Source organism: Astatotilapia calliptera, chromosome 3 (genome assembly GCF_964374335.1).
Source record: "Astatotilapia calliptera chromosome 3, fAstCal68.1, whole genome shotgun sequence".
Lineage (NCBI taxonomy): Eukaryota > Metazoa > Chordata > Actinopteri > Cichliformes > Cichlidae > Astatotilapia > Astatotilapia calliptera.
The window spans coordinates 3,587,328-3,659,416 of NC_137424.1; the positions used below are offsets into that span (position 1 = coordinate 3,587,328).

General features: G+C 42.4%; 3 protein-coding genes and 3 long non-coding RNA genes across 6 annotated transcripts in view; 2 read left to right on the forward strand and 4 right to left on the reverse strand.

The window, feature by feature from the left end:
- The first annotated feature begins 13,279 nt into the window (after positions 1-13,279).
- LOC145423819 (uncharacterized) lies at positions 13,280-15,569 on the forward strand. Its single transcript, XM_080296703.1, has 2 exons — positions 13,280-13,934; positions 14,043-15,569. Exons 1-2 carry the CDS (start codon positions 13,439-13,441, stop codon positions 15,008-15,010), a joined length of 1,464 nt encoding a protein of 487 aa, XP_080152829.1. The 5' UTR covers positions 13,280-13,438; the 3' UTR covers positions 15,011-15,569.
- An 11,659-nt stretch (positions 15,570-27,228) lies between these two features.
- LOC145424067 (uncharacterized) lies at positions 27,229-29,021 on the reverse strand. The gene is made up of 2 exons (XR_013905013.1): positions 28,739-29,021; positions 27,229-28,596 (listed from the first exon to the last, which is right to left on the reverse strand). It is a non-coding gene; the product is annotated as an uncharacterized LOC145424067 (long non-coding RNA).
- A 14,944-nt stretch (positions 29,022-43,965) lies between these two features.
- On the reverse strand, positions 43,966-53,477 carry LOC145423794 (uncharacterized). The gene is made up of 3 exons (XM_080296629.1): positions 50,275-53,477; positions 46,521-47,369; positions 43,966-45,162 (listed from the first exon to the last, which is right to left on the reverse strand). The coding sequence occupies exons 1-3, from the start codon at positions 50,290-50,292 to the stop codon at positions 44,575-44,577; spliced, it is 1,455 nt and encodes a 484-aa protein (XP_080152755.1). The 5' UTR covers positions 50,293-53,477; the 3' UTR covers positions 43,966-44,574.
- Positions 53,478-64,161: 10,684 nt separating this feature from the next.
- LOC113019784 (uncharacterized) lies at positions 64,162-65,096 on the reverse strand. The gene is made up of 3 exons (XR_013905007.1): positions 64,890-65,096; positions 64,703-64,811; positions 64,162-64,488 (listed from the first exon to the last, which is right to left on the reverse strand). It is a non-coding gene; the product is annotated as an uncharacterized LOC113019784 (long non-coding RNA).
- Positions 65,097-66,106: 1,010 nt separating this feature from the next.
- Positions 66,107-68,371, reverse strand: LOC145424070 (uncharacterized). Its single transcript, XR_013905024.1, has 4 exons — positions 68,171-68,371; positions 67,938-68,044; positions 67,682-67,850; positions 66,107-66,297 (listed from the first exon to the last, which is right to left on the reverse strand). It is a non-coding gene; the product is annotated as an uncharacterized LOC145424070 (long non-coding RNA).
- Positions 68,372-68,679: 308 nt separating this feature from the next.
- LOC113010160 (uncharacterized) overlaps positions 68,680-72,089 on the forward strand; it is a 17,632-nt gene continuing 14,222 nt past the window's right edge. The window contains exons 1-2 of the mRNA XM_080296525.1: positions 68,680-69,707; positions 70,392-71,736. The gene's annotated coding sequence lies outside the window, so the exon portion shown is untranslated. The remainder of the gene's footprint in view (positions 69,708-70,391; positions 71,737-72,089) is intronic.

Here is a 72,089-nt window from a genome sequence, read left to right on the forward strand (position 1 = left end):
TTGTGCAACTTTTTTGTATTTACAGTTTTGAGTGATAAGCCTCTTAAATTTCTCTAACTAGAAATATATGTTAAAAAAACAAAAACGATTTTAAATTTTTTTGTAGTTTATTGCACTTTTTTGCAATTTATGTAATTACTATGCACTTAATGCAGATATATTATTAAAATTTGGGCTATAATGGTTGTATTGATGTATAGTATTGAGGGAAACATCCTATTTTACTGTCACTATATATCAGTCACTGTTATTATTTCATTATTACTTCATTAGTCCGCATCAGCTTATCATCAATATTATCATGTATCACTTATCATTTAGTAAATCTGCTACAATGGCATTCTAGATACAATACTCTATCAGTTAGTAAAGCACCAGTTTAGCTGGGGGTCCAGTCAGGCCGCAGTAAAAGTCATATGAGGACACTCAACTTTGGTTGGCCTGAACTCACAATATCACAAAACTACACACTCCCCACACCCATTCCATTGGAATGTTGTTAGAGCTGAGGCCGACTAAAGACAACCCCATATTTGGTTCTGGACAACGATTGAATACACTTACACAGAGTACACACATTTAAGTCCACACTACACGCACCTACATAGTCATGTAGGACACGCACACACTCATGGAGAACTGTGAGGTCGGCTCAGGACATGCTCTCTGTTTGACATACACACACAATAGACACGAATAGAGATACACACCACACACACACGGTTTTCTCCGAGTGCTGGACTGAGTGGAAACATCTGGAGGCCATATAAGGGGAAACTTCCTGAGTTCTGGGAACTGACTGATACTTATCATGTGACTTGACGCCATCATTGCAATAAAACCCTTGTGAAGAAACTGTTCGGAGGGAGATCGGCTCTTAAAGGCTTGTGATGCTCATCTTCCCCATATGTACATATGTATAATAAAAATCACTATTCTGACATCTACTGAGACCATGCAGTCGTTTGTCTTCTCCTCAGAAACTCGAATCATGACATTTTTGGTGCTCGAAACCCCGTTTGAGGAGGGATATTTTAAGGAGCTTGGCTGACGGTCTAGTGGTGTCAGACGGACGGCCGGGAGCTCCACTGAGTGATGGGCCCCGAAATATGAGAGGTAAGCACCGCCTGTTGATGGATCTCCAAAGGTGCTGAATTGGAAATTAAGTGCTAAATTAAAGGTTCACTCAGTGGAGCTTCGGTTCTGTCCGTGGTGATTTTGGGGTAATTAATGTTTGGGGAATATTTTACTGATAAAAGTTATAGCTGTTTATTGTGGGAAGCGAATTTTGAGTTAAGAGGTTATATGAGGTTAAAATAATACGGTTTAAGGTGTGTGGAAACCGATGTGGGTGGCTGGATGCCAGCAGTCACCTGGTTAGTGTAGGGTTTTTGGTTTAATCGATTAGCAGAGACGCGGTCTCGGGCGTCAGGTAATTAAACGGGGGGGCTGAGAGCTCACCGTGAGGCTTTTAAAACAAGTAATAACTTGTAAGTAAATTTATTTAGGACGGGGGACGCGTCCCCTAGGAATGCAGTTTTCATGTTCAGCAGGTGGCACTGACCCCTAATCGCGGACGCGTGGTTAGGTTTTAGCCCGGAGTTGGCCTTCCGCCAAGGACTTGGGACCCTCGGTTAAAAGGCTAGACAATCAATGGGTGATTGTCTTATACTGCATTTTTTGATCGACAGGGTCGCGGACCCGGCCGTGACCTTTTAACGTGGCTGCCTTGTGAGTTTTAAGTATAGCTGAAGGCGTGGGTTTGGTACCAGCGCCGGACGTGGAGCTCCCTGCCAGCTGCGGGAAGCGGTTATAAATTAATTAGGACTTAGGAATTCGAGCGCTCTCGGGGTGGCGTCCCCGAGGCGTATAATTGATCAGCAAGGCGAGGCCTGGGCTATAGATGCTTTTAAATTAGTCAAAAACTTAGGTGTAACCTCTTCTGGCATACGACGTCTATGCGTGTAAATAGGACATAAATAACGTGTGTGTGTAGATAAAGTGTAAATTACTTGTATAAAACTGTCTGTTGAGTTGTCTTGTGGTTGCAGTGTTTTGACTGTTCTCAAAAAAGGAAAAGGGTCTCTCTCTCTGTCTCTGTGAGAGAAAAAAGGTGGGGGCCGAGTGAGCCCACGGGGCCGAGCGGGTCCGCGGGAGCGAGCGTGTATGCTGTATGGGGAGAATGAGGAAGAAGGGAGTGAGAAGGAGCGAGTGAAAAGAGTAACCGAGTGTTTGGTGATTTTTTATTATTTCAGAGGCTGTGTGTAAGAGTTTTGACTATATTGATTAAATTCTGTGGTTTTGGAGCTGGTGACTTTAGCTGTGAGAGTGTGTGTGATAGGAAGTTTGCATGCCCATATAAGGGTTAAGCTCTAGCCCGATAGGAAAAAAGGGAAAGTGTGTCTCTCTCTCTCTGTTTCAAGCAGCTGCAAGAAGAGAAATGGAAATCATATTAACGCTATGCTTTAGTGTGCCAATACAGGTTACAGATGAATAAAGGTGGACTTCTCTCAACCTGGAATTTTGAGTACGGCGCCAAAACCAGTAGAGTAGCATTATTGGAAAGAAACAAGCCAAAGTTTGGTTTAAAGTTTTACAGCTTGACCTGGCACTTGTCCCCATCCTGAGAAGAAGCTCAAAGGACAATTGATCTTCTGGTGAAGACCAATAGAACATCGTGACCACTTGAGAAGAATTTACAAGCAGCCAAAAGACAGTGCAACCGAACTGTTGACCCTGAAACCAAAAACTGACATGCACTCTGAGTTACAGGCTGGACAGTCGAACGGTGGGAAGCACTGGACACTGATTGTCAGATTTGCCATGCTTGGAGTAATCTTGAAGAGACGATTGAAAGCATCAACAGAGAAGAAGAAACCACGTGATGGAAAATGCACGGTGGACTGCAGGCTGGTAAGAACAGTGTGACATGACACTGAATGTGATATTTTGCCAGGCTGGGACTTAATCCAGAAGGAAGATACTGAAGAGACACAGAGAGGAAACGAACTGTGTTTGTTGGTGAATTCAGGACCACAAAAGGACACTGAGAGAAGAGGACGGAACCAGTGAGAGGTGAAGCTTGACTGTAAGAATACAGGGTATAATTAGATTGAAACGAAAGCCTGAACTCATGATGGTGTTTAGAGATGTCCACCAGAAAACTAAAAGAGGTAAACAAAAGAAGATAAAATAAAGAAAGAAAATAACTGACAATTACATGAGTGAATGGAAAACACACATACACAAAGTGTTACATGGGAAATTATGTTCTTATAGAGAATCAGAAGTGAGATAGTTTTGAATTAAGAAATCAGTGACACGATGCATGAATTAATTCTGACTGTAACATATAGAGGCAATGAAGAAAGCAGCTTACACGCACTGAACATTAACAAAAATACATAGGAACAGCAATGAAGACCTGCTTACACTTATACACATGACATAAGCTGGTATTGCTGACCAGAGAAGGGAACCTGGTAGTTTAAGTGCTCATGACAGTAATAAAATGTCTCAGGTGTGTTTCTACAGGAGGAAAACAGAACTGGATCAATTCTCCACGTGCAGCGGTCGGAAGGAAAAACCTATAGGTTAATTTGACTGGATCTGATAAGGCAAGTTTCTGGTTGAATTGTTCACAGCGCCATGTCTCCACAAACCTGACAAAGTGGGGCCCTAACTTCTGGCAGAGGACCAGGAATGCTGTTAATAAGGTGGGCGTTTAAAAATTTGGGTTAGCAAATTGGGGAAAGGAAACTGACGGCTTAAGTGGAGAATTATGAAGGAGTCTGACACGCTGCAAAAGCAACATATGCAAATTCACATACACAAGCAGAAAACGCAGTAACCCTACAAAGACAAGACAAGCCCACGATGATTAATGCATAGACATTGATTAAACCTGGCTTAGAACACAAAGAAAATAAAAACAGCTTGCTGTTTGTATGAGTGATAGAATGGTGTGAATGGTTAATAAAGAACATTTGAGTATGTTGAATCTAGGCATGTTAAAGTGCATAAAGTGCAAATTGTGTGGTTTTATCTAGATTTTCGGTGTATTGAGGAGGTGGAATTATGTGGTGATGGGTTGATTCTGTCAGTTAGGTTTGGGTGGTTGTTGTTTTTGTTTTTAAATAGAGGGAGTTTTAGGAAACATGGTCATGTTTGAGAGGGGCCCATTATTTTTGTAACAGTGCACTCAAAGAAAACCTGTCAGGTGATTTTGTTTTGTGTTTTCATGAGCTAAGAATCAGCTCTCTTTTTCTCATTTTTGTTCTAAGCAGGCCTGCAACAGTGAATAACAGCACAAATTATTCAGCTACCGGAGAAAGCTACCGGTGGGGATCTGATTAGGTCGTAAGTCCCTGTCTAAAGGATTGTCGCGATTCAATCCAGTCAAAAACATAAGGAACTATTTTCCTATGGAAAATAAAAATGAAGGAGCTCAGTTTGAATAAATCTGGACAAACAATTTGCTTTTACTAGAGAAAGTTTCTGTTTTATTGAGTGGGGTTATATTATGGGATTAGAGTATATTGTTGGGAGAATCCCAAATGCTAAAGGGGGTAGGTGTCAAAATAGAGGAAATCTGCCAAATGTTAAAGGGGAAAATTAGTGGGGGTTGAAGAAGGAGAATAGGTTTGATTTCTTTTTGATTTCTAGAAGTAGTGGCTATAATGTAGGCGTACACCTACAGTTATTACATAGATTTATTTTTGGGATAAAAGGGGAGAGCTTAAAAAGGAGATGATTTCTTTTTATATACGTACATATTGCATTCTGTGCTTTTAAAGGAGTTGTGGCTCAATTCGTCTCTTGAGGGTCACGAGCCTTTGGCTAGCGCTATGATTGGCCAATCTACTGTGAGGAGGATAGGAGTCATTGTAGGATTGCACGCGCTTACAGACACGGAGTCCATGAGAGCATTGATTCCAGGCAAAAGGCCTCAAATTCGTTTAGCTTTTAACTGAACTTAAAGACGGACCAAAGAGGAAGGAAAGCATAGATTTTGGTTAAGTCTGATAAACTAGAATTAGAATGTATTGTTACATTAAAAGGAGCCAAATGAAATAAAAAGAGTTATATCAAAACAGGTTATAACACAGGAAATGTGAGGTAAAAGTGAAGTTAGTGTTAACACGCAGGAGTTGTTTCTGGGTAGCATTTAGCTATGATGAAATTTATGCAGGAGCAATTGCTTATATGCTTCGACTCAATTGATTAAAGTGGAAATGGGGTTTTGTTTCCTTTGCAGTAGATCTCCACAAGGGAGGGTCAGAGCGAGGACACAACCTATGGCGCTAAATAATAAAACATCATCACCATTGCATTAATAATATAATTTACAGCACAAATATAATTTAATTTGGAGGTTTAAACAGGGTGTGTCTTTCAGAAAGACTAAGGTGCATTCTTTCACTAAGCTCTTAGTAGGGGTTCTTGATGAAAACATTTATTCAGCCTCTGGTCGGGTAAAAGGTCAGAAGGGCAACGGGTGAATTGATTGGGAGACCATTTGAGGACGACACATGCGATGGAGTAATGTAGGATTAGCTCATTAGGATCAAACACAATTTTAAGTAGGTAATACTGTTACCATCATCATGTCTGGTTTATTGAGTGGGTTGAGAACTGATACATAGATGACTGAATTAGTATTGTTTTGGGGAACGTGTTAGCAGGAGCAAATAGGATCCTGCAGCCAGAGTCGAAATGACTGAAATTCAATGAGGGAAGCTAGGAGAGTGTTAGAGATTTTCTAGATTATACAATATAACCAAATCTCTATAATACAATATAATCAAGTAAGCCTTATATTCTAACCAAGTATGCCTTATATTGTATGTGTGTTCATATATTTTCACACGGGCAAAGCTTATTGTTAAAGAGAACATAATGCATTCCTTACTTAAGTGTTTGAGATGTTTGACAAGTCATGATATACTTTGTATTCCTCACCTCAGTATGTGATGTCAGATAAGCATGATATACTTCTGCATTGTTATTTTCAGTGTATGTGTGCAAGGTTAGATAAGCTGAGATAATGCCTGACCCCTGCTCTGACAGTTAAAAGAGGAAGTACTATGTAAACCCATTTTTGCCTTATAAATAAAGCAAGCAGCCTGTGCTCGGTGTGTCTGTCTTCTCAGAGGCATTCACCCGTGTGCACGTTCCTTAAACTCTCTGAGTTGGTCTGCCAGTGTCTCATTTCTCTCTTACTTGTGTTTGAACAAATGTCAACCCCTGACATTTAATTGGTCCTTCGTAGCCGGATAACTGACTGTTATTTTTAACGTCCAGTTTTCCACAGACGGTCTTCATTGGATCCTGACGTCGTGACGCCTGCGCTGGAAGAAATCTGTACAGTAAAGTGAAAACCCGGGAACGTGAATTCGATCTCCGGTCAGCGTTCGGCCTTCACGGCTCCAGGACCCGATGAGCACCGGATCCAAAAACGCAGCGCCACAGTAAGGTGAATATGAAACACTGCATTCCATCAAGCGCTAAAATACGTTGATATTGAGATTTTCCTTTAAAATAGTGTGTAAACCTGGTGAGCGCCGACAGATCTCAGTCCAAGAGGGACTTTTAGGAGACAACAGGCAAGAGCAAAATTCTAGAAATCGCTATTAAAAGTTCCGGTTGCTCTGGGTAAGCAGCTGTAACGGAACAAGTTCCGGTCGCTCCAGGAGTGGCTGCAACGGAACAGGTTGAAGGTGTTACATAAAAAATTACGGAAAATCTCAATAAAAATCATAAAAACGCGCTTTGTTTGTGTTGAAATAGAGGAGTGAGTTGTTTTTACGACCCAATACGCGGTCGAACCGCTTCTCAAACTGTTTTCCTGTGTACACTCACGTATTGGTTAAAGTGGAAAAAAGGGTTGTGCTTCATCACGTAAAATCAATAACCGCTCTCTCAAATAGTGGGAGAGTAGAAGGCTGTTATTGAAAACCCATTCTCACTTTTTCATGCAGAAGAAGGTGTCACAGTTCTGACGTAATTAGTTCAAAATGGGTAACTCTAAAACTAAAGTAAAATTAACAGCAGATGAAGAAAAGCTTGAAAAAAACTGTCCAAATGCAGGAAGAGTCAGTGCAAATAGGTGGAGAAATCCACATAAAATTTATTGTCCAGCCTGGCAAGGCAAATGCAACCAAGAGTCAATAACTGCTTTAAAAGCTGTTTTGCAAAAAGAACTATTTGAGGAAAGAAGTCAAAAGAAAAAAGCAAAACGTGTAGCAGAATGGCAACTTTTCAAAGCATGGGAGGCAGAAAATGATAAACGCAGTGCTAAACGTGCCCAAAAACAAGAAAATAAAGATAAGCAGAAAGCTGCAGGAGAGGAAAAACCCCCCCTCCTTATGCACCTCAGCACACACACACTACAGCTGCAGCAGCAGCTGCACAAAACCCTACGTCAGCACTTCCTGTAATCTCTCCCCACAATCCTTTTGTTCCAGGTCCCTATGCAGAGGCAAAACATCACCTTAATCTTATGACTAAACATAATCACTACAAAAAAACAGAAACTGTAGGTCAGTTTCCAATGGTCGCCTTATCAAATCCTAGGTATGGGCAACCCACTGGGCCCGCAGATGCCCAAGGAAACATACCAATAGATGGAGAGCCTTTGATATATGCATTTCGACCCTGGTCCCATAAGGACAGAGAGAATGTGCTAAAAGATGTGCCACCCCTTAATGAAGGCTTCCGGCCGTGGCGAGACGCAGTAGAGTTGATTCGCCAGGGGTGGGGTTTGAATGGTCATGAAATGCTCCAGGTTCTTCAAGATTTATTAGGTTTACGTTTTCCTAGAGCCAGAGGTCAATTCACAGGAAATGACCAGAACGGCGACGTGTTAGGACCAGACACTCTTCAGTTAGGACAGCAACTAAATGACTTGTATGGCAGAATAGAAGTTAATTTAGCCCCAAGGCCAGATTATGGAAAAATAGGAGAGTGCAAACAAAAGGAAGGAGAGACAGCATCAGACTATTTGGATCGCCTACGCCCAGTTTTCAGACAAAACTCAGGGCTGAATCATGATCCCGATCCACAGTCTGCTTTTCAACAACAATTAAAAAATGCTTTTCTAAATGGCCTACTGCCCAAAATAAAAGCACATGTAGACAAACATTGGGTAACTCAAAATACGGGAACTCTGCCCGATGCTCTGCAGCACGCGGAACATGCAGTAAAAATACAAAGAAAGAAAGAAAAAACAGAAGGAGTTTTCGTGATTGACCCAGAGACAGGCTTTATAGCTTTCTCAGGACAGCAAAAACACACAACAGGCTTTAAGCCACGTAAGGGAAAGCAAAAAGCAGGACAAAGAAGAGATAAAAGAGACATGAGATGTTACAACTGTGGTAAAAACGGGCATTTTGCTCGAGACTGTAGAAGTGTAAGCCAAGAACAGGAAAGTGATGATGACAGGCGCAGACGCCGTGATGAATGACTAGCACGAGAGAAAGCAAGTGAAACGAGTGAAGGGGAAGTTTACAATATTGAACAACTACTGCTAGGATCAGAAGCAAAGCCAACAGTTATAGTACACGTAAATGGTGTCCCAGTAAAATTCCTTTGTGACACAGGAGCGTGTAGATCTGTTCTAACAGTAGAAGTCCCAAATGTAACTTTTTCAAAAGACACTTTAATTGTGAAATCAGCCTCAGGACATGTGACATTGCAACATCTAACCGTTCCCCTCTTTATGTCACATAGAGAAAGTGGCCGTGGCTGCAAAAATCAGTGCATCTATGACCCATCTTGTCCACTAAATTTGTTAGGAAGAGATACTTTAACAAAATTAAAAATAGGAGTTATTCCTGAAGAAAGTGGCATGCAAGCCAGACTCCTACTCTCTGAAAGTCAGAGCCAAACTGAAGACATTTTTGTTTGTGAAGGTTTAGGTGAGCCAAATTATTACTGGACCTTAGATTTACCACAACTTGAACCCTTAGAGGCCAAAGCTAATGTGTACTTACCTGAGCACTCACACAGGCAGGACCCAGCAAAATATCACAACACCCTGTGGTATAAACATGTCCCAGGCCCAGACAAAATTTATGATCAACAAGTGCACAGACTAGGACCGCAAAAACTAGTCCTACAACACCTGTATGTAACACAGAGTGGTAATGCAGTATGCTCAGTGTTACAGACAGATGCAGTGCAGCGCATAAACAAAAGGATGAACCCTCATGTATCTGTAGCACGCAATGACCAAACGCCTTGGTCTGAGTTAGGCACAGTGCTGAGAAATGTAGAAATGGACAGATATGACAAAACAGAGAGTGAGGGCTGGCAAAAAGGCTGTAGAACAGGGTGCATGAGACTCACGCTGTGTTGGCCGGTGACAGCCACACCGGCTACACATTTAGCCACAACAGAGCAAGACGAATGACAAGTGTTAACAGTTGAAACACATCCTGAACTACAAAAGCTACCACAAACATTATGGTCTCAAGGACCCACAGATGTAGGCCTAATAAAAGGAGCAGATCCAGTAGTGGTGAAAACTACAACCACACATAGGCCTGTAAAACCACAATATCCCTTGAGTGCAGAGGCGAAAGAAGGAATTGGACCAGTCATAGCAGATATGCAAAAAGCAGGTATTCTCGTGAAAACTAATGAAGCCACGTGTAATACACCAATTTTTCCAGTAAAAAAGGCTAATACAGGAAAATATTGCCTAGTTCATGATCTAAGAGCAATAAACGAGGTAACAGAGCAAATACCTCCAGTGGTTGCAAACCCACACACAATTTTAAATCAAGTAACTCCAAAAGAACGGTGGTTCTCTGTAATAGACTTGTCCAATGCTTTCTTTTCCGTACCTCTGCACCCTGACTCACAGAAGCTATTCGGATTCACCTTTGACAATCAGAAATATGCTTATACAAGGTTGCCTCAGGGATTCCAGAATAGCCCCACTCTTTATGCAGAGGCTTTGAGAAAATCAATGTCATCTTGTTCCCTCCCTGCTCCAGGGCAGTTCTTGCTGTATGTAGATGATATATTGATCACAGGCCATACAAAGGATGAGTGCAAAGAAAACACACTGACAGTTTTGCAACATCTAGCAGAGCAAGGCCACAAAGTATCACAGCATAAACTGCAATTGTGGAGCCAGGAAGTAACATACCTTGGCCACAAACTGACAGGACAAGGCAGGCAGCTGTTAGACAGCAGAAAAGTAGCTGTACAAAATGCTCCAAAACCAATAACTAAACAACAAATGATGAGTTATTTAGGTCTGTGCAATTTCTGTAGATGCTGGATTCCAGAGTATGCACTGCTGGCCCAGCCACTACAGAACCTCATTCATGGTAAAGACCTAGCATTAAAAGACAAAATACAATGGACCCCAGAAGCAGAAAAAGCTTTTATTGAGTTAAAAATAGCATTGCAAACATGTACCGTCTTAGCATTACCAGACTATGAAAAACCGTTCGTTCTCCATGTTGATGGTGCAGGAGGGTACATGAAAGCAGTCTTAACTCAAGCTTTTGGAGAAAAACAACGCCCATTAGCTTTCTACTCATGCAAACTTGACTCTGTAGCTGCTGGATTACCTACCTGTGTTCAGGCATGCGCAGCAGCAGCAGAGGCAGTTAAAAAATGTGCAGACATTGTTCTAGGACATAAGTTGATCATCAAAGTCCCACATGCAGTGACCTCTATTTTGCTCCAAGCGAACCTCTCTTTCCTCACGCATGCAAGACAACTTTCTTATGTGGGGATTTTACTTTCGCAATCACACATAACGATAGAGAAGTGTGGCCAGCTAAACCCAAGTACACTTTTGCCGACCCCTCTGGATGGAGAACAACATTGTTGCATTCAAAAATTAGAGGAAGACACAAAACCTCGCACTGATATACATAGTTCCCCCCAGAGCAGTTTCAGTAATGTTTTTGTGGACGGCTCAGCGTCAAAAGACATTTACGGTAGAAATTGTGTGGGTTACCTGGTCACAACTGTTGATACAGTGGTAGAGGCAAAAGCTCTCAGTTCCTCAAACTCTGCTCAAAGCGCAGAATTGACCGCAGTCAAGTCAAGTCAAGTCAAGTCAAGTTTATTTATAGAGCACATTTAAAAACAACCAAGGCTGACCAAAGTGCTGTACAGTAAATACAGATAAAAATACAATAGAACACAATTTCGTAGTAACACCTCGCTGATAAAAATAAAAATAAAAATAAATAAAACAAATAAATTAAACCTTTCTAAAAGCCAATGAAAAGAGGTGAGTTTTAAGAGCGGTTTTAAAAGTTTCTAGGCTTTTGGAGAGTCTGACGTGAGGAGGTAAGCTGTTCCACAGTCTGGGTGCAGCCACAGCAAACGCCCTCTCTCCCTTTGTCTTTAATTTATACCTGGGAACATCTAAAAGCATCAGGTCGGCTGACCTCAAAGATCTCCTGGGGCGATAAGTACTAAGGAGTTCTGACAGGTAAGAAGGTGCAGTGCCATTTAAAACCTTAAAAGCCAGCAGTAAGATTTTAAAATCAATCCTAAAGGCAACTGGGAGCCAGTGGAGAGAGCAGAGAACCGGAGTGATGTGGTCTCTTTTTTTTGAACCAGTCAACAGGCGAGCGGCAGCGTTCTGCACCAGTTGAAGGCGATGTAGACAGGAACGATCTAGGCCAGCATAGAGGGAATTGCAGTAGTCTAGCCGTGAAGCAATAAAAGCATGGACCACTCTTTCTAGATCGTTCCTGCAAAGGTAAGACTTGACTTTGGCTAAAATCCGCAAATGATAGAAAGATCCCTTAACTACAGAGCTGATTTGTTTATCAAGTTTAAAAGCAGTCATTAGAGCATGTACACTGTACGAAGGTCAAAGTGTTAATATTTACACAGACAGCCAATATGTTTATTCAGCAGTTCACCATTTTGCAAAAATATGGCATAACAGAGGAATGACAACGTCCTCAGGCAACCCAGTTCAACATGCAAACCTTCTAAAAAAGCTATTAGAAGTAATAACGTTGCCAAAAGAATTAGCACTATGTAAATGTGCAGCTCATCAAAAGGATGACACAGAAATAACAAGAGGAAATAACTTTGCTGACAAAGCAGCCAAAGCAGCTGCAGAAAAACACATTGATGTTTTAACAACAGAAACCATAGATTTAATACCACTAGAAATACTAGCAGATGCACAGAAAACAGCATCACTGAGTGAACAAAAATCTTGGTTGAAAGATGGAGCAGAATTAAAAGACAACCTCATGATGTGTAATGGCAAACCAGTCCTTCCAAAATCTTTGCATAAAACTGCTGCATTAGTGACACATTCAAAAACTCATGTGTCATCAGGAGGGATGATTTCTATTCTTAATAAACAATTCTATACAAAAAATTTTGAAAGTTCAGCAAAAGAGTTTATTAGAACATGTATGATTTGCCAAAAACACAATGCTCAAGGCAATTTAAGACCAAAACGAGGCCGGTTCCCTACACCGCCACACCCATTCCATACTATCCACATGGATTTTATAGAACTAAATGAATCTCAATCCTCCAAGTATGCACTTGTGATAATAGATGTATTTTCCAAGTGGCCAGAAATATACCCAGTGAAAAAAGCAGATGCAATTTCAGTAGCAAAATGTTTGTGCAACCATTTCATTCCAACATATGGCATTCCGTCTCTGATAAGATCAGACAATGGCACACATTTTGTAAATGAAGTAATAAGTAAAGTTTCTGAAGCTTTAGGCTTCAGCATAAAACATCACTGTTCTTATCATCCAAGTAGTGCAGGATTAGTCGAGAGAACTAACGGCACAATTAAACAAAGATTGAGGAAATGTATGGAGGAGACTAAAAAACCATGGACTGAGTGTCTAAGCTTAGTTAAGTTATGGATGAGAATAACTCAAGGAGCAGGTGGTCTAACGCCATTTGAAGTTGTACATGGCAGACCCTTCCCTCTCCCCATAACTAGTGAGCCAATTAATAAATCTATTGCAGAAACAACAATGGCAGAATGGATGACAAAACTGTTTGAAAATAAAGAAGTGATTTTGAGCAATCAACTGCCGAGTGATCCATCTCCAGTCTCTTGCAGGTTGAACCCCGGTGATTGGATTCTGATTAAAATCCTCCAGCAGAAAAACTGGAGTACTCCGAGGTGGGAGGGTCCATTTCAAGTGTTGCTGACAACACCGACAGCTTGTAAAATAGCCGAACGACCTTCGTGGATCCATCAAAGCCACGTGAAGAAAGTGTTTGCACCACAATAAGACGCCGGTTCCCCCGACTCTTACGTGAAACCCTGCTGAAGGGAAGGGCTGATCGGGTTTTCCCGCCCTTTACCTTCTCGGCAGTGGTCTACTCACGTGGAGCTCGGGTGTGCCTGGTCGCCCTGAAGAACAAACACATAATAAAGAGTGACCCATCCCACCAAAGAGAGGAACCAATGACAACACCGGGGACGCCTGAAATGCAAGGAGCCAGCGTGATGAATCTAGGAGAAGAAGAGCCACCAGCCCCAGCCCCAAAGCTGTTATGTTTAAGTGCTTGTCACTTTCAACGGAAACGGTTCATGTGCCGCCTGATCTGTCTGGTGGCCGGCGTCATCTTAGGGGTGATGCTCTTCTGGCTGATACCTGGAAGAGCCCACAGAATAACACCAACTATTCCCCGTCTCAAGAGGTGGACCCATGACAACTCCCATCTAACTGAGATGACCCAAGATCACATTCACCCTTGGATGAACAATGCCTGGTACCGATACCTATACAATACCATAGAAGAAAAAGAATGTTATGTCTGTTCTCACATGCCTTCAACTTCAGTCTACCCCACCATCTATGGTCGCATGATGGACAGTCACTGGCAAAGTGAATGTGCAGCAAGTTTTGCCAGCATTGGAAGACAACACTTTGCAATCAGCATGAAAGCTTCACTCCCAGGTGCAAAAGGCCTGAAGAATGGAACCTGTGACGACAAGTTCTGGGTAGATATGACAGTCAAAAACAGAAATGCTTCTGTCCCTTTCCCTGTTTTTATGACCCATACAGAGAAGTGGCATCCTCTGTGCTTCTACCAAGCGGCAGGGCAAGGACGCCACCCCCTGGGCCATACCAGCAACTGCAACGCAACCTATGGAGGAGTAGGGTATGGGACAGTCAACCTAAATCAACAGGTAAATGGCACCTATTGGGTACAAGGTATGGCATGGCTGTGCGGACAGCGTGCATACTTTATGCTGCCACCCAACTGGTCAGGATGTTGTGCACCCATCTTCATTTCAGATCACACTTTCAAGATAACTGTGTACAACAAGACCAGAGTTAGGCGTGATGTAGAAATCAAGCCTCATGATTCAATCCTTGGAACAGACGTGCCAGAGAACTTCAAACTCTGGAACACCGGTGAAAAGGTAGTTCACGCTCTGTTTCCTTGGACAGGAGTAGGAAAGCACGCACTACGAATAGAGACTTTAGATTACCGCTTTGGACTGTTTTTGAATGCTTCTGCTCGCATTGACAAATCACAGAATGAAGAAATTGATGCAATCCGCATTACTGTCATGCAACACCGAGTAGCTTTGGACATTGTTCTTGCAGAGAAAGGAGGTCTCTGTATACTGTTTAACAAGACATGTTGCACCTACATACCTGACAACATACACTCATTAAACATGACAAATGCTTTGAATGTTCTGAAACAACTGAGAGACGCTCAGCAACAGGACTACGAGACCGATGAGCAAGGCTGGTGGGACTGGTTGCTGAGCGGCTCCTGGAAATCTTTGCTGATTAAAGGCCTGTTGGCCCTATGTACTATGATGTTTCTATTTTGCATTTTTGTTTCTTGCATTATTCCTTGTTTGAGACGCATGGTGATGAGTATGTTTAACCGTACTTTAGGAAATTTTGTCTTGATCCAGAGGGATATGGAGGATCCCTATTGCCAATATGATATGCTAAATATGGAGGACAGAGTGGAGAATCTCTATTATAGTCTTCACAGAGCTGATGTTTAGATACTTCACTGAATGACATGCAAGTTGAAAATGTGATTTAACAAGTGACTATGTATTGATATAAACCTGTGAAATATATTAACATCAGGAGGGAAATGTTAGAGATTTTCTAGATTATACAATATAACCAAATCTCTATAATACAATATAATCAAGTAAGCCTTATATTCTAACCAAGTAAGCCTTATATTCTAACCAAGTATGCCTTATATTGTATGTGTGTTCATATATTTTCACACGGGCAAAGCTTATTGTTAAAGAGAACATAATGCATTCCTTACTTAAGTGTTTGAGATGTTTGACAAGTCATGATATACTTTGTATTCCTCACCTCAGTATGTGATGTCAGATAAGCATGATATACTTCTGCATTGTTATTTTCAGTGTATGTGTGCAAGGTTAGATAAGCTGAGATAATGCCTGACCTCTCCCCTGACAGTTAAAAGAGGAAGTACTATGTAACCCATTTTTGCCTTATAAATAAAGCAAGCAGCCTGTGCTCGGTGTGTCTGTCTTCTCAGAGGCATTCACCCATGTGCACGTTCCTTAAACTCTCTGAGTTGGTCTGCCAGTGTCTCATTTCTCTCTTACTTGTGTTTGAACAAATGTCAACCCCTGACAGAGAGTTTTGTTTTATTTTGGGGTTTCTGAAGTATGGGGAAGGTTTTACCCTGGCACCAAGTTTTAGAGTTGGTGTTTTTCACCTATAAGAGAAAGAATATTCAGTGACAAGTCCGAAGACCCAGGCTTCTTTTTATTTACTTTTGATTTTTGATTTATATTTTGAACAGTGCACTGATTTTTGTTTCTGAATCTTTTCTTTAAGCAGATCTGCACATCGGAAATTACAAGCATTACACGTCGGCGAGAAAATTGTTGTAAGTGAGTTTCTCCGCATTGAAATGGGTTCTGCAGGAAACACTTATGGGGACAATTAGAAACGAGAGTCCCTGTCTAAAAAAAGGATTCAGCGAGGTAATCCGATCTCAAGTTCTTCTTTCTCTTTTGAAATGACGTCATTTTGCTGAGGGCGGAAATCTAAATGCGGCAATGGTTTCCACTATCAGCAAAGGAGAGAATGGATGAATGAATGGATGAAAGACTGGAAATAAAACAAACGGACTGACTGGTAAAGGATGACAAGACTTGACTACGACTTAAGGTTAACCTCCACCTAGATAGAACAAGAGGGTGGATGAATTTATGTGTGTTTCTTTTTACAGGAGTAGAAGGATGACAAAATATTCAAGGATGAGTGAACTTTTAAATGCCATTTTTGTGTCGTGTGTTGCTTACAGAGGTAACTGCGCAGCGTTAACATTTATATATTCTTCTTTACAGCGTTACAGTTCTTAATGTTTTCTTCTGACAGGAGATCTTTTTATAGCACCTCTGGAATGTGGATGTCTGACTGCGGTCAATGTGCTGCTAATGTTTGCTTTGCTTTGGTAAGAATGCGGGCAGTAGAAAACAGACAAGTGACATGAAAACAAAGAATAATAATAAAACAAGTAATAATAACAAATAACTAATTTGGGGACAGTTTGACCTAGAGCTCACTAACTGGCCATTAGGGGGCTCTGAGTGATAAACAAGTGGAGTAATATTGCCCAAGTGTGACTAAGACAAATTGTGGCAATAATAGTGATTTAATGATTGGAGAAATCCTGAACATGATACTTGTCTGTTTTGCTGAATCTTTTATTACTCTTATGATTTACAGGGGGTTGTAAATGAGCTGTTTGATTTGACGGATTTGCTTTTTAGGTGAATGGGGAATTAAACAACTAGAACTATTAATTGAGACTAATTAAACTAACCTGAAACTGAGGAGGTTTGTATAAGGAGGAATTAAAACGGATATAAAGTGCATCCGCTCTTTGATTGCAGGTGTGACCATGAAGATTTTTGGTACATATTGCAGGTGGTGGCTCATTATAGAATTGTGCTCAGGTTCATAAGGTAAAAGCTTTATAAGGGGTCGATGATTTCGTTTGTGTCCTAATGATTTAGGTATGCCAAAATTAGAGGTTTTTTGACAATTTAGAGAACCAGTGAGGAGCATAACTAGATGATCACAAACTTGAGTACTACATTTAAATGGAAGTTGGAATTAAGAATGCCCAATTTGTTTGAGGTTTGTTTACTTTTATACACAAATTGCAAATGTGCTTATAACGAGCTGGCACTTAGTCTATGAAGGTCAGTAGATAACAACATTAGCGTATTAGGGGTAGGAAGAGAGGTGTGTTGGCTTTCTGTCTCTTGCAGAGGAGGGAACAGACACCAGACAAGGTCACAGATAGGTGAGGATCCTTCGCAGCAGAGATAGACACTGTGACGGCCGAGACACCACCTGGGTCCAAGGGTCATGGCGTTTGGGCTCCGGGTAGTCCCCTCAAAAGGATGGGTCCCATTAACACAGCAATAACCATGAAGGGGTGGCGGAAATCCAGGAACACCAGACCAACGAGGTTCGAGAGGCTCTGGGGCATAAAGGGGGACACGTTCCGGTTTCTTTTTCTGGAGGATACACAGATCGTTGTTCGAAATCGGGGCAGAATAATCCCCTGATCTGTGCCACGACTGACGGGTTGTCTAACCCCTGAGGTTGAAGAATGAAGAGGAGCGTCGCGCCAAGCAGCATTTGATTAATTCATTCCAGGCTCCTAATAGGCTAGGGCTCTAGTCTGAAGTAATTGATAGTTTAAAGGAATCGTAATCGTTTTGTACGTTATTGCATATTTTATACTCATAACTTGATACTCTTATCACGAAGTTTAGAGTAAAAGTAAAAGACCCGGGGAACAGGGATCATGAAACTGTGGGGAAAAATTAGAGACTAACGAGGATGTTGGGGTTGAAAAGTGCTGTAATGTATTGGTTGAAGTTGTGCTGGCAAAGCCAGCACAAAAGGGGGAGTTATTGAGGGAAACATCCTATTTTACTGTCACTATATATCAGTCATAAGGCACTGTTATTATTTCATTATTACTTCATTAGTCCGCATCAGCTTATCATCAATATTATCATGTATCACTTATCATTTAGTAAATCTGCTACAAGGGCATTCTAGATACAATACTCTATCAGTTAGTAAAGCACCAGTTTAGCTGGGGGTCCAGTCAGGCCGCAGTAAAAGTCATATGAGGACACTCAACTTTGGTTGGCCTGAACTCACAATATCACAAAACTACACACTCCCCACACCCATTCCATTGGAATGCTGTTAGAGCTGAGGCCGACTAAAGACAACCCCATATTTGGTTCTGGACAACGATTGAATACACTTACACAGAGTACACACATTTAAGTCCACACTACACGCACCTACATAGTCATGTAGGACACGCACACACTCATGGAGAACTGTGAGGTCGGCTCAGGACATGCTCTCTGTTTGACATACACACACAATAGACACGAATAGAGATACACACCACACACACACGGTTTTCTCCGAGTGCTGGACTGAGTGGAAACATCTGGAGGCCATATAAGGGGAAACTTCCTGAGTTCTGGGAACTGACTGATACTTATCATGTGACTTGACGCCATCATTGCAATAAAACCCTTGTGAAGAAACTGTTCGGAGGGAGATCGGCTCTTAAAGGCTTGTGATGCTCATCTTCCCCATATGTACATATGTATAATAAAAATCACTATTCTGACATCTACTGAGACCATGCAGTCGTTTGTCTTCTCCTCAGAAACTCGAATCATGACAATAGCAACTTGAAATGCTCCAAAAAATGGCTCCACAGCATGTAAAAATATAATATAAGCTCTGGCGGACTTGGTTCTATGGTAGGTCTTAAAGGGTTAAATCTAGCTCCTCTTGAGCTGTAACGTGCAAGTCTTTAATAGCACTTTGAAATGATGCCTTCCACGCCCAGTAGTTTTCTGGGTGGTCATCAAACTGCAAAAGTCCAGTACTTAACATTTCCCTACGTGTCAGGTACCTTGTAATATCCTGGACACCCTGTGTCTCTGTTGATGTTTGAAGAGTGTTGTACGGATAAGGTTTTGGGGGATTCCAGTCTCTCTCTCCGTTGTGTTTGAAGTTCCACTTTAACATTAGCCTTTTGAGCACTGTGTGAGCCGTCATTGTCTATATGTGCATTCATAGCCATTTCGCATTGTTCACGTGCAGCTTTGTGACAGGCCAGTGGATCTACTTTTAATTTGAATCCTTCAAGGCAAATATCTGAGTGTTTTTGTACATACTCTGCTGTGCGTTGTTTTGGACTGGCGGGTGGTCCCACCAATGGATAGCGCAGTTCACTTTTTGAGAGTCCCTCCTCCTCTTCTTCATAAACTGCAACCTCTGCTTCTGCAACTGCAACAGCCTTTTGACAGCTCAAAACATGTAAATTAGCCTCAAGTTCAGTTTTTTGTTTCATTATAGCTGCTTCTCTTTCTGAATACGCCAGCTGTGCATGTGCAGCCTCTGCTTTTGCTCCTGCTTTAAGTGCTGCAGAACTTGTGGATGAACGCTTGGATGTACGCGAGCGTCTAGACTCCGCCTGTGTGTCTGCGTTGCTTGCATTATCCTTGTTCTCCATATCCTCTGCATTGTGCATTTGTTTTGTTTCTCTTTGATCTGGTGTTTCTTCCTCTTCTGGAAGCTCCAGTTGATATTGCTTTCCTGACCGTAGACTCATAACTGATGTGCTGAAAATAGCTCCTCGTGGTTGTGCCCGCTGCGCTAATGTCTTTTTACTGTGCTGTCCTCGCCCTGAGTCTCTTAGAGTCACCAGCTAGACAGCGAGATAACGATGCTCCAATAACATGACTTATTTTCCTTTTTGCGCTGATTTATTGAAGAATGGCCTCTGACCATTGCCTTCTCTTTGACCATCGTAAAACTGAAAGTACAAAATACTGTATTAGCTAACTAACATTGTAAACTAGCTTGTTACACTCTTACTGCAAGCTAACAAGATAAAACTTTCAAATGTACAAATTATCGTACCATTTTTACACAAAACAAAAGATAATAATTATTTTATCGACACTCATACTTACAGACATATCTTGTCCAAGGCAACAACATTTTAAGGTCCGTATCAGCTTAGAATGATAACATTACGGTATCACTTTCCGCCATCTTATATTTCTTCTTCACGTTCTCATTTTTTCCTTTCCCAAAGTAACCGAACCCAAAGTAGCCACTAGAGGGAGCTCTAGGGCAGCTTACAACTATAATATCCGATTTAAGTTACAAAAGGCAGAACAATCATCACTGCTTAATCAACACACACATCTCTCTGTGTTTTTGTGAACAGTCCTTTCTTAAAAGCAGAAAATGAAATTGTAGTTGTTTTTGGCTGATCAACACAAAACCTTTTTCCTATAATCTTTTCATCTACAATGTAAATTTTGTCTCTTTTTCACTCTGTTTTTTTTCTCTTTACAATAGCTGGTGACCTGCAGAATCACCGCTCTCACAATCAAAGGCAATTACTTTCACACAGCGCACAAAAACACTGTGACGTCAGACACATTCACACTCACTTTGTCATCTGCATAAATAAATCATATGACTTATGATATGTGCCATGGTGATCCATATGTATGATCACAAATTTATTTAATTATTTTCAACCCAACAAAACAAATAAACCAAAACATGATGCTGATGCTATGAACACTCTACACACATGAGTCAAGATGCAGGAAAACTGCTCACGGAAACGCTGCACGCTCCAGTTATCACAGTTATCATAGTTCTGTTTCCCTCTCTTTGAGGAGTTCTCAGACAGCTCTCGATCTGATAATGTGTAGCTTGCTCATCAGCTCAGAAGAGACCGCAACGCAACCTCACACAGTGGTTGCGTGCTTTGCCCACAGTGGCAAAGACTTGCATTTTCATATTCAATTCAGCTTCTCCATCATGTACTTTTAGATGTTTCATACAGGGTTCAGCATATTAGTTGTTTTCACAGGTGTGCTGTATATCTCAACAATGGCTCATAATAAGACGACAGTCTTTCACACAGGTCAAGTGCCTCTATGCACTTCATTAGTTTAAATATTTGTCTATATCACTTCACCTCATATGTCATTGTACTGAATTTGAGCAACCCTAAGCTTAATGCAGATTACTTTTAACAATTATCCACCTCAATTAAATTTATGGTCTGGCACACGCTGTTGTCGATCAGGGCAAGCTAAAGAATAAACACTTTTGTGTCAGCAAGGGGTGGGGGAAAGCCATTCACCAGAGCATATCTTAAGTGCTGCTGATGTGGGCTGGCCTTCTCCACACGCTCTTCAAGGCTGGTGTGTTTTCTGAAAACTTCTGACATTTGAATCTCTTCCATTTATAAGCCTGCGATTAACCGCACGGCTCAGGTCCGCATGAAACCCGCGCGACCGTGCTCGCGTGAACCCGCGCAGCTAAGGAGCCGTCACTCTCTTTTTTTTTATTTAAATACTTTGTGCTGCCAGGAGCAAAGTCCAGCATAAACGTCTGTCACCCTCTGACTCACTCTTGGTTGCTTAGGAACCCATGATAACAACAGACAACAACAACAGCTGCTGACGTCACAGACCACGTGTTCTGCTCCGCACACACTCACACAACAACAACAATGACAACAACAACAATGACGACAACAACGACAACAACACAAAATAGGCCTATCGTCCAGCACAGTCTGGACCCCGTGGAACTGATCTGTCTCCCCACAAAGCGGCGGAGAACTGATCTGTCGCTCCACAAAGCAGCGAGGAACCTCTCGCTCCACAAAGCAGCGAGGAACTCACCTCTCGCTCCACAAAGCAGCGAGGAACTCACCTTTCTCCCCACAAAGCAGCGAGGAACTCACTTATCACTCCACAAAGTAGCGAACTTCTCAACCTCCCACAAAGCGGCGGAGACTGCACAAACACACGGTTATAGAGTCGGGCTCTTTAAACTTACTCGGCGTTGCTTAGCGTGTAATATCAGCCTCGGATCCCGCCAATCGTCATTCATCGAGGAGAAAAGACAGACAGTTAATCCACAGGAACTTCCTGGCTGACGTCAGTCTTTCAGTGTGTCTCTTCTCCCCTTGGTGAATGTCGATTCCAGGGCTCCGGCTCTCGAAGGACCAATTAATGATAGGTTTGTAGCTTGAACCTATTCGCTGGAACGTTGAAGACAATATAATTACACAGCAAGCAAGACACGAAGTAGGCAAAGTTCTTCTTGTTACTCATGCATGAGGGAGACCTGCCTGGAGCCAAGTGTCGTTCCACCACTTGACCTCCGTCAGACTCTCGGCCAGGTTTCCCACAGCACTCCTTTTATTGTGGTTACATGAATATGCATAGGGTCATTAACATATAACATCTTACATAGGTATACATGTGAACAAAGAATACTGTGTGTGTGTGTGTGTGTGTGTGTGTGTGTGTGTGTGTGTGAGGTCAAGATGTGACCCTGTGAAGACTCCCCATAGCTGGTGCCAGGAGTCTAGCGGGTCCATCTGAACAAAAGGCTCTTATACTTAAAGAGATATACGTGTGTTTGCTATACCATAGGACCTCTCTTATGCTCCTAGGATGTGGGTGTGCATTCCACTCTAGAATGCACACCAAGCCTTTGTAGCCTGCTAAAGATCACACAGCCTATCACTACACAATTGATTGTACACCTCTAAGCATATATGGTTAAATATTTCTAAGCATAAATGACAATCAACAATACAAAACCTAACAATCAGCTTTATTTTTTCATTTTAATAAAACTAGTCAACAGGAAGTAGAATAAATAGAAACCAATGATTTACTGACAGCATTCACATGTATGATTTAAATAAGTGCAGATTATATATGAAGTATAACTGCACACAGTAACTGTATTACAATAAAGACTTAACAGAGTCCTCTGGTGGAGTGTTTCAGTACTGTGTTAACTAGAATAGGGCTTTGGAGTTGACGTCATGCCGCAATGCATTGTGAGAGCGCAGCGCCATTTTTCCGGGTCCACAAATCAAAACAAACACACTGTGTTGGAACGACGACTACAAGAAAGATGCTTAAAAGCAGCTGAAAAGAAAACGGACTGTAATCAAATCAAATCAAATCAAATCAAATCACTTTTATTGTCACATCACATGTGCAGGCACACTGGCACAGCACATGCGAGTGAAATTCTTGTGTGCGAGCCCCACAAGCAACAGAGATGTGCAAAACACAACAACACAAACGAGCAAAATACAAGAATGGCCAACCTGAAACTAATAAATATATGTACAATATATAATAGTGTATGCATTTCTGGATGTGTATACTAAATGTTTTTCTACGTGTGTGTGTGTGTGTGTGTGTATAAACATTTTTACAAATTAAATAGTACAAAATAATAAAATAAAATATATAAAAATATACAGAGTTGAGACATGTGCAAAACAGTGGCATTACTGTACAGTATGTAGTGCATAATGTTAAGTTCCAGTAGTGAAGCTGAGGTGTCTATGAAGTGTTCAGCAGTCTGATGGCCTGATGGAAAAAGCTGTCTCTCAGTCTGCTGGTACGGGACCGGATGCTGCAGAACCTCCTTCCTGATGGAAGCAGTCTGAACAGTTTATGGCTGGGGTGACTGGAGTCCTTGATGATCCTCCCCGCTTTCCTCAGGCACCGCTTCCTGTAGATGTCTTGGAGGGAGGGAAGCTCACCTCCAATTATCCGTTCAGAGCACCGCACTACTCGCTGGAGAGCTTTGCAGTTGTAGGCGGTGCTGTTGCCATACCAGGTGGTGATGCATCCAGTGAGGATGCTCTCAATGGCAGCGTGATAGAAGGTCCTGAGGATGCGGGGGCTCATGCCGAATCTTTTCAGTCTCCTGAGAAAGAAGAGGTGCTGCTGCGCCTTCTTCACTGTTTTGTTTGTGTGTACTGACCACGTAAGATCCTCAGCCAGATGTACTCCAAGGAACTGGAAGCTGCTCACTCTCTCCACAGCAGCGCCGTTGATGGTGATAGGGGTGTGTACTTCTCTGCACCTCCGGAAGTCCACTATCAACTCCTTTGTCTTTGTGACGTTGAGGGTGAGATGGTTGTCTTGACACCAGTGGGTCAGGGTGCTGACCTCCTCCCTGTAAGCTGTCTCATCACCTTTGGTGATAAATGGCCTGCATTTGTATAGCGCTTTTCTAGTCCATAGGACCCCAAAGCGCTTTACACTACATTCAGTCATCCACCCATTCACACACACATTCACACACTGGCGATAGCAAGCTACATTGTAGCCACAGCTGCCCTGGGGCGCACTGACAGAGGCGAGGCTGCGGGACACAGGCGCCACCGGGCCCTCTGACCCACCACTGTAGCGTCGTCCGCAAACTTCACAATGATGTTGGAGTTGTTAGTGGCTGTGCAGTCGTAGGTGTAGAGTGAGTACAGGAGAGGGCTCAGTACACACCCCTGTGGAGCACCAGTGTTCAGTGTGACGGCGGATGAGGTGATGCTGCCCAGTCTGACCACTTGGCGTCTGTCAGACAGGAAGCTAAGGATCCAGCTGCAGAGGAAGCTGCTCAGTCCTAGATCCTGCAGTTTCCTGTCCAGCTTCGAGGGAACGATGGTATTGAATGCTGAGCTGTAATCTACAAACAGAATTCTCACATACGTGTCTCTCTTCTCCAGGTGTGACAGGGCAGTATGTAGTGTCAGGGCTATGGCATCATCAGTGGACCTGTTGTGGCGGTATGCGAACTGTAGAGGGTCCAGTGAGTCGGGTAGTGCAGAGCAGATGAAGTCCCTGACCAGCTTCTCGAAGCATTTGCTTACGATGGGGGTCAGGGCTACAGGTCGCCAGTCGTTCAATGAGGAGATGGTGGAGGATTTGGGTACAGGGACGATGGTGGCCATTTTGAAGCAGGCTGGGACTACAGACAGAGAGAGGGAAAGGTTGAAGATGTGCGTGAACACTCCAGCCAGCTGAGCCGCGCATGACTTCAGGACGCGGCCGGGAATCCCGTCCGGACCCGTAGCTTTGCGCGCGTTCACCTTCCTGAAGCACTTCCACACATCCTCCTCAGACACAGTGTGCTCACTGACGTCATCCGCGGTGCGCACACTGTCCGGTCTCATGGTGTTCGCTGCGTCGAATCTAGCATAGAATACGTTTAGATCCTCACACAGAGAGGCCGTGGTCTGCTGTGTGCTGGGTTTCCCTCTAAAATCTGCGATCGTGTTTAGACCCTGCTACAATACTCCGAGGGTTGTACTCATCAATGTCTTTAGCAGCCACGTGAAACATTTCCCAGTCCGCGTGATCAAAACAGTCCCGCAGCGCAGACTCCGATTGGTCCATCCAACAGTGCACCGCCCTCCGGGTTGGAGCTTCCTGTTTCAGCTTCTGCCTGTAGGCGGGCAGGAGCAGGATGGAGCGGTGATCTGATTGGCCGAATGGGGTGCGGGGGAGGGCTTTGTACGCATCCCGGAAAGAGGTGTAGCAGTGGTCGAGGAGCCGGTCTCCACGAGTGTTGAAATGTATGTGTTGGTGGAGTTTTGGTGAGACTTTCTTCAGGTTTCCCTTATTAAAGTCTCCGGCTGTGATAAACGCTGCCTTTGGGTGTGCGGTTTCCTCACTGCTGATCGCGCTGTACAGTTCCCTGAGTGCTCGGTCAGTGTCGGCTTGTGGGGGAATGTAAACAGCCGTAATAATCACTGCTGTAAATTCCCTCGGTAGCCAGAATGGCCGGCACTTAATCATCAGGTACTCCAGGTCCGGTGAGCAGAAGGATTTGACCGGGTGCACGTTCGCATAATCACACCAGCTGTTGTTGATCATGAAACATACACCACCGCCTCTGCTTTTCCCAGTAAGATCACAGAGAACCCCGGTAGTTGTATTGCGGAGTCGGGTACCTTGTCCGATAGCCAGGTTTCTGTGAGGCAGATCACGCAACAGTCCCGCATCTCTCGCTGAAATGAGATCCGTGTCCGAAGCTCGCACAGCTTGTTCTCCAGAGACTGCACATTAGCCAGTAATAAACTGGGTAACGGTGATCTGTTAGTGCGCCGTCTCAGTCGAACCAGAACGCCAGATCTTCTCCCTCTGCGTCGGCGTTTGCGGCCTCCAGGGCCAGAGAACAAAGGCGTCTCAGGTGAGATGAATGGGGGGTCTGCAAACGGAGCGTCCGTGTTGCAAAACTTGAACTCCGGAAAGTTATAAGAAAGACCGTCTTTTATGTCCAGTAAGGTTTGTCGGTCGTACACAAGGAGACAAGTGCTACTCGTGAAAAAATAAAGGAAAAGTAAAATTAAACACAGAAGAAAGCCGTTGCTTGGGGGAGCTCGCGACGAGGCTGCCATGCTCGGCGCCATCTTGGCAAGACTGTATAGAGACCGATTGCGTCCAGAGGCGAAGCGGCAGTACTTGCAGAAAATAGCGTGCATTGGAAATGTGGAACCGTATGAAATACGACCGTGGAGTTGAAACCCTGAAGACCAACCGCTATTGATGTAGCCTGACATATTTTCATACCTTGCCTGTGGAGTCAGCGCGTACAAGTCGTCATTCAAACAAAGGTAAGTCAGCTCGAGTACTGCGTGTGAAATGCGTTTGATTTCCCTGCAAACATTCACATTAGTGCAGCACAAATTCATTCATGAGGGGAAATTACAGTGAGAACATGTGGAGGCTGTTAGAGGGATAACATAGTGAGTTCAGTGCAGTGATGTGACATTGTCCTGAATGATTTAGTTATTCTTTATGGTTAAAGAAATTGCAATGATTTATTCTTATTTATTATAAATAATTCTAATTATAGAGCTTGCTTCCATGTTTGTATCCTGTGTCACTAAAAATACATTTTATTTTAGTTTTATACATTGATTAATGACCTGCAGAATCTCCTTATCATATTAAGTGATTCATAATTGTCACTTTATGCTTTCTCCATCTTGAAAGTGATGACATCCTTGCATTACATACTTTAGGTTCATTTTCTGCTGGCAGGTTTCTGATAGAGAACAGGCAGATTTTGAATATACCATGAAGCGTTCTATAGATGGACACATAAAGAAATTAAAAGCATCACAGGGAGGGTTGAAGCCGTCCACTGCACATGTATGGCCGGAGTCATGGAGAATCGCGGATGGATCATCTGAATCCTTCTGCAATGTTCTGTGAGTGAATGCTGATCCAACTCACTGTGGGATAGCTGTTGTCGCGAAATCAATCAATGTAGAGCAGTGTCACAAACCACAGAGGCCCCAGAAAAGTGCAATCAAACGGTGAGTTTATTGACAGGCAGGAGAAAACATCAGCATATGTCTTCTGACAAAAATACATGCTGAGAACACTTATAAAGCAGTGAGGTACACACCCCTCCATGGCGTAAAAATAGGTTAAAGATGTCAGTTACAGTAAATGGTACATCTTAGATGGCAATAAACAGACATAGAACTTCTCATTTCTATAACACCTTCCAAACAAGGCAATAACTTCAAGCCTTCAGGGTGTCTGAGGGCTGGTTATCGACTCCGGTCATCTGTTACCAAGTAGAATAAAATGCAGTTGGAAGCTAAATGAGTTAAGGCCTCAGGCCTGACACATTTCTAGACTATATGTGCATTGTAAGCATGTATTGCAGTTATCCTTCTATGCTCCAATCTTTAAGACAATAGATTGTCTGGACATCGCGCTAAACAAAGCTTAAGACCCTCTGTAGACGGAGCAAAAACTCTAAATGAGAAAAAATATTTATGCAATGTGTATGAAATACTCCTGGCTGTACCTGTAATAAAAGTTAACATAATAAAAGGATCCTTAAATGAATAAACAACTCAATAAACTCAATAAACAACTTTAATGCAATATCAATACTGTGAGAAATATTATTAAATGGAATAATGCTGTAAAGAATGTTATTAATGCAATTATAATGATGCAGGTTATATGGCAGCAATAAAATAATTTCTGTATCTCCACACTGTTAATAAAATGAATCTGTGACACATGCAACACGTTCACAGAGGAAGAGGACACAAAGGGAGGACACGCAGAGGCTGTGTTGAAGTCAGAAATCCAAATCTTTAGCCAAAAACAGGCGGCGGTTACACACAGGAACGGAAGACAAGCAGTCCATCAAACAGTCTACAGGGTCAAACATACAGAGAATTCAAACAGCAGTAAAAAATAACTGGAAAAACTTAAAGCAATGTGCGACGCAATAAAAGGAAGCAGCGCAGTATATTCACTGAATTATCATCAATTACAAAAGAGAAAAACGACGATTTCTACGGTTTGTTTTCTAAATGCAGTTAGTGTGGCTGGTAAAGATGGAAACATACAGCATGTGAACTTTGTTAGTAACAAATGAGGTAAAAAAAACAACCCCAAAACAGACAAAACACAGAAAGAGGCTCAGTATTCATTAATAATTAGAAAGAAACATTCTGGTCGTGGATTTTTACAGTTTTAGTTCTGCTCGCTGTCATCATCCTAATCATCATGATCAATGGCGAGGTCCTGAGGTGGGCGGGGCTCTCTCTGGTGATGTCACCATGAAGGAACAGCATATGGCACGTGTTGCTGAAACATCCCAGTACACTGGTGTAGTTTCCTCTCCAGCTGTTTGACATGTGACACTTGAACATTAAGGGGAAGAAGAAGAAACAGTGTTAGGTCAGGTGACCACATGGTTTCTAAAGTAACTGACAGGAAGTAACCAGGCCGTCAGAAATGGATGGCATGTGTTTAGAGTTACTGGAGTTGGGTAACTCTACTTACCAAAAGCAGCAGCACACAGATGAAGGATCAGATGCTGAATGTTGCAGGAACATGCTCATGTGTGGTGGTCATTCAATGCTGCTGAGTGATATCCTGCCCCAGGCACGTGCAGGGGGGCTGGAGGGGCTTGAGCACCCGCCCCTTTCCTGATGGGTGCCCAAGGTGCCCTTTTGTTGAGGCAACTTTTAATTTTATTCTTATTTGTTTATTTATTTTTTATGTGTGTGGGCGTGCGGAGTCCTGTCTGTGCCCCAAAGCAATAATATTTAACTATTAATCACAGTTTTGCTAAATAAAAGGATCTGACTTGCATCAGTCACATGATCACATTTAACCAATGATCGCCCTTGACGGCAGAACGCGCTGGTTACGAGCCGGGAACGAGCTCACAAAGACAACGTGCATTTTTAGCGGTTCGGAGCTGTAGGAGAAACACAAGTTAACTCAGAGACACAGACTGATGCCACAAAACCAGTAAGTAGGTGTACAGCGCACACTGTAGTGTAGTTTCTATGTTTTTTCTAGTTTTGCCTCCAGATTTTCAATTTTTTACCAGTTGTAATCAGTTTTTACCAATCATTTACTAGTTTAGTCTAGTTTTTATTTTCTGAAAATCCTTAATTTCAGTTTAGTTTTGATTAGTTTCAGCTATAGTTTTAGTTGTGTTTTACAAAAAATTAAGTGTAACAAAATCTCAGTTCCATCATATCAATCATGCTCTTCTGGTTATCCTTGGGTGTTGAGACTAATAACTCTTGCAGCACCGGGTGCTCCTAATTTTGGTTCAAGTGGATTGATAAACTTTTTGAAGGCGATTGACTCACACAGTTATTTAGATGTCCCAGTCCTGTTGTCTCGGGATACATCACGCTGCCTTATCTGGGGTTAGCTGTTTTCTGGGGACGCGGGTTGAGTGGGGGAGCTCTTCAAGGAGGGGGAGTGTGCTCCCCTTGATGAGGTCTTCAAGGTAGGCTAGGTTAACCTTCTTGTGTGAGCTTTTCAAGTGCACTTCAAAGTTTCTAGGATTTATAATTTTATCAATGTCCCTCATAACCCCCTGATGACCCAGTGTTTCATTTTTACGCACTATAGTACACATTTAGTTTTTGCTTGTACCTCTCCTACTCTACTTGCCACTCCTCTAAGTCCTGATGTTTCTTAGAGAGGACAACAGTACCTTTAAAATTATATCACATGTGTGGGGGTGTGGCCTTGCCAATTGTTTTTCTTTTTTTTTTTTTAAACTCAGGTTTTGATTAATTTTCAAAAAATAAACATCTAGTAAATGATTTGAGGGGTCTTTAAGAATTAGGCTCATTTAGTTTCACGGAGAACATGACTAATCTATTAATGTGTGCTCCACACATTGGGACTTTGTACTTATATTTATGTCACTTTTTCCTAATAGACAACTCTTTGACAAAGGCAGAGAGAATTCATAGCAGAATAATTGAGCGAGATTCAAACATAGATTCTTCTGAGGATGAGAGCCATGTGAGCCAGATAGGAGAGGGTGAGAACCCAAGAGGAGCCACACAAAGATTATCAAGATGCAGTGGCAGATGTAATAGAGAAAAACACAGGGCCACCTGGAAACTGTCATCCTATCTGGTCCAAAACCAACCTGTAGGAGAATCTGGAATTTTGATTTTGAGTTAAAAATAAAATATGGGTAAAATGCAGAAATGTTTTGCAGTAAAGTAAAAAATAAGAGTCACAGTTTTAGCTGAATCCATGACACCTGATTGTTTCTACAAGACCACATCGTTGCTAAAAGTTACCAGTGATCTCAATGTGCAAACAGAACTCCCAGTATCTGGAGTTCAATAATAATTCAGTAATGAAAAGTTCTCTCCGAAAATCAAGAAAAGGAAGCCCCAGTCAGATAAGAGTGTAGCAAAATATGGTTCACTCCACTTGCCTGAAATGGTTAACAGTCCAAGGCATTTCAGTTGTAGAATGGTTGGGTGCAACAGTAAAACATATGTGAGATGTGGGAAGCGCCAAATGTTCCTTTGTGTCTCCAAATAAAAATAAAATCACAGTACTTCCTCAGATATCATAAATGAATTGACTTTTGTGAAATAGAAAGCCCAGTGCAATCACTTGTTCCTGAACCAATGGCTTACAGCTAGTTAAGTGTCAGTGACTTCTAAGTTGACCCATGATCTACATTTTTATGATATTGTTATATAAATAAGTTCTAATATCCTGCTTACAAAAATTTCAGTGGAACATGTAATCTTCTTAAATAGCTCTTGAATGTTGTTAGTTTCACATTCGTGATCAATGAACTCCCCTTTTGCACTGTAGTGCACATGTTGTAAAATTTAAATAAAATTAGTTAAAAAAAAATTTTGTTTTTGTAATGTGTTTATTTTACCGTCCCAACACTTGATTTATCTGAAAGAAAAAAAGAAAAAGAAAAAATGAAAATACTTTTCCCTTCTTTCTTTTTCCTTCCTCCCTGGGTCTCAGGAGGACATTGTGTCTCTCTCCACTACAAGACACTTGCTATATCTAAAAAACAGTCATATTCAAAGTAATCCTAAATTGGACTCCGGCGCTTTCTCCCGACTTTTCCTGACATGATTCTGCGCGTGGGCGGAGCAGCAACACAGACGACTCGACTAACGTACTGCTTTGACTTTACTATTGCAGGGCACGCACACATCAATGAGACTAAACACATTTTGCTATAAATCCAGTTAATTTTAGTTAGTTTTGTGAACATTCATTACAGTTTTAGTTAGTTTTCCTTTTTGTTTTGATTTTATTTCCGTTAACGCAAATTTTTTCCACTTCTAGTTTTCATTATTTCATTTGTTGTCTTTAATAATAATAATCTTCTCTGCACACTGGAATAAACATAATCACTATGATCAACATTTTGCTGCGTGTCAATTCACCATCTTATCGATTCAAGTGCTCCATCCTTACGTGGTTTGTGACATTATGTTTATCTAAATCTCCACTCTGTCTCTAAATGTTTGAAGAATTTTTTAAGTTCTGGGTCAAATTTTGAGAATTTGACCATAAGTGAAAGTTATGGCGTTATCACCCCCTTTGGGGATTACTTTTCCCAGTTTTGATGATATTCCTCCCCATTCTATATTCTTTGCAAGTACCCCTCTTCGGTGGCGAGAAACTGTTGGTGTGATCAAGCGGGTGCTGTAAAAACAAAAGCTCAGGACAGAACAGTCACCAATCATGTACTTCATTCAAAATTAACATATATCAAACTTCATTTGATACTCTGGGTGTAATGGTACATTTTAATTTGCACTTCTCAAAACTAAAAACAATATTTTCTTTATTCTACTCTTGTTCTTGTGCAGCACCACCCCTCAGCACATGCCCCTGTTATTTTATCTTACTTTCAAATTGTTGACTACTTCAAGAAAGCGCCCAAAAGACGGGGACCAGTGTTTATCATTACATATCTCCATTTTGAGTGTGGCTGTCTATCATTCCCCTGTTATTGACAGACCTCGGTGGAGGGTTGTTTTTTTTTTACCTCTATAAAAGTTAATTGACTCTTTGCAGTTACCCACTATGGTTAATAATAACATGTTCAGTCCTGAGTGGAATCAAACCTTTTCTTCACTTTAGCATTTAACATTCCCAACCATATAATATGATACATTAATCGAAACACAGCTAATAAAACACAATTTTCTTAATGCAAACATCAGTGACTCAACATTAGCAACCAAAGGGTTCAGTCTGCAGCTCACACTCATGTGAAGCTACAGCCTCCCCCTTTAGTCTCTGTCATCCTTCTGCTCCTGCAAAAACAAAGCAAGACAAAACCTCCACCCTTCTTCTACAGGCTGGGTGAATTGTTGTGGACATTCACTAATCCTAAAGTCAGCACCGTTTTTGTCTCAGTATCAAGTCAGTTAAACTTTTAGTCGTCAGTCCATCACAGTCCAGTCACATGCATACATCCACACACATTCATACCAGATATTGCTGATAATGGAGTCTCACGCGCAGCCTATTCGAGCCTCCATCACCAGCAAGATGACGTCATCATTTTAAAGGAAAACAGCTCCTTGTTTTTGGACTGGATTGACTCGCTGCAATCCTTTTAGGCTCAGGACTTCTCATGTGATCAATGTCACATATAAGTGAATTTCTCCCAAGCCCATTATAATCATGGAGAAAAACACTTTGCCACTGTTTCCAGTAAGAATATTTTATAGCGCTTTAAAGTTCAACCTCTCAGGTCTGGATTAAAGAGCTGATTTGTTAAATCGGGAACTCACAAAATACCAAAATATCACCACCGGTGGATCACACCTCTCAGATGTTCTTATCTCAGTGCACTGTAACAAAAGCACAAACAAACGCAACCAATAAAATACTAATAAAGTAACAAATACTGGGGCCCATTGCAAACATGTCCAAGCATAAAACCATCTTTCTCTCTCTTAGAGAAAGAAAACAATCCAAACCTCACTGATAAAATCAACCTAGTGTCAAGCAAAACCCAAAAATCAACCAAAACTTCACACACTATATTGTGTAGGCATGCAGGTACCGTAACTCCTTTGTGCACTGACAAAAACATGTTGGATTTACTTAATTCAATAGTGGACACTGGCTGCACACAAATGTTTTGCTTTGGCAGAAACTTAAACAACTGAGTCAAATCAACACAACCTTTACATATTCTCTCCGAAATAAGACTCACATCATTCACTCATCATTTTCACTCTGTACCACTGCTCCTTATCAGGCTGTGTGAAGCACAGTAAACAATTCAGTGGAGGCCTTAAGGCATAAACAGACATCACGCACAGACATTGTTTTCACAACCAAACTACTTTAGACCTGGTCCCCTAAATCTACACAAATGCCCTCTGTGTGGCATGAAATGTATTTAACCAATAAACAATCAATGGCTTCTTGTTGTTGTAACCGACTCCGTATTTAGATGTTTGTGTGCAGCATTTGTTAGTAAAGCATTCTTCATTGCATCAGCATGTGTGTGTATCACTCTTTATTGCACAAGCTTGTAGATGTGTATGTGTCATTTCTCACTCAATCAACGAGTGCATATGTTCATATGTGTGTTTCTCTTCATTCTGAGTCAGTGCATGTAGATGTGTGTGTTTGTGTGGGTGTTTGTGTTCATCACCTTCCTGTTCTGGTGTTCTGGGTAAACCACGACCTGAAGCGTGCCCTGGGGTCCTGCCCTCCTCCTTTTCAGTCCGTTTGCATCCGTTGGTGCTGCTGCTCAAAGTCCTGTTCATACTGGTTCTGGCCCCAATTGAGGCAGTGCTTTTCTCCAGTATCCTGCATCTTCTCCTTATTCCACTCCTCCTTAGCTTGACCCTTTTGCTTCTGTAGCTCCTTCAGGGCTTGCTCCTGCTGTTGGAGCTTTTTCGTCAGGTTTGGCGACCTCCTGCTCCAGCAAGCTCCGGCCTGATTCCAAGTCCTGTGTCTGGGACTCCAAACCTGATGGGTTCGATTATCAGCCAGCTCCTTCTGAGCCATGCTCAGTTTCTGCTCTGATGCCCTGAGCTCTTACTGAGGTCAAAAACCTCAGAGTCTTTTCCGTACACGTCAGAGTGAAGTTTATTGATGTTTTCCTTGCTTTGCTCCACGGCCTTCTGCGGCTCTGCTGTTCGGCTCTTCTCAGAGGTCAGCTCCTGGCCGAGCCCCGACACCTGTCCCTTCAGCTTATTTTCTCCTGGTACTTTTGTCCTTTCTGAGGTGCCTCCTGACCTCAGTTACTCCTCCTGTCTCTGGCACGCCCTTTTTGCTGCCCGATCATCCGTGTTGGTCCGTCACTGTCCTGCACAGTTTTAATGCAGAGTTGTTAAGGTCAGCATTCTTTTGCTCGCCCTCACTTTTCCTCCGGGCTTAATGGGCGTCTCATCACAGCTCTGTCAGCTGAAGATGTCTGGAAATCTCCCCGTGTAGTGAAACGGGACTTGGATTTAACGCTCTCCGTCTCCGCTGCATGAGATCGTTTTCCTGCAGCATTTTCAAGTTGTTGTTGTGGGTCCAGCTGCTGTAGCATTTGGTCAGGGTCACATCAAAGATGGTAGGGGGGAGAGCAAAGATGGTAGGGGGGAGAGCAGGAGTCCAGGTCAGCCTCGGCTTTCCGGGCCGACAAAGCAGCCTGTAACCAAGCATAAAGAGAAAAAAAAAAACGAACACAAAACAAAAACAGATGAACAGGAAAATGATGTTGTGTTGGCTGTGTCATTCAGAGAGGGGAGAAACACCGGGACCAGGCCCTGTGTCAACCTTCTCTCCCCCCTTTTTTTTGTTTTTTCTCACCATATAATCCACTCATGACCCGCCAAGCTGACAGGACAACACAGGTACATGTTAAAATTCTTAAGATCGTGTTTAAAAGCCCAAAAATGGAATTTTCTTTCACTCAGTAATCACTTGTATTAATCAGCAGAAAACATGTCACAATTTGAATCTTTTTACCACTAAATTTGTCGTGTCTTCACTGGTTGGTCAGACCAGTGTCTTTTTTTGAAGTTAAGTTGTTGTCCTGCAACCCAGAGAGTTTATTTGTTAGTAGTGGATAAACTTTATTATTTAACGGCGGGTGTATGTTAAGTTTCACTTTTTGTTTCACCTTTTTCTTGTGATGCTCCGGACGCCTTCCCAACCTCCACAAGTCGGTTGGCCCCAATTTTATGTGTTAAAAATTTCTCTTAATTTCTCCTTTAATTCTCTGCTAACTGCTGTCTTTTCCACAGCTACTGATTCTTGCTGAGTTTGGTTTCCATTACTATAATTTTGCTTCGGCCGCTGTGCTTGTGGGGGCAGTTGGTCCAGGCCCGTAGCCACCTGTGTCAACACACTGAGAGATGTATTTAATATCATTTTCATCACTGTTAAATAGACCAGCAAGCAAGATGCCCACCTTTGCACTACAGACTACATGCCAGTCTCCCAACACACTCCTCTCTCTACTTCAGTTTTAAAACCCAACATATTTCACACCACAAAACTGAAATAAATCACAGCTGTATTTATCACACAATCTTACTCTGCCGGCTGAAGTGCCGGTCTAAATCATGCACCATTTGTCTCTTCTATATAAAAACCCAGCCAAACATCAAACATTCAGCGTAGTCATTCAAAACCTTAATTGTAGTATCATAATCAGCAAAATCAGCGTTTTAATTACAGGCATGTATCATTGTTTGCAAATCAAAATTATAAAACTCAATAACACTCTAAACAGGAAGCAAAAATTGTCTGTGCGATTCACAGCAGCTACCTCTTTTGCATGTTCACACACAGTCTAAAAATAGCTCGCAGCGCTGCAGCTGCACATCACACACAGGCTCACAGCCAGTTCACCCAAAGCTCTATTATTTTATATTACAAAGACGTCTTATATTTACAAACACTGACAGGCCTGACAGCTTTAGCGCCTAACCAATTTCGACAAATTTTACCATAACGGGTCCAACCGAAGAAAGATAACTTTTTTGTAATCAATCAACCAGTATCAGACTCTAACTGTATCTGGCCTAATCCCTAAGGTCCCTAACTCAATTTAACTGTGTCCAAAAAAGCACATAACACCATTTCCGACGGTGAAGTGGTGAAACCACTTAGTTGTTCTGGAGTGCCCCAGGCTCCACAGTGACCAACTGACTATCCCTCAAAGAGGACAGGCATTGGGCGTCCCCAACCCTGGCAAGCGTTACCTCTGAGCAATGCGCTTCTTAGCAGTTTCTGACTGCCGTCCTGTAATAATTTTCACCTATCCAATTTCGACAAATTTTACCATCTTTCTGCGAACCATATTTCTTATACCATCATAAAACAATATCATTCATCCACAATAAATCAGCAGTCTAATGTAATGCAAATCAGTTTAACAAATGTAATAGTTATCACCTTCTTCTAATCCACGAGAATAATGCAAACTAAAACTACATAATAATTCACAACCTTTAATAAGGGGTATAACATGGCATAAAATAATATTATAATCTGACAGTTTATATCTGGGACTCTCCACCATTTGACCTTAGAACTGAAGAAGCTTCTCGGATGAGAGGTGAAACGTCTTCAAGTAACTTAAAGAAGTCCAGACGCTTTTCTTTGCAAGCTCCTTTGACATTTGACCACAAGCAATCTTTTCTGGTTTGACGCCGTCTTTGTAGCCAGAAACCAGCTCTCTCCTCGGCTTCCTCCACTACACGCTTCCCCCACGCCAGTCTCCTCCGTCACTATAAAGGGGAGAGTCATGAGCTCCATCACCCTCACCTGTGCCGTCCAACGTCCCGCCACCAGCCTCCACTGCAGCAGGCCAGAGACCACACCCCTGCCGCAATAAGTAAAAGTGCTAAATTAACCGCTGCCTTTGCCCCTTTGGGATTATTCTTATGTCACTGGGATGTTGACCTTTGACCTTCACATTAGAGAGATGGGCAGACATGATTAGTGTATGAATTTTAAAGTAACAGGTAATAAAGAGAGTGTAGCAAATGTAGTCAGGTTTATTACTCTGTATCACACATGAGTGCCCGAGGGAGGCGGGGCTGACTGGGGAGACACAGGAAACAGAGAGACAGAGCTGACTCGACATGAAACGATGAAACGTGGGACATGGGAACAGAAACTAAACACAGGCTGAAATGAACACTGAGGGAGGGAGAACTAAGATTACTGAGAGCCTGATAAATAAGAAGAACAAAAGGCAAGAAAAACAAGAGTCAAAGAAAACCAAAAACACAAAGCATTGGGCCAGGACCCACTGCTGTGACATTTATATGTGATAAAAACATTAAAAACTGCTCAGATGTTGAAATCTTTCTACGTATACTTTAGGTTCAGCTCTCCAGCCTGGCATTTGGTTAAGCATGATTCAAACATTTGATTTTGTTTAACTGGTTTTAATTATAGTTACTTTTTGTGAACATTTGTTGCAGCATTTAAAAATACATCATTTATTTTCAAACTTTTATTTGATTTAGAGCATCATATTTGACCAACGTAAATGTTTTAATTTCATATAAAATAACTGAAACAGTGAACTAAATATCTGAAATCTTTCCTTCCTTAAAAGTTATAATCCTACTTAAGTTATAGTGCAAACGCTTAAGCAACAAATATACTTGATGCTAATTAATTAATATTTCCCTTTGATGTTGCAACTATGCGGTCTCTTCTGTAGAACCTGGGACCATTTCGTGGCCTTTGCGTTTTTTAATTCCACGCCATTTCCACTGTGTTTAATGGAGTATAGCCAAATTTTCAAACATGTATTTTTTTCCCATTTTATTTTAAAATTTCAGTCTGAGTTTTTTAAATGAGCTTAAATAGCTGAGCTAAAGGCATACATCCACTATCGAACTTCGTGGCCGATTTCTGCCCCATTGAAACCCATTATAAACGCTATTTTTCACGGCAAAAAAATTACGGTCAAATCGATCGTGATCGGTTATGTTTCCGTTTCCGTTTGCTGTACTGGCCTTAGAGTTGTAATTATTTTATTTGTCCACCGGGTGGCGCACTTGCTCCACATGTGACGCCTGCTGGAACACAACACCTTCTCCAGCGGCCTGCTCGAGACAGATACCCGGAAAAGGCAGACTAATTTCCCGCGTGCAGCAGCAGCTTGGCCCGCTGCTCGTTCCGGACCATTTTCTGGCCCTTAGGATCGTTTGAGGGTGCATTAATTTCTTTTAATCAACAGGAAATGACGTATTTGTTTTCACGTGGTAGCGGAAGTGTGTGCTGCAGACACGGGAACCGAACCATATGCTCCGGCGCTGCGCGAAACACACCCGCGGCAGAGGCACTCCTCCCCGGGGGAGCAGGAGCAGCAGCGCCGCCTGGGGACATTTTTGGCTTCTGCAAAAAAAATTTAAAACGGATCGAAATTAATGTTGGTGCCAATCTTTTGTCCATCTAAAGGCCTAATTACAATAACAATAAAATATTACTTCAAATGTTTTTTTTGGAAAATATTTTATGTTTTATGTTTTATGTTTTTGGGGCAAAAAAAGCAGTGACGCTCATGTGACGAAACCGGGATATAAAGGGTTAAAATCCGCGAAATGTAATTAAAACTTGACATGAATATTTCAAGGAGAAGTAGGTCTAAAAGATTGGCTAATTTAAAGTGGAATAAAATATTAATATATGAATTTTTTATAGCACTTTTTGGGCGTGGTCAATAGTGTGCATTTTATGAAATGCGCTCCTGGAAAAAAAATAAAAGGCGATCGAAATGACTGTTGGTGCCAATCTTTAGTCCATCTAAAGGCCTAATTATAATAACAAACAAATATTACTTCAAATGTTTTTTTTGGAAAATATTTAGTTTTTTTGTTTTTTGGGGCTAAAAAAACAGGGCGCTCATGTAATAAAACTGGGATTTAAAGGGTTAAAACAATGAAAATATAATTAAAACTTGACATGGATATTTTAAGCAGAAGTAGTTTTAAAAGATTGACTAATTTAAAGTAGAAAAAAATATTGATATATAACATTTTTAGAGCACTTTTGGGGCGGGACCATTTTTGGTCCCGAGGTTCACGAAAGGATGGGATTTTGAGGTTCTTTTTTTTTTTTTTTTTTTTAAATGACATCAGAAACAGCAGTATGCGACATTACGTGATGGCAGAGCTTCAGTTCATCCTTTGTCATTTTTTTTTTTTTTTTAATAAATAGGACAGGGGGAATGAATGAGAGAAAGAGGGGGAGAGAAAGAAAGAAAACCAAAGGGGAGAAGAGACGGTGAGAAGGGGGGGGAAGAGAGAGAAAAAAAAACAAAAAAAAAACAAAAAAAAAAACTCCTGGGTCACCTGTATGGAGAAAAAAAAACCAAACAAAAAACAAACAAACAGAGGAGACAGCAAACAACAAAGAGCAACATAATAATAGAGAAAACAAAGCACCATCACAATAAACTAGCTAGTCATAGATATCAATAGTTACTAAATAATAAACGATATTGTGCAGCACGCAAGATAGACAGCGCACAGTGTGCTTTGAGGCAGCAGCCAAGAAAGCTTTAGTCCGCGTCTGTGAATACCCATGTGTACACCTGTGTGCATACCTGTGTGGATCAGCATGCTTGCATTCCAAAGGTTTCTCCATGTAATGATCTGCTAGGGAGTGTGGGGAGCCACAGCCCTGTCCTCCAGGGTGTGAAGCGGGTATGGAGGAGATCAAAACTCCAGACATCCAGAGGCCCCCAGAACACAAGAGACCATGGAAGACCAACAGAGGGGCAGCCGCGCCACTGTTCCAGTAAGAGCTGAGGAGAGTCCCAGATGAGGGCTCGCCCAGCAGCCGCGGAGCAGAAGCCAGGGGGAGTTGCAGTGACGCGCCCGTGAGCTCCGCCGGCCCCCAGCTGTGCCTGAGTGACCGAGCCCCAGGCCGAGAGGCCGGGGGCACCCCATCTCCAAAGGGGCCCGAGCGAGCCCCAGGCCCCAGGCCCCGACAAGCGGCCGCCAAGGAGTGAGCCGGTGTGTACCCGGACGCCCACCCCCAGACACAAAGAACCACCAACACACCGACACCTGAGGGAGTCCGCCACCGGCAGGGGAAGTGGTGGTGGGTGGAGATAGGCCTCCATACCTTGGAGGGCCTGAGGAGATTTTGAGGTTCTACCAAGGTTAAACAAAATAATATTTTCCAGTTACAGAAATCATAAAGTCCAAACTAAAGTGCTACTGTTGCTATATGCATTTCATATAAATCATGGATGATGGTCCTGACATGAAGGAAGATAAGATAAGATAACCTTTATTAGTCCCACACGTGGGAAATTTGTTTTGTCACAGCAGGAAGTGGACAGTGCAAAAGTTATGACGCAAAAATTAGAATACGATAAGAATAAATACAGTACACAACTGTACAGAATAGAATAAAATAATATACTATATACAGTAGAATAAAATAGAATAAAAATATACAATAAGATAAAAATAGAATACAAATGCTATATACAACTGAGTAAAAATACAACGATGCCAGAAAAGATTATTGCACTTAGTATTATTGCATATGTATGGATGTGTGTGTTTGTTCAGTTAAAGTCTTTGTTGTGGAGTCTGACAGCAGTGGGGAGGAAAGACCTGCGAAATCTCTCCGTCCCACACCGTGGGTGCCGCAGTCTCCCACTGAAGGAGCTGCTCAGTGCTGTCACAGTCTGCTGCATGGGGTGGGAGACGTTGTCCAACAGGGATGACAGCTTAGCCGCCATTCTCCTGTCACTCACCACCTCCACTGGGTCCAGAGGGCATCCTAGAACAGAGCTGGCCCTTCGGATCACCCTGTTCAGTCTCTTCCTGTCCCCAGCAGAGATGCTGCCGCCCCAGCAGACCACACCATAAAAGATAGCAGAAGCCACCACAGAGTCATAGAAGGTCTTCAGGAGTGGGCCCTCCACTCCAAATGACCTGAGTCTCCGCAGCAGGTACAGTCTGCTCTGCCCTTTCCTGTAGAGGGCGTCTGAGTTATGAGTCCAGTCCAGTCTGTTGTTCAGATGAACACCAAGGTACCTGTAGCTGTCCACAGCCTCGATGTCCATACCCTGGATGTTCAGTGGTTGCAGTGGAGAATGCTTGTGCCTGCAGAAGTCTACCACCAGCTCCTTGGTTTTACTGGCATTGATCTGGAGGTAGTTCAGCTGGCACCAGTCCACAAAGTCTTGAGTCAGTCCTCTGTACTCCTTGTCGTCCCCATCAGTGATGAGGCCGACTATTGCAGAGTCATCAGAGAACTTCTGCAGGAAGCACTGGGTGGAGTTGTGGGAGAAGTCTGCAGTGTAGATGGTGAAGAGGAACGGAGCCAGAACCGTTCCCTGTGGGGCCCCCGTACTGCAGACGACCCTGTCCGACACACAGCCCTGAGTCCTCACATACTGTGCTCGGTCGGTGAGGTAGTCCAGAATCCAGGTAGTGAGGTGATGGTCCACTCCAGAGTTCTCCAGCTTGTCCTTCAGAACCGAGGGAAGAATGGTGTTGAAGGCACTGGAGAAATCAAAGAACATGATTCTCACAGTGCTTCCAGCGGTCTCCAGGTGAGCGAGGGAACGATGTAGGAGGTGAATGACGGCATCATCTGCTCCAATGCCAGGCTGGTAGGCAAACTGAAGTGGGTCTAGTGATGAGCTTGTTAGGCGCCGAAGCTGAGCCAGGACCAACCGCTCCAGGGTCTTCATCAGGTGGGATGTCAGAGCCACCGGCCTGTAGCTGTTGAGGTCCTTCGGGCGTGAAGTCTTTGGCACTGGAACAACACAGGAGGTTTTCCAGAGCTGTGGGACTCTTCCCAGCCTCAGGCTCAGGTTGAAGAGGTGCTCCATCACCCCACACAGTTGGTCCGCGCAGGACCTGACGACCCTCGAGCTGATGCCATCTGGGCCCGCTGCCTTCTTGCCATTAATCCTCCTCAGTTCCCTCCTAACCTGGGTGGTTGAGAGAGACAGGCTGGAGCCTTGTGTTGAGTGTGTATTGGATGCTGTTGTTGGGGGTGGGGGGGGAGGGGGGTGAGCAGGGTGAATAGAAGAGGTGTGAAGTGTCTGAGGTGTCAGAGGTGGAACAGCAGCAGTGGGGGTGGGTGAGTCTGCAGCCGATGTTGCAGACTGCCTCATGGCTGAATCAAATCTGTTGAAGAAATGATTCAGTTCATTTGCCCATCTCACATCCCTCCCAGGCAGAGAGTTCTGCTGTTTGTGGCCCGAGATGGTTCTGAGGCCTCTCCAGACTTCACCAACGTTGTTTTTCTGAAGCTGGTTCTCCATCTTCTGCCTGTAGCTCTCCTTCCCATTCCTTATCAGTCCCCTCAGCTCTCTCTGCACCCTTTTCAACTCCTCTTTGTCTTTGGATTTGAAGGCCCCCCTCTTCTGCTTGAGGACAGCTTTAATTTCTGGGGTAATCCAAGGTTTGTTGTTGGAAAAACACTGTACAGTCCTGGTAGGTACGGTGTTATCCACACAGAAAATAATATAGTCAGTAATGCATGTAGTAAGGCTGTCGATGTCCTCTCCGTGGTCGTCACAGATCACCTCCCACACAGTCGACTCAAAACAATCCTTAAGAGCCTCCTCGCTCTCCTCCGACCATCTCTTCACTGTGCAGGTGGCTGGTGGCTCCCTTTGCACTAAGGGCTCATACACAGGGACAAGGTGCACCAGGTTGTGGTCAGACTTGCCCAGTGGAGGGAGAGGTGATGAACTGTATGCCTCTTCTGCATTGGCATACAGTAAGTCCAGTGTTTTATTGTCTCTGGTTGGGCAGGTCACATACTGGGTGAAGGTGGGCAGTGTGGAGTCCAGTGAGGCATGATTGAAGTCCCCTGATATTATGAGAAGGGCTCTCGGTGATTGTGTTTGCAGTCTGCTGACCACAGAGTGGAGAGAGTCACAGGCTGCATCCGCGTTGGCCGAGGGGGGGACATATGCTGTTATTGCGATAACATGCGAGAACTCCCGGGGCAGATAGTACGGACGCATGCTAACGGCTAACAGCTCAATGTCTCTGCTGCAGAGTTGTTCTTTCACAGTGATGTGCCCAGGGTTACACCATCTGTCGTTCACAAAAACTGCCAGTCCCCCTCCTTTCCTCTTACCGCTCTCTCTCGTCCTGTCCGCTCGCAGCATCTGAAATCCCGGTAGTGTCACGCTCGTGTCCAGAGTTAGCGGTGTTAGCCACGACTCCGTTAGCATCATGATGCTACATTGTCGGTACTCCCTCTGTGACCAGGTTAGCGACGTGAGCTCATCCATCTTATTGGGTAAAGATCTTACGTTTCCAATGATTACAGAAGGAAGAGATGGTCGATAATGTCTCCTTCTCGGGCGACGGCGCTCCTTCCCAGCACGACACCCCCGTCTTTTCCTCCTCAGCTCGCTGGGAATGTCGGGTCTGTCCGCCGACAGTACCGCTGCAGGACGCAGCGCTAACAGCTGATCCTTACTGTAAACAAAGGATCCCTGCTCTGGGTCCCAAGACACGCGTGAAAAAAGTAGAAATAAACAAAGAAAAACGACCAGAACTAGCACAAAACGGTAGAACATGGTTGCAGAGTCTAATTACTGATACGTTAGTTATAAAAAATTACGAGAAGAAAAAGATAAGAAAGAAAGAAACTCAGAATGAGCAGAGCTGCTGTAACAGGCTGCTGCACACGGGGGGCGCCGGATAAGTGATGGATGGAGGGAATTTTACTTCAGCCACAGAAATCCTAAACAGGAAGGAGGAGCAGAGTTACAGTGGATCACTATCCAGCAGGGAAACAAGGTTTATTTCAATTTCTTGGCCATGAGTGAGATTTACTGAGTGGGCAAATTAGGGAGACGACACCATCAGATCCCGAGCCCTCCATGTGTTAATCAAGAGACGGCTGCTGTGCTACATCCATAAATAATGAATAAATTAGGAGCTAAAGCTGAAAGGACAGTTTATTTGTACCATCTTCACGTGAACACATTCAAGAACATCACAGATGAAGAAACATTAAAAACTTCCACACTACATAAAGCAAGAAAAATAGTTTTTCTTTCAGGTGGTTTCAGAAAAACAGAAACATCAAACATCTCCAAGACTCTCATTGAAAGAACTAAAAACCTTTGTTCTCATGGTCCAATCATGAGTGAACTCCCCGATGAAGCCTTGTGTGCTAAAACATGTCAGAGTTTTAAAGGTTAAACATGAGTTTCCAAAACGTTTTGCTGGAGAACAATGAACTATTTGACTGAGTTTCAATCATTTACAGACGAGCAAAACCAGGACAGAGAAAAAAGGACAAAACTGACTCAGTAAAACAACAGAAAAGAAGATCCCATATAGATCTGTATTATGTAGAAGTTCAGCCCAGCAACCAGTTCAGTTCAACACAAGTTTAAATGATTCTATCTGAACTCTGTGGAGCCTGATCTCAAGCTTTTTGAGTCTGACACAGAAACCAGAGGATCTTTCTGTGTAACAGTGAAACAGTTTATTAGTAACGTGGGATCGTTTGTGTGCAGAGTATGAACTGAGATTCCTGAAGCTCTTGTCACACTGGTCACAGCTGTAGTTTCCGTCCATGTGTGTACGTTCATGAATGTTACAATGACCTGACTGTGAGAAGCTTCTCTCACAGTGTCTGCACTTGTGTGGTTTCTCTCCTGTGTGGACTCGTTTGTGTGATTTAACCTCGCCTGCAGTGGTGAAGGATGACCCACACTGATCACAGAGGTGCTTTTTAACCCCACTGTGAATCAGTTCATGTTTTTTTAAATCACTTGGTGCGGTGAAGCTTCTCCCACATTCTTTGCAGTATTTCAGTTTGTCTCCAGTGTGTCTACGTTGATGTGTTTTAAGGGCAGCTTGCCGACTGAAAATTTTTCCACAGAGGTCACAATGAAAGTCTTTCCCACCACCACAGTGATGACAGGGTTGAGAACTGGATCCATCTGTGTCGCTCTGCTTCTAAACAAAGACACAAAGACAGTGTAAGTCAGTCCTTCAACATTTGTATCCTGAACGTCGCCTGAAATAAAGAGCATCTCTGCAGACGTCCAACTACATTTGACTGTTTCAGTTAACACACTCAGTTTACTGGGCTGCAATAACTACAATACTACCACATAGGGATGGGTACCGGTGACAACTTGGTGCCATCATGGCACTGGTTCTGACATAAACGGTAGTAACCAGACCGAAAAGCAGCGCACATTTCGGTGCTTTTTTTTCCTGAGATGTCACACACTTTGGATTCCAGCCAATCATTTTACGTTTCCGAGGATAGTAGGCGGGGCCAGGTACGTACGTTCTTTTAGAGCAGAGCTACAGATTAAAAATGCCCAAAGCGAAGCGGTCAAAAGTCTGGCTGTACTTCACAGCAAAAGATGCAAACTCAGCAGCCTGCAACAAGTGCTTTAAGCTGATACTGTGACACTGTCAAAGGAGGTAACACATCAAATCCGATGAAACACCCGGCGACGCACAGCGTTTTTTTTAAAAGCCGAGAAATGCGCTGTATTTGATAGCTTGCTGCGAGACCTAACACTGAGCGTATCTACTGCGGGTGGGTTGCCTGTTATGCAACATCCCCCAAAAACACGAAGAGGAGAGTCCTGGCCCCTAGCCCTGCCAGTGTAGCAGAAATGATGAGGATGATGATGGCAGCAGCAGCCGTTCTTCTCTGCGTGAGTAGCTTAATGTTGGTCGTGTGTAATTTACGTTGAGTAGGCTAACCACGTTATTACATTAATGCATGTAAGGTGAACTAGCAAACATCATCATAGCTACATGCGGCTGTCTTCTTGTTTGCTGGCAGATACTCCCTTCACCCTGGCCAAAAAGGCTAAAATGACCAAAGAAAAAGTGGAAAACAGATGAACATGAGAGGTTTAGGACAAAGTTTGTGTTTTTTCCATTGTTTAAGCACTGCTTCCAGCCAAGAGTGATACCATATATGCCCCATAGCTGCAGAAAAGGCTAACATTGTTATCTTTTTACAAAAAAACAGCTGAACATGAGAGGTTTTTGGACCAATTTAGTGTTCTCCATTCTTTAAGCACCGGTTTGAGCACCGTTTGAGCACCGGCACCGTTTCAAAAGTACCGATTTGGCACCGGTATCGGATAAAACCTAAACGATACCCATCCCTACTACCACCATAATACTACAGTAATACTAAAATCATAACTGAAAGGAAAATCTGAATAATCACTCAGAGCTGCTTTTCCATGCAGTAGAATTGCTAACATGCTAACACAGTTTAATGAGCAGAGTTGTTCCAAACAGTCAGGCTAAAATGACAAGATAACAATATAAATACATACCTCACAGTGTCTGCACTTATAGAGTCTCTTTCTGGTGTGGATCTGTTGGTGTCGTCTCAGGTGATGTGGAGTTTTAAAAGTCTTCTCACACAGGTCACATTGATAAGGTCTCTCCTCAGTGTGGGTAAACATGTGTTGTTGTAAGTGTGTGTGAGTTATAAACTGTTTGCCACACTGTTCACAGCAGTACACATCATGTCTGGTGTGAATGCGTAGGTGTTTATTTCGGCTCCCTCTCTGGCTGAAAGTTTTTCCACAGATGTCACAGCTGTATGGCTTAATTCCAGAGTGGGTAACTAGATGACTCTGTAAGCTGCTACTTTGAGTAAAAGCTCTGCCACACTGATCACAGCTGTATGCTTTAACTCCACTGTGGATGAGTTGGTGTTGTTTTAGGGAACGCTTCAAGGAAAAAGACTTTCCACACAAGTCACAGCTGAACGGTCTCTCTCCAGTGTGGATGACCTGATGCTGTTTTAGTGAAGCCCTCACAGTAAACTCCATCCCACACTCGTCACATTTGTATGCCTTAATTCCAGAGTGGGTAACTAGATGCCTCTGTAAGTTGCTACTGTGAGTAAAAGCTCTGCCACACTGATCACAGCTGTACGCTTTAACTCCACTGTGGACGAGTTGGTGTTGTTTTAGGGAACCCTTCCTGGAAAGAGAATTTCCACACATGTCACAGCTGAACGGTCTCTCTCCAGTGTGGATGACCTGATGCCGTTTTAGTTTAGCCCTCACTGTAAAACCCTTCCCACACTCGTCACAGGTGTGTTTTTTCTCTCCCTTTCTTCTGTGAGGTTTGTCGGCCTCCTGAGAGCGCTGACTTCTGGCTCCATGTTGGTCCTGCAGTGACAGAGATACAAACAGAGGCAGTGAGTGAAATGCAGTCGTGGAACAAACTCAACCTTCAAACTCCATTAACACTAGTTTTAAACCTGAAGGTGGAGCGTGGCACCAAACACCTTAAAGGTCTCTTATCCCCACCTGCTGGTAGTTCTAACACATTACATCCAACCTGCTGTTAATCCAAGAAAGGTTATTATGCATTTTATCAATATTAGTATAGTATGAACATCTTCACACTAATCTGGACGCCTTATTCTGGACTAACTGAAGTCTGTTAAGATCTGTCTTATTAGCTGCTGACCAAATGATTGAACAATACTCCAGATGAGACATTACTAGTGCATTAATGACATCTTTCATAATGAAGAAGTGATACACAAAGAGCATTTCATATCCATAGCTATGCCTTGTCGGCAGAGTTATGTGGCATTAGTGATGTTTGTACTTTCAGCGTTAACTTGGTTTTAAAGCCTTTAAAATATACGCCGTTCAATAGTCGACCTTAATCTGACAGAGAATGTGATGATTTTGTGGATAATTAAAGTCAGTCATATATCCACAAACACAACAAGCTGAAAGTCAGTGATGCTGCTCGGTTTGCAGTCCTGAACATCACGGCACAAGCAGGATCCACTGCACTGTTAATGTTAGCTGTGTTATATTGCTGCCTCTGTTCGGTGGTGTCGAGCCAAACGCACTTTAACGTGTGTTTGAACGAGCTGACGGTTCACTCGTTAAGCTGAAAGAAAGATGCTTTAATCACAGCAGTCACACATGTGTCCACTGCACCATCTGGAACTCTTCTTGTTTACACTCGTAATAACACAAACACTAAATCCTGCTTCTCTGGTGCTGTTGTGTAGCAGTGTGTACACCTGAGACTGTCACCTGTCTGTCTGTCCTGCACTCTCTGTTTCTTTCTCTCTGATTGTGGAATAAAAGTATGAACATGTGTTTATAAGTTACACTTGTGTTTGAATCCTGCAGCTTATCACACATTTGATTTCCATGTGTGACGACTGCAAGTGTCCAGAGTGAGGACAGACTGAGGGAGCCACTGCTGCACATCATCTGTGAGGCTTTGCAGCCCTGATGATCCACCAGGACAAACTCAGCAGTGTGTGAGGAAGAGGAGGAGGAAGAGCCAGCAGCAGCTGACAGATGGAGAGAATAGACAGACTGTTCCCTGTTTGTGAAGGACTGCTAGGAAAGTTTAACATAACTGTCTGTGCTGAATCAGTCTTATTAGGTAATGTTCAAATAATGTGATCATCCCAGTGTTTTCAGTGTGGGAGAAAGTACTCAGAGTACTCAGGGCCTTCAAGCTACACACTATGAAAGGCAGCAACAAGTTTAATGTTCAGAAACCTAAAGTCTGTATCAGCAGCAGAATGGAGCTAAAATAAATGTTGGTTTCAGTTCTATGAAGCTTTGAGTATTTTGGATCAGTAGCTGCTGTGTTTGTTGCATCATATTGCTGTAACTGTTTATATGCTTTATATATTCTGAGCTAAGTTGATCTATAGTGTTACATCATATTCTATAAGGATGTTATGTGTTTGTAGACTTTCTGCCCAGTTTGACCCATTTAGCAGAAGTCAGCCTGTTTAAGGCTCTGATATCTATTCTGTGTGACTTACAGCAGTTATGACAGGGTCTGATTTTCTCACCCAATAAAGGAATATTTCATATATCAGTCTACTCTTCATTCTATCAGACACAGTTATCACAGCTCCTACATTTGCTTTTTACACATATATGTAAGCATTGAGCCACATTTAGTACCAACATATTAAATGAACAATATTTGTCTCTTATATATGATACATCTGTATACACACTGTCACAGATACTTGTCTGTGAGTGAAGTGATTAATATAATAACTATAATATTGGCCATATTATATTTACATTACCACAGTGAGATGACTTTAGTCTCATGAACAACATCAGCTAATTGTTATTTACAGCTAATCTTAAACGACTGTTCAGCACAGAAATGAAGCCCAACAATCATGTTTCACAGTCCTGTGGTCTCAGCCTCAGATACTCATCAAATCACACAGAGCTCATGTAGAAACAAATGAACTAAATATGTTCTCCTTCATTTCTGTCAAACAAAGCTGTATGAAACGTTTCCAGCTGTTAGTATCATGGTTGCTAGGCAACCTGGGCAGCGCGACGGAGGCTAGACATCCCATTTCACGAGCCTACGAGCCTCGCACTTCGGCCTTAGCGGTCTTTGAGTACGCGGCCCTTGAGGACTTTAAAGCTGCAGAACCTGAATCGGGATACAGCCATGATGATCTCCAGCCTCGTGCTCGCCAACATTCTCACCTGAGTTAAGAAGACGATCACTGAAATGGTCTCAGCAGGTCCTTTGATGACATCAATGAAATGCAGTGGTAAGGCTTTTTGGGGATTAAGTTCGTTTTCATGGCAAAGAAGGACGATGCAGTTCATCTGATCACTCCTCATAACATTCTGGAGTGCAGGCAAAATGCTATTATAAAAACTTAAGCAGCAACTTCTCCAGGTTCCAATATTTATGCAATTCTCAAACCTTTTGGCCACGACTGTATAACCTCTTCTGAAGTTTAGTGGATATTATACATGGTTATGCTCAGGATGTGTCGGCCAGTTTCCACTGGAAACGCCTTTTGGTTAAACTGTCAGCGAGGAATTTGCATTTGCACTGTTACATTTTTATATAACTTTAATGCACATAAACAACAGCTGCTTGTTTCAGTGAAAATACATTGATGGGTTTTTAATAAAGTTGTGCAGCTGTAAAGTATTTTGTCTGGTGTCAATTATATCGTCAGCTACATCGTTATGGCAAATGTTCAAATGTATATGGTGATAAATATCTTTGGTCATATGGTCCTGCTCTGTCTGTCACCTTCTGTGTTGAGCTCATTGTTTCCTCTGTAGTGGCTGAGCTGAGTCCAAGTAGCTGAAAATGTTCCTCTGCTGCTCCGTCAGACTCTCCTCCTCCTGCTGATCAGCTGGGACACAAAACAGATCTTTGTTAGGCTCCACACTGCACTGAAGAGTCAAAGTGTCTCATATGTTCATCTGACAAGTAAAAGAACACATTTTTGTTTCCCGAGGTGGGCAACTTGTTGGAAACAAACACAAAAGGTTTGAGCACTGATACCTGCCATTGCTGGCATTGAAAGATGCAACGCCAGCAATGTGGATTGTCAAGACTCAAACCAATCATCAAGCAAAGACAACAGGGATCATTTGTTTCTGTTTATTTAGCATTCACAGCATTTGTAGTTGCCTTCTGTGCAGGGGAAGTCCACGCACACTGTGTGGTACCGCCATCCGCAGAAGGTGCATTCAACCTCTGTAAGAGAAACGAGATTGTCTGAGACTGAAATGATATTCACTAAAGAAGTGGTGATTTGTAAAACTTCACATTTTGATCCGGGACGTACTCTGCATGAAAACAAGCGCTCACTCTTCCTGCTCAACAAATGACAAGGGCGGAGCCTTATACCACGTGATACAGAAGCTGTGCCGTGTGATGCTAAAATTAGCAGGGAAAAACAACGGAGAGCACGTCAGGGATGACGAGAAAGTGACAGGAGAAAATCCGTCCCGGTCAACCACCCAAACATCAATAACGGGAACCTTATACAGCGCTTCCCTATACACGTCGAACTCCCGCAGGCACAAAGACATCACGGAGGCTATCACTTATCACCTGACCAAAGATATGGCTCCATCAACACTGTGCAAAACGAGGGATTTAGGAAAACGATCAACACCCTAGACAAACGCTACACAGTGCCGTCCCGCAACTATTTTTCTATTGCTGCACTACCTGCTCTGTACACGCAGCGTCGAGCAACGGTGGAGACGGAATTTCAAGCAGGACAACATTTTGCTGCAACAACAAAACGTGAGACATTTGTTGTTTTATGTTTATTTATTGTTATGAGAGAATCATGATCTCAATTCTAAGCCAAAACATCGTGATTCTCATTTTATGCAAAATCGTGCAGCCCTAACATTAACACAAAACTATTGTTTCACCAGAGAAACACACATGAAGAGAGAGAGACAATAACAGCTACCAAACAGTCGTCATAATTCGTCACACAATGAGAAAAGGACAAATCAACAAGTAACAATGACTAATTAATATTAAAATCTGTAACATAATGTATTGTTTGGAGTTTAGTCTGATTGGTTCAGGATGAGCTGCCATTATCCAATCACACGTCTGCTTACCTGCATCTTTTCTCTTTTTTCTAACCTGAGCACCTGATGGCTTTGAACTTTTGTTGTCCATCTTCCATTGGTTTGAATTTTGCGCTCCAGTACAAACACAAATCCCCCAACCCGAGGATCAGCACAATTAACCTAACAGCAGGCACGTGCAGAGGGGGGGGGCTAGAGGGGCTTGAGCACCCGCCCCTTTCCTGATGGGTGCCCAATGTGCCCTTTTGTTGAGGCAACTTCTTTTTTTAAATTATTATTTTATTTTTTTATGTGTGTGGTTGTGCGGAGTCCTGTCTGTGCCCCTCAACAATAATATTTAACTATTAATCACAGTTTTGCTAAATAAAAGGATCTGGCTTGCATCAGTCACATGATCACATTTAACCAATGATCGCCCTTGACGGCAGAACGCGCTGGTTACGAGCCGGGAACGAGCTCACAAAGAGCACGCGCATTTTTAGCGGTCCGGAGCTGTAGGAGAAACACAAGTTAACTCAGAGACACAGACTGATGCGACACAACCAGTAAGTAGGTGTACAGCGCACACTGTAGTGTGTAGCACACAGGAGTGTTAGCTTATTACGTACACGTTGGTAAGCTGTCTTGTTGCAACTGACGAACTGAAACAAACGAGCGTGCTGTGTGTGCAACAGCGCGACAAACATTACCTGTCCTTTTATGAACTGCACAAGTAGTGCTGGTCACAGCTGCTGGCTACCTGTGTAAGGCTGTCATGGGTCTGTAGCTCTGTCACCGTGTTAGGGAACATATTTAGTTTTAAAGTAAGTTTCCGGGGCTTTTCCTGCCTTTCTGGGGGGATTATATTTCACTAAAAAACGATCTAATATGCATGTCCCCATAATTATGCATTATTATAATTATAATATATTAAAAAACACACGCTGTATTTTAAAGAACATACATTAAGAAGCAGATTATATTAGATTTATATTTTAAATAAGACAAAAGTTGGATTTTACAGCAGTAAAATGATTGTATCTCTACAGTTTAAACATGTAATAAGCTTTGCCCTGCACAGAGTGGATAGTGAAACAAATGGAATCATCATAAACACATTATTTCATATTTATTACTTCCCCCTCCTCATTGCTTTATTATTGTAGCTCTAGTAATAAATAATAATGTAAGGATTCTGGATCAGCACCATGATGCCCATAGTATATACAGTATTCTGAAGAAGGTCTAAAGTGTCACTGTGTGTGCGTGCATGTGTGTGTTTTATTTAGATGGATTTAAAAAAAAAATATTCCTCATGATATAACATTGTGCAGACATGGCTGGTAAGGACATGAGGAGGAAACAGTAGGAGCTGTGTGAGGCTACTAAAGGCAGGGCTATAACATTTTTCTGTCATCATTTTATTATAGATTAAGTGCAAGAGTTGTTAGGTGTGGATAATTAGATTATAGTTTATTGCAATAGCAAGTTGTGCCTTGTTCTCACATAGACAGCAAGTGCAGAGTAATATATGAAATGATGGGATGGAAGGAAGAAGAGAAGCAAAGAGTGATTCACAGGCAGAGCCTAAATTATTTCTCACAGTTTTTCGTTGCCTTATGGTTCCAAGCGCTGTCATCACATCACAGGCCCCACTCTGGTGGGAGCATCTGTGATCATGCCCTTGCAAGTAAAAGCTGCAGCGTCTGTGTGTTTCTACCTTTATATTCTCAGCTGAAGAAGTGTCTTTAGAATAAATCTCTTGACACAATTAAATCTCAATCACAACAATGTGGCGCTCCGAAATAAGACTCACACCGTTAATTCATAATTTTCACTCTGCGCCACTGCTCCTTATCAGGCCGTGTGAAGCACAGCACACAGTTCAGTCGAGGCCTTGAGCCACAAACAGACGTCACGCACAGACGTTGTTTTCATAACCAAACTGCTTTAGACCCTGTCCCCTAAATCTGCACAAATGCCCTCTGGGTGACATGAAACGCATTTAACCAATAAACAATCAATGGCTTCTTGTTGTTGGAACAGATGCTGTGTTTGGATGTTTGTGTGCAGCATTTTGCATGTCAGCATAAGCATCTGTTAGTAAAGCATTCTTCATTGCACAAGCGTGTGCATGTGTGTGTGGATCACTCTTCATTGCACAAGCGTGTGCATGTGTGTGTGGATCACTCTTCATTGCACAAGCGTGTGCATGTGTGTGTGGATCACTCTTCATTGCACAAGCGTGTGCATGTGTGTGTGGATCACTCTTCATTGCACAAGTGTGTGTGTGTGTCAGAAGTGAAGGGATTGTTAACAACAGTTTAATAATAAAATGTAATGTGATAGTTGCACTTTATTAGCTCCCCACAATCGTATGAATAATAACCATGAATGCACTGCATGCTCATAGCAAGTTCTTTAGGTTTAAAGTGAGATCCTGCTTTAAAGGGCGCTTCATCTGCTGGGAATGACATGTTTCTTCTAGTATGTAAGGCTCAGCCCATCTTACTGGGACTTACTTTTGTAGATCCACATGCTCTAAACCTGCTGCTCCATGATTGGTGCAGAAGCTTTAAGCTCCTATTAACAAATAATGACCATGGACTTAGTTGTTACTACAATAACTTATCATTGAGCAACTTTTAATTTTACTTGTAAAACTATGCAAGTAGAATTGAATGGGGCACAGTGAGCTGAGCACAGGCCCACTCTGTGACACTCAGAGGTTTGTGGATATCATACTGAGAGTATTGGACACAGTGCAGCCAGCTTGCAGCCACTTTCCCACCACTTTAGCACAATGTTTACATGAGACTCAGCCACACTAATGTTCCTGGGCAGACATGTGGTGCAGCATGGCTGATGGCACTGTACCTGCAGCTGTCATGGACAAGAACCACTCAATACCTCACCCAAGCCAAGCCTGTGCTGATGTTGTGATCTGAGACCGAGACACTAACCCAGGATCAGGATATGATGTTGTGAGAGTTTCACTAAGAATTAGCTCTGATTACAAGATTTCAATCTATGGTAACTCTAATTTGTATTTACTTCAGTTTGTTCATCTTGGAGCTGTGTGCAGCTGAGGACAGTCTTATTATTACCAGGTGAGGATATGTAACAGCCACAGTCTGTAGAGATGATGTCACCATGGAGTGGTGATGTCACTGGAGCTGCCAATATGTGCTCCAGCCAAAGCTACACCAGAGGGTTGTGCTGTGTAACAGGTTGGTGCAGGTGGTGTTATCTACATTTGAACATTAGGCAACAGTCTCATGAAGACACTTTCTATTGTTCACTAAAGACCAACAATAACAGAGACAAAGGGAGAGCAGCAGAAGTAGTGCTAACAATTAGCACTGCTAGCCTGCCCACCAACACCAGCTAATGTTCTAAAAACGATGATCAATGATTTTGCTGTAACGGCTCCAGCTGTCTGTGTCAGGGACACGTTGGAGATGAAGTGAGTGATCCAGTGACAAAGGTTTGGAAAGCTGCAGTCAGCTGAGACTAAAGGAGTCACCTGACCGAGAGACCAAATGTTTCACTGAGAACGTCCAGATGAACAGAATCAACCTTTGGGATCATCTGTTCCACACATCCATGTTTCACTTACTGCATTATATTTGCTCATTGCTGTGCACACAGGCCTGTGGCTTATAACCAACTCCAAGTTCAGACTCAGAGGCTGCTGAAGCTGTTTTCTGGAACAGAGACGTGTTGGATATGAAACCAACTCTTCTTTATGTGTCAGCACTGAGGAAAGGAGCAGCTTGGTTTCTAAGTGTATGAAGGACTGTAGCAGTGTGTGTGTGAGCTTTATTTCACAGACAGAACCATGTCAAAAACACAACTTCAGGTAAAAACAATACAAAATCAAAGAGTCTGATCAGAAGGATTAAACAGAGGAGTGTGGGACTGTTTTTAACAGACAGCAGGTTAAGCCAGGCTGGAGGAGTAAACTGAGCCTCGGTGTGAGCAGCAGTGTGTTTGACAGGAAGCTGAGATAAACAGTCTGGAGCCCATTTAGTGCTTCATATGAAAGTGTGAGGATTTGAAAGCAAATCTAACATCAAGCAGGAGTCAGTGTGAGAATGATTTGTGCTTTTCCTCAGTCAGATGCTGGGAGTTTCAGTTCATCCATGTTCAGCGTGCTGTGCTTTGTGTCACAGGAGAAGATGACAGTAGAAATCAAGTCTTCATGTCACTGAAAGCCTCCACAGTCTGCTATGGAGGTGCATCAGTTTGGATTTACAAGAAGAACATTTCTTAAACCTCCCACAAGATGGCGCTCCAACAGAAGGGATGTCCACAGTGTAACACAGACACACACATACTGTGTGAATGTGTGAGTGAATGGGCTTTCAACACAAGGCTTCTGCTGCTACCTTTAATGACATAATTAGCTAACAAGAACAAACTGTTAATTACCAGCAAAGAACGGCTCCAGATTTTAGCTGCTGACCATTTTGTGAAACGTTGATTACATCAGCTTATTGTTGATTTTTCAACCTTAATATCAGCTGCTTTAAAGGAGCCTGGTTCTCTGGCAGTAACACTTTTCTTCACTAGATGCAGTGCAGGCACAGTCTGTGTTTCTAAACTACACACTAATGTTCATTGTTGTGCAGCTAAATCCTCCCTCTGGATGGGAAGAATCCCTGTCAGGCTTCAAACACCTGGCTTGGTGTTCTGGAGCTAATGTGTCACCTGTGAGGACTCTGAGATGAACACACAGCAGACACTTCAGTTCTCCGTCTGTGTGTCCTCAGTTTCCCAGCATGCCTTGGCTGTGGTGGTGGAGGTGAATGAGGGGGAACATGCTGCTCTGTCAGCACTCAGGTTTCATACCTGCTGATCTCAGAGGACAAAGCGGCGTTACAGCAGCGCACGTTGATGAGACCTGATGCTCTGAACAGTTCAGACTTCAGCCTCACTCTGAGAAAACAAACCACTGACTGTCAGCAGCAACTACACCTGCTCCATCAGTGACGGAGAGAAGAACTGAGACTGAGAGACATACAGCTGCAGGTCAAAGGTCAGAAACGCCCGCTCTTTGTACGGCTCAGGAGTTAGTACTGCAGAGGTCAGAGGTCAGCTTGCTGACAAAGCATTTGAAACAGTTTGGAGCTAAAAGCACAACAGCAGAGGAAAGAAGAGACACTGCAGAGATGATGCAAAATATTGTGTTTTGTTCTCAGCTGTCAAAAAGTGTAACACACGTGTTCCAGCACAGCCTTTGTGTACTTTCACTTCTCCATACTGTCCATTGGAAATCCTGTTTGTTCCTTTTTGATTTCAGTCCATGTGTCCAAAGCAAACTTCTGTCCCACACTTTCTCTGCTGACTCTTCACCGATGCTCAGATGATCTCAGATGATTTCACCAGAACTCATCAAAATTCGGGCTCCACAGAAACCCAGACGTCACTAAACAAGCGTAAGAAGCAAAGTGAAAACTGGTCGTTCAGCTTTATTGACCAAAGATAAGCTCACATGTCACCTCATGACACAGACACTTATTTCCACAGCATGCACGAGGACTGACAATAAGTGTCTATAAAGCCACTTCTATCTGCCACACCTGTGCTTCTGTCATGGTTGCTCTCCTCTCACTCTGTCATTTATCCACAGTCTGCCTCCCTCTGCTCCGTCAGCTGACGTCCTCTCTACACCACCTGCTGTGTTTTATCCTGCAAAAACACATTTAAGAAGCGTTGCACCGAGTAACGGGAGGAACTGCTATAAATCCATTTAAAGGAGGTGGTGCTGAGTGCTGTGACTGGGGTCCCACCACTGACATCACGGGTGGAGGACATGTTGGAAAACTGCTACAAAGTGCTGTGCAGCCAGCAGAGCTTCCAGTCTGTCCTGTGTGTCATACAGGCTCTCACACTTAGTGTTTCTGTGACACATTGAAGAGAAGTTTGTGTTGTTCACAGTTGTACTGAGTGACAGCTGACATGACCTGACAGGAATAATGTGTCTGTGCTGAATGAGAAGTAACACACAATGAAGTCTTGATGCATCTCCATCATCCAGGAAAGTGAGTCTGTTGCTTCTGTTCATCTGGACGCAGCGTTTTGTGGGAGAAACGTGTCGTCATCATCAGGTGACGTCTTCAGTCTCAGCTGCAGCTTTCAGTCTTACAAACAGGACATTTGCATAAAGACTGAACCCTGCAGCTGCAGGAACGATGGGCTGGGAGCTCCGTTCCTTCATCTTAATTATGCAGATTCTCAGGACCATTGATCAACAACCACTGATCCATGTCCATGAGTCCCATTCACAGAGATGTGGGAATGGCTGCAGTCACAGCATGTAAGATGGAAATAAATGAGAAGGATTTAGCTGAAGTGGATTTGATTTATGTTAGTTCTTTTTTAACTTGTAGTTCTACATTGGAAGATTATTGTGATATTGAAATAGAAAAATACATTTATATTCTATTATTTTCTCAAAATAAGCGTCACACTCGTGGAAGCCGGTGTAGCCGCCGAAACGCCTGCATTTATGGAGGCTTTCAGCCCCAGGTAGGCCAGTTATGGATCTTGGATCCACATTATGTCAGCAGCTCCACCGTGAACTGTGTTCAAACAAACACGCTCACGCCTCACAGACGACAGCTTACAGTCCTGTAGAGATAAAGTGACTTCGTACAGCCCCGACCTGCAGACGCTGTGCGCAGAGGTTCAGGAGCAGAAGTCCCGTTGTAAACATATCACGGCAGAGCCGATGATGTTTGCATGAACGCGCTTTTTTTAAAAGTCAGGTCAAGGCTCCAAAAGCCCAAAGGCGATATAACAGTTTGTGTTTGCTACATGGATCATTGTAGTTCAGCTTTCCTTTGTCATGTTTCTTTAAGAGCTCAAAATGTGTTCATTACATAAATCAAATGTAATTTTCTCTGTAGCACTTCATGGATTTCATAAGCAACACACTGTAGTTGTTCACACAAAGCATAAAGGTAAAAACAATATACACAGTGTTATCTTCATTTTAGATGTCACAAAGTATTTGCGGCTCCCAGTGTTTTCCCGAACTCTGACCCTTTGCGTGGAAACCGGGTCCAAAAGGCTCTTTGGGTGTTAAAGGTTGCTGACCCCTGCACTAGGCCCAACTGACACATATATTTGATTCCAAATACAAAAATAATGTGTAACCTGCTGGAAGAATGTAGGAGGTTGAGACAGGATCTCAACACTTGGTGTCTGCAGCAAAAGACAACAATATGTGGGCCGATCGTGGCTCAAGAGTTGGCAGCTCGTCTTGTAATCGGAAGGTTGCCGGTTCGAGCCCCGGCTTGGACCGTCTCGGTTGTTGTGTACTTGGGCAAAAAAGCACTTTGGGGTCCTTAGGGACGAGTAAAGCGCTCTACAAATACAGGCCATGTAATGGCAGAAACGTTCTCTAGTGTAAATCCTGACTAGTTCATTAACTACAGATCAGTTTCAGTGAACATTATTCACAGAGGGATCTGAGTTCCTTATACCAGACTCTACAGAAACTGTAACACTGTGCAGCTCTGCGACTCAACAATATGACAACAATGTAACACACACTAGAATCATCAAATAAAGCCCCACTAACCACTAGAACTAGAACTAACTAACTAGCACTGGACACTTGCATATTAGAGATTTCTACCACCATAGGAGGCGAGATATCATCCTTGAACCAGAGCATCCAGCCCTCAATTTCGGACATAAAAAGCGACGTGGCCAGGCATGATAACACTTTGACTGAACTGCAGGACTGTGCCTCGAACCACTCTGACACCATCGCCACTCTCCAGGCCACTGTGGAGCGTTTGTCTGCGGAGGTAAAGAAGTTAGATGAGAGATGTGGAGCTCTTGAGGCGCTCCAGGAGGAATCATTTAAGAACTGCAGGAGAAGGCACAGAGGGACCCAAGATGACTGAGTTGGTTCACACCTGTTGGCGGAGGCGCTATCTCTCGAGGAGAAGCCTCATCGATCGAGCACATAGAGCGAATCGCCAGCGTCCCAAACAAAGTCATCTTCCTCGGCCCATCATCTTGAGATTGCACTACTACCACATTGGTGAGGAGATTCTGCTGAAAGCTGCAGAGAACAAGAACCTGATGTATAAGGCTTTTTAAAATAAACATCCTCCAGATTTCCCTCCCTCTGTTGGAAACGCAGAGCCGCATTTGCAAATATGAGAGGAAGACTACGTGGGATGACCGGCGTCAGGTACAGACTGCTATACCCTGCAAAGCTGTTAGTGAGCCATGGTGATGTGAGGAAAAGCTTTAGCGATCCCAAAGAGACCGTAGACTACGCGGAGAAGCACCTCTCCCACCCACCTTCAAATGTATTAAAAGCAAGGATATATCTATATGTGTAACGCTGACACAGCACTGTGTTTCTTCTTTTCCCTTTATATTCCATGTAAAGGTGAATATGGAGCGTTTATGGAGCTCGTTTATTGACCAGCTGTCAGTTAGAAGGTAAGAGTTACTAGGTTAACAGAGGTTAGCAGTAATAGTACGGGGAAGTATATTGTGTTGTTCTTTTGTTGTTTTTATTTTATCCTACTTTACTTTGTTATTTTGATTTTACCTGTTGTGAGTGCTTCCCGTAATTCTCCTTTTTCTTGCGCCGCTGCGGCCAGAGTTCACAACATTACATATTTTTGTATCTATAAACAGGAAGCTGACACTCTCCAGACTTTATCAAAGGTGTGAGCGTCACAGCAGAGGCCTTTGTGTCAACGTAGCTGAAGACAAAACACAGAAACACATGAAGGAGATGTTCCTGGCCTGGATTTTATACAAATATTCTGCAGTACATCAAAAATGAAAGAAAACCATTAGTCAACATATGAACATCACCTCTGAAGTTACAGAGCTTTGATTGGAGACACAGCTGAGCGTTTTGCATTTTGCATAATTAATTACATAATTAATGATGTAACCATAATTAAATGGTTACATCATCTTTAAAGTCCCCAGAGATCAGGAAAAGGGCCTGAGGGTGCTGTGTTTGGAGTCTGCTGGTTACAGTGTGCAGGACCTCACAGGCTGCTGCAGCGTTAGCAGAGGGCGGGACATACACAGCTATCATAATCACGTGTGTAAACTCTCGTGGTAGATAGTACGGTCTCATGCTAACCGCTAGCAGCTCAATGTCCTTACAGCATAGCGTCTCTTTGATAGAGAAATGCCCAGAGTTACACCATCTATCGTTCACAAACACAGCCAGACCCCCTCCTCCCTTCTTACCACTCTCCGCTGTTCTGTCATAAGAGGCTCAGCAGCTAAAGCAGCACACCTGGGTCTCCCAGCCTATTAAAAGCAGCCCTTTGCTTCACCTGCTTCACTAAACATTATTATTTTAAGCAGAGTGGTGTGATTTATGTAGGCATTGCTGTGTGACAGGATGACTTTTCTTGCACACCCACCAAATGAGGGCGCACATGCTTCCACGCCCACTGGTGACTGCACACATCCTTTCAAGGAAGCATTTCATTCATCCCTAACAAATGGAACAAAACACTGTGCAGCGTGTTCAGGTTTGAACGTGGCCCTGGCCTCTCTCTGCATCCACCTGGCACATGCAACACACATCCACTCCCTGCTGAACTGCTTGTATTTGATGTGTTGAAGTTTTGGTAAAGTTTGAATAAATTCCACTTTATTTATAGGAACATTTCATCTGTGGACTCCTGCTTCCCCTCTCCTTGAGCCAGTTTGTGACGGGAACATGACATAAGAAAAGTAATTTATCCCTTTTTGATTCTGTGTATCTGGCGCTCATCCAGTGAGTTCACACTTGGCAGAAACAGACTGAATTTGTCTGGAGAACTTTGGCTTCAGCCAAGTTAGATAAACACACTGTGTCTCTGTCAAAACAGCAGTGTAGTTGTGGCACCCCTGTGAGGGAATGAGCACATGAATATTATTTTGTGTAAAACACTCATGTAACGGGACATTTTTCATTGCTATATGTATTTATTTTCAGTTTCTTTAAGAGGATAGAAAATCCATGTAACAGGGATTCATTTTATGTTAGAAAGCAGTGAGGGCGGAACTTTGGTGCTTGCTCCGGGGTTTCGGGGAGCAGTAAGTGGAGCCCACCTTCCGCTGCTTCCTCAGACACGTTCTGGAGGAAAGCAGAGACGCATCGTGTCTTCCTTACTCTGCTCTTCACCTGCTTTTACAGGTCGGTACATGGTGCTCGCACCGAAAATGTTGTTTATTGTCACCATGGTTACCCAGGTTAATGTGAATGGGAGAGTTAAGGCGGTCCGCCAAAGTTATTTATATGTAAACACGGGAGAAAACCAGAGGAGTGTCCCGCGCGACCGCACCGCGAGCCCGCTCGTTAGGTGGAGCGCTCGTGAAGCAGAGTCAGTGCGCTCCTATGCTCTGTGCAAACGTGTTGTAATGCTCCAATCAAATCAGTTCTGTGAGATGTGAATGTTAATAGTTCTGTTAAAGTGACTGAGTAGATTAGCTAGTGTAACACAAGCACTCTGAGCAACTCTGTGTAGCTAACAGAGGCATTCATGGGTTGATTAAACAAGCTGTGTTTCATGATGCACTAACGGTGTGTTCACACCGAACGCGATAGAGGCAGGCGGAGCGTCAGGCTTACATGTAAAGTCAATGGAAAGGCGCGCTGACCCGCGATTGCGGCTCCCGCGAAAATTCGGAAGCAGATTTGCGTCGCCAAAACGCCAGAAACGCGCGTGAGTGTAGCGCGTTTCAGGCGTTTGACTCGCGAAAAAAACCACGCGCGTGAGTTTGTGTGTTGCATTTTGTGCATACACGCGTTTCGCGTCCCCCGCTCGAGTTGGAAAAATCTCAACTCCAGCGTAAAATCGCGCCGCGACAACCAATCAGGAGCCTGGTGACGTGGCTGTTACCTAGGTCAAAGGGGCAGATCCAGCCAAAGCCCTTTATTCTTCAATAGAAGGAAGGCTAATCAATGCCGTTGTTCTGACAAAACGTCCTACCTTGTCAAAACATCCTACCGTAGCGTAAATTTATGGTCTTGTCTATCAATCCGTGCTACCTTATCAGAATATGCTACCTTACGTAGTTAATGGCTCCGTCGTATAGGTAGGATGTTCAGATGGCCAAATCACACTTAAAAACTTTGAGTTATTTCGCTAGGACGTTAAGAACATGCTCCCTAACGGGATTTACTTAGGTAGGATGGTCAGATGGCCAAATCACACTATCAAAACATGCTTCCTGCATAGTTTTAGGTTCAGATGGCCAAATCACACTATCAAAACATGCTTCCTGCGTAGTTTTATTTAGGTAGCATGTTCAGATGGCCAAATCACACTATCAAAACATGCTTCCTGCGTAGTTTTATTTAGGTAGCATGTTCAGATGGCCAAATCACACTATCAAAACATGCTTCCTGCGTAGTTTTATGTTCAGATGGCCAAATCACACTATCAAAACATGCTTCCTGCATAGTTTTATGTTCAGATGGCCAAATCACACTATCAAAACATGCTTCCTGCATAGTTTTATGTTCAGATGGCCAAATCACACTATCAAAACATGCTACCTAAATAGTTTTATGTTCAGATGGCCAAATCACACTATCAAAACATGCTTCCTGCGTAGTTTTATTTAGGTAGCATGTTCAGATGGCCAAATCACACTATCAAAACATGCTTCCTGCGTAGTTTTATGTTCAGATGGCCAAATCACACTATCAAAACATGCTTCCTGCGTAGTTTTATTTAGGTAGCATGTTCAGATGGCCAAATCACACTATCAAAACATGCTTCCTGCATAGTTTTATGTTCAGATGGCCAAATCACACTATCAAAACATGCTTCCTGCATAGTTTTATGTTCAGATGGCCAAATCACACTATCAAAACATGCTTCCTGCATAGTTTTAGGTTCAGATGGCCAAATCACACTATCAAAACATGCTTCCTGCGTAGTTTTATTTAGGTAGCATGTTCAGATGGCCAAATCACACTATCAAAACATGCTTCCTGCATAGTTTTATGTTCAGATGGCCAAATCACACTATCAAAACATGCTTCCTGCGTAGTTTTATTTAGGTAGCATGTTCAGATGGCCAAATCACACTATCAAAACATGCTTCCTGCATAGTTTTAGGTTCAGATGGCCAAATCACACTATCAAAACATGCTTCCTGCATAGTTTTATGTTCAGATGGCCAAATCACACTATCAAAACATGCTTCCTGCGTAGTTTTATTTAGGTAGCATGTTCAGATGGCCAAATCACACTATCAAAACATGCTTCCTGCATAGTTTTATGTTCAGATGGCCAAATCACACTATCAAAACATGCTTCCTGCATAGTTTTATGTTCAGATGGCCAAATCACACTATCAAAACATGCTTCCTGCATAGTTTTATTTAGGTAGCATGTTCAGATGGCCAAATCACACTATCAAAACATGCTTCCTGCGTAGTTTTATTTAGGTAGCATGTTCAGATGGCCAAATCACACTATCAAAACATGCTTCCTGCATAGTTTTATGTTCAGATGGCCAAATCACACTATCAAAACATGCTTCCTGCACACAATCATCTAATGTTGACAAAGAATGCAAAGAGACATGGAGGGGGAAAGACAGCTGTTTTTATTAGAAGTTGTTATGTGTTTTCCTCACATTTCTTGCATTTATATTCTTGGTTGCTTTCTTTATATTTTGCACATGCAAAATGTGCCCATCTTTGGCAAGATTCACACTGCACCTGGAAAGGAAAAAATAAATAGCTCATATTATGTTTGGTGAATACTATTAGTCAACATTTTAAACATGATTAGCAAGTAATGATACTAAGACTTATGTGTTTCTTTTGTTTTGTTTTGTTTTACCATTTCAATCATGCTGCGGTCAGCGTCAGCATCTAACATAGAGCAAACAATGCAGTAATCCTCAGCGTTCCCTGAAACACATTCATGGTTAGATTTTAATCAAACATTATTTATTGACTAATTAAAAAATAATAGTAAATATTTTCCACATATACTTCATGGCAAATTAGTCCCTTGAATTTTTTAAATTAGACTTAAAGAAGGGTCTTATCTGAAAGTGTTTGAAAAGCACTATTTATATTCGAAGTACACACTCTAACGTGATAAGGACTTTACTGGACTTACCTCGATGTTCAAGTAGGGTGCAAGCTATCTGCATTCGCTCCAGCACAACTGCTTCTGTAGTGGTTAATACGTCACTGACCTCTCCAAAAGCAAGGTAGTGTTCTGCAAACTGTGAGATTTCTCATTATTATAATGTAAAGTCCTAATTGTAGCTAACAATAAATGGAATCATTTGAATAAGGGTTACCTTTAACAGCAAAACTCCGCAACTGCTGGAATCCTGTTGCTTGTTGTGTTGCATAATCTGTAACTGCCACTCCATGGTGTCTTCATGCCCTCTCATCCTCAGAAAATTCCTAGTTGAACAAATATGTTTGTAATGAAACAAGAAATGTTTTATCTAAGAATAATACCTCAGTATCATGCATACCTCCAGTTGCGCAGAATTTTCCTGTCATAAACACCTTCATTCCCCATGGGGTCTATGAGCAGTATTTTCTGTGCAGAAATGTTGACAATCTAAAGAAAAAGTTAATAAATTAAAAATTACTATATGTCTGTGAAGGTTCTCAGTCATCCAGGTCATCGTAGTCAAAGGAGCTTGCAAAGAAAAGCGTCTGGACTTTTTTAAGTTAACTTAAAGAAGTCCAGACGCTTTTCTTTGCAAGCTCCTTTGAAAAAATTACTATAGGTTTTGCCACTGAAAACCTATTTAAGAATAACACTTTGAGCAAGAAATTGATTCACAACAAATTAATAACTAAATGAACACATACCACAAGAATCCAGTGCGTACCAAAGTTCACAGGGTACAACCACATGTCTTCAACTGGGAACTTCATCTGTGGGATTGGAAGAGCAGAGTAATTTTGATTAACTTAGGTACCATGCATCTCAGGGTGTTTTCAAATATAGTATTTTTTAAAGGAACTGAATTCTGTCCTCAGAAATAGAAATGAGTCAACTGTTTGGACCACTTTTGAACTTTTAACATACCTTGTTGAGGCATCTGAACTGCCCAGAAAACAATGAGCTTGCAACTACTGAACAGAGCAGGTGTACAGCATTCTGTAGAAGTATACAAAAATGTTACAGAACAGTAAATACATTTTTTTGTATTTCAATATAAGTGGGCAAAGAACATTTCTTACTTACCTTTCGTCTCTCAGTGACACGGTGCAGGTATGCATCAATGACCTGTTTTGAAAAGTCAGAGTTTATACACCAGCAGCAACAAGTTCTGAAGTAACTGCTTGAGTGCTGTACACAAAATCTTGGAAAGGAATATAATTGCTGATAAAGGTTATTTCTGCATATACTGGAACTGGGTATTATGATCTCACAGATGTCACAACATCTGTGTTGTTGTTGATAACAATCTTTCCTATGGAAGTGAATAGGTGAAACTTTATCAGAGTTTTGCTATATAAACCCCCCCAACTACCCGCACATTTTAGACTATTAATGGTGTCTGCACTGCAGATGCTTCAGAAGGAGCAGCACTTCAAAATCAGAATCAATAATGATAAGTTCTCTTACCTCATCAGAAAGCCACCGTGACCCCTGCAGTGTTCGTAAAGAGGAATCAAATAACTTGTAGGGTCCAACAACTGACTCCAGGCGCCCAGTATCCTTTGCATGCCATAGCCTCTTTACTAAAAGAAAAATATGATAAGTTAGCTCAGGCATGCATGAGATTTTTAGTGGATAAGCTGGGTAAAGGCCAATGGGCCACAACAGGAAAAAAGTCAACACAATAAACATGCATTTTCACGCAGAGAAATAGGAAAGGTTCAGTCGGTGGGCAAAAGAGAAAATTACTGACAGGCAGATCGATTTCCAGACTTCCACATGCTCAGTGCACGTTGCATGTTTCTTTACATCCAATATAAGTTGAAGACTGCAAAATGCAAACAAAGTCATGCAATGATCAATCATGTGGCAACGCCAAACTGGCAACAAATGACCAACGGGCCAAAAAGAGTTGTTCACTATGTCACCTTCATTTTCTAAACTTTGTGTCTGGGAGGGAAGTTCTTGTTCACGCGTTTCCGGTCCTGGAACAGAATTAAACTCCTTGCGGGAGCAACAACTTTTGTCAGCCATTTTGGGTGCATAATGAATAATAGAGGGCCTGGTATCCTCTGGACTTTGCTGGCACTGAGGGTTAGCAGTAGGATGGCAGGGGGGCATCTTCAGGTCTGTGTTGCTGTTCACTGTCTGACTGACATTTACATGGTGGCTTCTTCTGTACGGCTTGATATGGTCAATGCTGTAGTGATTTTTTAAAGTTGCTCCTTCCGTGTTTTTTAATCTCACACATTTGCAAGCGATGTCTGGAATGGTGTAGGGTCCTGAAAAATCTGGATCAAACCTTCCTCCCTTCCTTCCACGTTTCCTCATGTTCAAGAGAAGAACTTCATCTCCAACGCTGTACACAAGGTTTCTGTACTTCTTCTGGATTCGTCTGGCATAGGCTTCCTTTTGTAAGTCTTGGGACTTTGCCATATTTTCCTCTACAGTTTTTGTAACTTGCTCTTGTGTGTCTCTTGTAGAAGATACAAAGTCACCGTAACTCGACTCCTCAGGGAGAATGATGGAGGACAGCTAAAATTTTCACATTTTAAATTACAATTAAAATCATAAAGACAAATAATGCATGTGAAACATGAACTGAAAAATCTAACTATAATAACTCATGTTTAAAAGTAAATATACTATTATAAAGCTTTGAGCACAGAAAGCCACATAGACTCATATCATTTTTTGTATAGTCAGTTTTACTCTTGATACACTTCCATAGGTGAACACATTATACTTAAAGGTCTCCTCAAGATGTATTACTTTACATAAAGATACAAATATAAAGAAGTAACTAGTCACTTACTTTATCCTTTAAATGTATCTAGCATATAGAAGTTAAGCAGAGAAGATTAAAGCTGCAGCCAATATCAATATGCACAATTTCCAATTAAGATTACATTTAATTTATGCATTATCATAGTTGTTGCATAAATAGAATTCCTTAATAACACTTACTGGGACTTCAACAGGAACTTCAGAAGGATATGTAGCTTCTCTCCCATACATTAAACGGAATGGTGTGTATTTGGTTGTGGTGTGGACCTTGGACCTCAAAGAAAACAGTGTAGCATCCAGATACACATCCCAGTCATTCTGTTGACTGTTGACTAATTTTCTCAGGGCTCTACATGTGGACATAAAAAAACCCCCACAATAGTGACAGTGTCTTAAAAGCAAATGAAATGTTACATACGGTACAAATAAAACATACCTTTTTATGTTGTCATTTGTCTTTTCGTCTAGGCCATTTGTCTGAGGGTGATACGCTGCTGTGACACTTCTTTCTATTTTCATTAAGCTGCAAAGTCTTGAGTTGAGCTTCAAAGAAAAAAGAAAATTGTTTTTTAAAAACAATCACACAAAACCTTTGGCCTGGCAGCTACTTGGCACACTGTGGCCAAGTATTTACCTAAAGAGGTATGGAAAAGTAAACTTAACACTTACTTCGTTAACAAATTCTCTTCCTTGGTCGGATAAAATTCGTTTTGGGCAGCCATGTCTATATATGAGTGAGCACAACTGATGAGCTACCTCAGCAGCACTTTTGCTTTTTAATGGAAAAGCCTCAACCCATTTCGAAAAATAGTCTGTTGCAGTCATAATGTACTGGAAGCCACTAGACGTTTTTGGAAGAGGTCCAGTTAGATCTATTCCAATTAGCTCCCAGACATGTGACACCTGTCAATGATAAAAGAATCACATTAATATGTAATTTACATTATAACATTACTATTTTCTACTAAAATGCTACTGATATTTACCTTTATACACTGCAGTGGTTGCACAGAAGCCAATGGTTTTCCCATTTTTTGACACTGGTCACAAGCCAGGACCTTAAACATATTGAATGATCTTTATATTATCCAACAATCGCAATTAATTAAACAACAGAATTGCAAATGTTCTATAAAAATACTTGATCAAGTGGCGAAACAGTGTTAATTACTGTACATCATCCTGAAATCTGGTACGTGTCTTCAGGATAACTATGCATTCTATTGGTGCACTATTAACATACTATATATAAATAACAACTTTAAAAATACATACCCAATTCCCAATGTCAACCGACATGCCATACCAGTAAAATCTGGAACAAATTGCAGTTCGAGTCTTGAGTACACCAGTGTGTCCACCGATGGGACTTGAATGAAACTCTTGAAATAGTCCCATGGCTTCTTCTTTTGTTTTTATCACTCTCCTGTTTCCAAACAAGAGCACTCCGCCTATATTTAAAAAAAAATGTAAATTAATTATAACATGTATTTAACCAATAATTACATTTGGTTGTTTATTTACATTACAATACTGACCCTTCAGCCTGAATTTTGCGGCGTATCTCCTAAGGGTTTGCCTCTGGGACATATCGTATTCCGATGGGTAGGACCCAGCAGACAGAAACATGAGCAGTTCCTTGTATTTGTTCTCCATAACTAAGGAAAAAATCGGACAATTTCAACATGGCTTCGGAATCCATACAGTAAATAAAACGACTACACGACGTTATCACGCAATTAACAAGTATGTGGTGCAGTAGTACTTTCTTCAACATAACAACGGAGCATGGTGTCCAGTAACTGCAGGAGGACTAAAATACATTGAGAAGGTTTGCAGAAGTTGAAAAGCACAAAATAAACGCTTGGAATATGACTTCGAGTGAGCAGCTTAAGGTAAACAATTATCATCTGTAATAAAGAAGTAAAACTTATAATACAAACCTTTTTTCGAAAGCAACGAGATCGGCACAAGATCGGGGTAGGATGAAATAATAGGCGTGTACTATTTACACCGGAAACATAGCCGTTTTGAATTGTGCGCATGCGCAGTAACAACAAGTAGGGCAGCTTGATGGGTAGGACGTTTTGTCAGAACACCGTAGCAAACAACCCGGAGCCGTACGACACCAGCTGCTTTCTGGACCGAGACAGGAATATAAAGGACCGAGCTTGGAGGAAGATATGTGAAGAGATCGGGCAACCTGGTAAGTTCATTCATTTCTCTTAAGTTTTCTCTCAAGTTTTCACTGACCCGGGGAAGCCGCACAAAAGCTAGCAAGCCACCGCTATTTTCCCACTGACGTACAAATACCGTTCTGCTTTTAGGCATGTTGTCATTTAGGAATATATTTTGTTGTTTATTAATAAACAGCACACAGTGGTCCCGCTGTTCATCCGTCACTGCCTCTTTTTTTATTTTATTTTTTCTGCACAGTACAGCATTGCATTCTGCAGCCTGATTGACAAATCTCCTCCGTGTCGTGTCTCCTGCGCTTGCCAAATTTATCATGTTTGGTTTTGATAACCATCACGTCCAATAAAGAAAACAGCACAAAAACACCCATAACTATGAGCCTCATTCGGAAATAGACACCTGCACCGCGAGGGAAAAAGGCGCACGAAAGTGGCAGGCAGATGAAGACAAACTGCGGCATAATAATACTTTTACGTTTTGCAATCTACAAAGGTTTGCACTTTGAGAATCAATTGTGAGAGCTGTGACCAATGTTCATGTGTGTGTGTGTGGAAAAAAAGTGTATAAAGTGCGTGGCCAGGGGCTAGTTATTCTGAGAACCCCTGATTATATCCTGTCTTTGTTTTTTTTCAATGTTGAAATTAAAATCTAGTAGCAGCCTTCTCATTTCTTTGTGTTTTGTGCTGTTTTACAGGCCCACAGGGGAGGACGGCTCCGAGGCACCGATTATTTTTGTGATTAGTCGACTAATCAGATCATCATCCATTGGACGTAAAACTACAGCTTATTGCACCAGCAGCATCTGCTCTTATATAACTATCATTAGCTTACAGCTTTAAGTGTTTCAGGTCTGTGCAAACTAAAAATAAAGACAAGATGATCGTTTATTAAATTTTAATGAAATTTGCAGATTGTTTCGGTGAAGTTTAATAAACTCCTTGCTATCTAAAATATAACAGGACACCGGAGTATATTCTGGAGCATCTCACACTTCTGATAATCAGCTGTCTGCTTGACGTTTATTCAGCTGTGTAAAAACTATAACTTTAATCCCAGACAAACTGATTTACTCAGGAAATAAAATACTAAAAAAAAGCCAACCAATAACATTTTAAGTTATCTAAGTGACTCGTATATATTTAACCTGAGTAGCGAAAGACGGCGGTGGGTTTGAAAACGATTTGCGGGGAGTCCGGTGTTCTCACTGCGCTAGTGACCTAGCCCCCGGCTAGCTATCGAGCTAGTGGGTAACAGATGTCTCCGAAAACGTCGGAGCGCTTTTGAAAATATGTCCTGATAAACTGAGCAGATATTTGAGGTTTACACAGCTACATTCTCGCCTGAAAATATGTTAAACGTTTATTTTGTGACCCAGAAAGAATAATAAGAGTAACATTAAAACTAACTAGCTCCGCCATTGTTGGAAACTGCGCTGGGCCGCGCTATGAATTCTGGGACACAGCTGCTGCTTCTTCTTCTTCGGGGTTTAACGGCAGCTGACACATTTCCAGTTCACGCGCGTTAAAATATGATATTTTGGGGCGCGGGGGATTTTTTTTGGACACGCGTAGAGGTTGCGAATGTGCAGGCGTCAAGTTAGGGGCGTTTTGGGATTTTTTCACGCGCCCATCGCGTTCGGTGTGAACACACGGTTAATAGTGATTTTGCCAGTAAATTACTGGAGGGAACAAATGTAATGTATTTACCAATGCTGTTATTGAATAGAACTGTTTAGCCAGTAAGACACTGCAGAAGACAATGTGATGTGTTTATTGATATGATAAAAGGATGTAGCTGTTATGGAAAGAAGTGTGAACTTGAGAAACTGAACCAGTTAAAAAGAGTATATTTCACTGATGTTGTGAAATAAGTAAATGTAATTGATGTGAATGAGGAAGCAGCTGAACAGTATATTGAAAGCTCATGTTTAGTGTTTTCTAGCATTTATTTGTGTGAAATAAATCAGACTCAGACACGTTCTGGAGGAAAGCAGAGACGCATCGTGTCTTCCTTACTCTGCTCTTCACCTGCTTTTACAGGTAACATATTTGTCATCGAGGTCTTCATCCTTGGGACCCGTAACATAGTAACTTCTTCATTGTTATACTTCTATAGTTTTCCCATTTTGTGAGCTGTGGATGTGGAAAGTGTCTCAGTGACACATCCACATGAAAACGGCGTTACCTTCTGTTTGGACTTTAACGTCACAGCTGATGCTTCGATACTCGAACTCAAGAGTTCAGCTTCCACTCAGAGGTACAAGTACACACAGCAAAGATAAACGTGTACACAAGGTGGAACCCACAAGTACACAGCTCCAACCAGAGATGGGCAGTAATCCGATTACTTTTTTTCAAGAAACGAGTAAAGTGAGGGATTACTATTGCAAAAA

Coding starts and splice junctions, on each gene's coding strand:
- LOC145423819 (XM_080296703.1), top strand. CDS start 13,439: ATGACAACACCGGGGACGCCTGAAATGCAAGGAGCCAGCGTGATGAAT. Junction 13,935..14,042: donor CATGAAAGCTTCACTCCCAG/GTGCAAAAGGCC, acceptor TGACCCATACAG/AGAAGTGGCATCCTCTGTGC.
- LOC145423794 (XM_080296629.1), bottom strand. Junction 45,163..46,520: donor ATAAGTGCAGACACTGTGAG/GTATGTATTTAT, acceptor GTCTTTGTTTAG/AAGCAGAGCGACACAGATGG.